This window comes from Tachyglossus aculeatus (assembly GCF_015852505.1).
Source record: "Tachyglossus aculeatus isolate mTacAcu1 chromosome 12 unlocalized genomic scaffold, mTacAcu1.pri SUPER_6_unloc_2, whole genome shotgun sequence".
NCBI classification, from domain to species: Eukaryota; Metazoa; Chordata; class Mammalia; order Monotremata; family Tachyglossidae; genus Tachyglossus; species Tachyglossus aculeatus.
In genome coordinates, this window is record NW_024044829.1 from 3,342,010 (window position 1) to 3,414,098 (window position 72,089).

Consider the following 72,089-nt stretch of genomic DNA (forward strand, 5'->3'; position numbering starts at 1 on the left):
GAGAATACACAGGTTATTTTAAATATGAATAATGTATAGTAAATCAGAAAATGAATCAGTATTCAATAAGTGTTCAGTGTGCACAGTCCTAATACTAAGCACGGTTTAATTTAATCATGTTAGTGGATCTACTTGTAATGGCATATCAATCTGTACTATTTATTAAGCGCCTATTGTGTGCAGAGCACTGTACTAAGCACTTGGAAAGGTAAAACACAACAAATTTGGTAGTCACATTTCCAGCCCACAAAGAACTTACAGTTCAGAGAATGCTTATGATTTATTGTGAGCTTAGTTGTTAATATTTCTCTGCGAGATCTTTCCTGAGATCATTCTATTGCCCCATCTAGTGGTCAAAGAGAGTACAACATTGCCTGATTAGCTTTCAAGGTTTCCTTAGAACAAATAATAATAGTAATCGTGCTATTTGTTAAGTGCTTACTCTTTGCCAAACAGTGTACTAAGCACTAGAGTATACAAGATCACCAGAATGGACACCTTCCCTGTCCTACATGGAGCTCACAATCTAAGGGGGAGGGAGAACAGGTATCAAATACCCATTTTACAGTCAGGGAAACTGAAACCTCAGAAAAGTTATGTGACTTTCCCAAAGTCACACTGAAGGCAAGTGGAGGTGCCAGGATTAGAACCCAGGTTTCAAGACTCCCAGACCTGTTTTGTCTTAACTAGCTGTAAAAGCTAAGAGTAGACTAATGATTCAAGTATCTCAGGTCAAAAACCATGATTTGATGAAAAAAGTGTCATTTTGCGTCTGCATGATCCAGATTGCCTGGCTAATGACATTGATGAAAATCACCAGATATTGTTCAGCTCTCTGTTGACCTTTCAAGTGTACGGGCAGCTTGAAAGTCTCATAACTAGTCACTCATCTGCCACTTGCATTCTGTGGCATTTCTGTAGCAATTCTTTCCAATTTATGACAGAGGGTACATCAGAAGAAGATGGCAAAAATACATAAAACACTGTAGTTTATTACTACTCTTGTTACCAGATTCAGGGAAATAGAAATCATGGATAGACCTTAGTTATCCTAAACATACCCACACCAAACCCCATACTGTTTTTGTTCTCATAATCGAGAGTGAACCAAGAAGTTACAAATAACTGGAACTTCAAGCATTAAGTTCTATCGAATAAATGTTTCCAGTTCAAATGAAATCTGTTCACTTGAAACAATATTTCAAACATTAGAGTGGAAAGGCTTAGAGTAAACCATTCATTCATTCAATCGTATTTATTGAGTGCTTACTGTGTGCAGAGCACTGTACTAAGCGCTTAGGAAGTACAAGTTGGCAACAAATTACCATAATGATTCCTAAGAGAAAAAGGAACTGTTTACTCGTGATGAATGTGTGTGTCTTTATGGGATTTTCTCATTTGTTTGAATGTGAACTTGCATCATTTTAACTTCAGAGTAGATTGAATCCTCCAGGTGCCCCAGCCCCAAGAGATAAAACCAAACACAACTATGTTCCCTGCAAAGTCAACATCGATGTGCACAGAAGTAACTGAATACACTGAATAGACTGTCTACCCAAGCAGTGTACATTAGAGACGCCTGATTTTACTGGAAATAACAAGGGATAGCTCATCATTTGACAATGCTATAAATACTCAGGAGTCCATTGCCAAAACAAGAAAACAGTGGCTTTCTTCTTCTGGAGCAGAGCAAACTATTGTTTTCTTCTGAAATAAAGGAACTTGGCATATTAGATGTCAATCAATCAATCAATCAATCATATTTATTGAGTGCTTACTGTGTACAGAGCACTGTACTAAGCGCTTGGGAAGTACAAGTTGGCAACATATAGAGACAGTCCATACCGAACAGTGGGCTCACAGTCTAGAAGGGGGAGACAGAGAATGAAACCAAAAATATTAAGAAAATAAAATAAATAGAATAGATATGTACAAGTAAAATAAATAAATAAATAGAGTAATAAATATGTACAAACATATATACATATATACAGGTGCTGTGGGGAAGGGAAGAAGGTAAGATGGGGGGATGGAGAGGGGGACGAAGGGGAGAGGAAGGAGGGGGCTCAGTCTGAGAAGGACTCCTGGAGGAGGTGAGCTCTCAGTAGGGCCTTGAAGGGAGGAAGAGAGCTAGCTTGGCAGATGGGCAGAGGGAGGGCATTCCAGGCCAGGGGGATGACATGGGCCGGGGTCGATGGCGGGACAAGCAAGAGCGAGGCACAGTGAGGAGATTAGTGGCAGAGGAGTGGAGGGTGCGGGCTGGGCTGTAGAAGGAGAGAAGGGAGGTGAGGTAGGAGGGGGCGAGGTGATGGAGAGCCTTGAAGCCAAGGGTGAGGAGTTTCTGCCAAATGCACAGATTGATTGGTAGGCATTGGAGATTTTTGAGGAGAGGAGTAACATGCCCAGAGCGTTGCTGGACAAAGATAATCCGAGCAGCAGCCTGAAGTATAGATTGAAGTGGGGAGAGACACGAGGTTGGGAAATCAGAGAGAAAGCTGATGCAGTAGTCCAGACAGGATAGGATGAGAGCTTGAATGAGCAGGATAGCGGTTTGGATGGAGAGGAAAGGGCAGATCTTGGCAATGTTGCGAAGCTGAGACTGGCAGGTTTTGGTGACGGCTTGGATGTGAGGGGTGAATGAGAGAGCAGAGTCCAGGATGACACCAAGGTTGCGGGCTTGTGAGACAGGAAGGATGGTAGTGTCGTCAACAGTGATGGGAAAGTCAGGGAGAGGGCAGGGTTTGGGAGGGAAGACAAGGAGTTCAGTCTTGGACATGTTGAGTTTTAGGTGGTGGGCAGACATCCAGATGGAGATGTCCTGAAGGCAGGAGGAGATGTGAGCCTGAAGGGAGGGAGAGGGAGCAGGGGCAGAGATGTAGATTTGGGATTCATCAGCATCAGCACTGTGGCCCACAGTGTCGAAGGCAGCTGAGAGGTCGAGGAGGATTAGGATAGGGTATGAGCCATTGGATTCGGCAAGCAGGAGGTTATTGGTGACCTTTGAGAGGGTAGTTTCCGTGGAATGTAGGGGACGGAAGCCAGTCTGGAGGGGGTCGAGGAGAGAGTTGGTGTTGAGAAATTCGAGGCAGTGTGTGTAGACAACTCGTTCAAGGAGTTTGGAAAGGAATGGTAGGAGGGAGAAGGGGCGATAACTAGAAGGTGAGGTGGGGTCAAGAGAGGGTTTTTTAAGGATGGGAGAGACATGGGCATGTTTGAAGGCAGAGGGGAAGAAATCAGTGGAGAGTGAGCTGTTGAAGATGGAAGTTAAGGAGGGGAGAAGGGATGGAACGAGAGATTTCATGAGATGAGAGGGAATGGGGTCAGAAGCACAGGTGGCCGGAGTAGCACTTGAGAAGAGTGAGGAGAGCTCCTCTGAGGATACTTCTGGGAAGGATGGGAGAGTAGCAGAGAGTGTTGAAAGCCTGGGGGAGTGGCTTTGGGGAGGTCGGACCTGATGGATTTAATTTTATTAAGGAAGTAGGAGGCCAGATCGTCGGGGGTGAGGGAAGGAGGAGGGGGAGGAACCGGGGGCCTGAGAAGGGAGTTGAATGTACGGAAGAGCTGACAGGGATTATGGGTTTGGGTGTCAATAAGGGAGGAGAAATAGTTTTGTCTGGCAGAGGAGAGGGCTGAGTTAAGGCAGGAAAGGATAAACTTGAAGTGAATGAGGTTGGCATGGTGTTTAGACTTTCACCAGCAGCGTTCGGCAGCTCGAGCATAAGAGCGAAGGAGATGGGCAGTGGCAGTGACCCAGAGCTGTGGGTTAGTGGTGCGAGAGCGTCGAAGGGAAAGGAGAGAGAGTGAGTCTAGCTGAGTAGGAAGGGTAGAGTTGAGAGCAGTAATCTGATCGTCAAGACTGGGTAGAGAGGAGAGGGAGGCGAGGTGGGGTATTAGGCACTCAAAAAGATGGATGGGGTCAAGAGAGTGGAGATCTCTGTGAGGGAGTAATATGGATTTACAGGGGAAAGGAGTGTGAGTGAGGAGGCAGGTGAGAAGATTATGATCAGAGAGAGGGATTTCAGAGTTGGTGAGGGTGGACACAGTGCAGTGGTAGGAGATGATGAGGTCGAGGGTATGACCAAGTTGGTGAGTGGGTCATTTCTGAAATCTCTGGCTCCTGCTCTCTGGATGATTAGTGAGTAATCGACTGGATTTTTAAGGCCAACTTAAAAAGGCAAAAAGTGAAAATGCCCAGAATGTCCATTTTGAAATTAAAGGTCTTTGTGGAATTGGGTTGATTGAAACATTCAAAAATCTGAATGTAAGCATGCCTTCATCAGGTAGGAGACTAAAGAGTTCTGCAGGAAATGGGAGACATGGAGATTGAGAAGACATATTTAGAATCTGAATTTGAGGCTTAAGTAGTTAATTATAGCTATATCAAAAGCTATAAATTGACAAAAGCATTTTATGACATCCTAGCCTTTTAATAAAAACTCCCTTCGCAAAACAACTTGTTGCAGCTTACATTTTTAGAAGTAGATTTATATGGCACTATTTCAAACCACGTATTTAATCATTTTATAAACATGAGTCCAATCATCTTCATGTGATTCCAAAAAGAAAGATTTATATAACGCTAGTTCCAGTTTACATATTTACAGAATAATTTGTATTCAAAAACTTGAAACTGAACCAACATTTAAGTGTTATTTCCCTTCCATCACTCCCTAATTAAGCAAGAACGATGTTTAAAATACAATGTGGACTTCTTGGTTGGGGAATAGGTTGTGAAGAATTAAACTCAGCTAAATGGAAGGAGAGAGCAAAGTATATGGACTGGGGAAGTCCACCGTTTAGGAATAGAGCATTTCCACAGATTTTTCCAGATTCCTCCTATAACCACAAATACAAGAGAAGAAATTGTGTGATTAAAGGGAAAGGTAGAGGTATTGATGGCAGTGGGTTTCTGCTTCTGGAAGAATGAGGTGAAAAACTTGGCATGGTAAATATATTTTTGTAGTACAATGAATGGATTCAATGACTAAAAAGAGGCATTTATTGAGAACTCACTGTGTGCAGAACACTATACTAAGCATTGGGAGAGTACAATACAACAGACCTGGTAGACATGTTCCCTGCCCACAGTAAAACAGTCCACAACCAGATGTACTCATGCTGATGTCATTTTTATTCCTTCCATAATGATATGCATATATATATACACTGATTAATAGGTATGATGCAAATTTTTAACCCTCAAGGTTATGTTTTCTATTTAAACTCTAGCCTCCCCTTACTTGTAATTTTATTGTTTCTCCTCCACCAGACTGTAAATTCCTTGAGGTAAGGGATCATGTCTACTAAGTTTCTAGTATTCTCCCCAAAACATGGTGCATTGCTATTCCTCAAGTGCTTAGTAAAATTACTGATGATTGACAGATAATTTATATGACATTCTTAGAGAAGGGTGTAACCAGCACAAAGAAATTAGCTGGAATTGTGTTATTGAAGAACTAGATGACTAAATACCAAGAGAGGACATCCTCTAATTGAAATGATCCAGAATAAAAAGCAGGAAGAATAAGGACCTAATGCATAAGGCAAGGATGAAAAAACAAACCTGCAAAATCAGCATAAAGATTCTCAGTGTTATTTTCTCAGTCTGTACCTTTTTCCTTACTCCAGCAGATTTTAAAAGGCTGAAAACAATAGGCGCCAAGGAACTCAAAACACAATATCTGAGATATATCTCCAGCGATGCAAAGATCTCCCAGAACTACAAGAGTCCCTCCCCTGGCTCTTCTTCCCCTTCGGTGCCATCATTAGGCAAAACCTTGAGATGTTCATGTTCATTAAGCTAGATCATCATCTTCATCCCATCACAAACTGCTTTCCTGGCTGTTACCCCTTGATCTCTGTCATTCATCCTCCCTTTTCCCCATGTTGCTGAAAATGTTGTTAATAAAGATGAACACATCCCTGAGTGTTTACTTTCCACAGCGTCATTGGACATATGATTTGGCAGTTTCTGAGTGCAACGTATTGGCCACAGTGGCCAATGACTATGGTCTGGCCACCTATACTCCCCTCGTGCACTCAGCTATTGTGTTCAGGAGTCTGTGTCATGAGCTGATGGTTGGCATTTCTATCTGTGATTTCCTGACCTCAGTGATACAGACTTTTCAGTTATTCCTCTGTGACTCTAGCACAAATCATATACACAAAATTAACCTTCAGATAGATGCCCTCACTTGTCTAGTTGTTTACACCAACGGAAATCAGCGGCTGGTGATCCCCATTGCACATTTCATCACCTCTATTTTGACACTCCTCATTCCATATGCATTAATTTTTGCCACTCTTCTGAAGGTCCTTTCCTTAAAAAAGGCACAAATTCTGCTCTACCTTTTCCTTTCATCTCTCTGTTGCATTTTAATTCTATAAGACATATTTCTTTGAGTATATTAAGCAGCATAATTCAAGTCATTCCCTGAATTATGACAAAGAGGCTCGCGATTCCTATTCTGAATCCCCTGTATACCCTGGACATAATAGACTCAATGAGGACACTACTGGAAAGGAGACTGGTACTGTGGAGATTGAGAATGGTACTTTGGAGACTGTAAACCAATAACAGAAATTTTGTGCATAAAATAAAGCAATGTTCATGACTTGTTTCCAGGCATCATTATCAAAGAAATATGAACCTAGCTTCAGGGATGTCTTTAGTGTGAAAAACATTTAATATTATGTATTGTATTATATTGAACCTGATAACAAAATTAAATTATCAATCTGAAGGGACAGTTTTTGAAAACAAGATAATACTAAGGGAAAATAAAATAAAACATCTAAATTAGATCAAAATTGGTCTCAGTATTTTCAAAATATTTTGAGGTTATTTCCCCAAATTGCATGAGCCCTGAAGATATGGAATGTGAAAATGCAGTCATGGAAGCACTCCATTACAGCTTTATGTGCATGTATGAAGGATGACCATGTAAGCAATTGGATGCATTTGCTTTGGTACACTTAAGTATGTACTAACCAAACCCAACTTGTATTTATTTTGTGGTATTTCTTCCTCCCATTTCACTACCCCTCATACAGAGAAACAAGAAGGCCTTCATCCCATTATTCAGTTGTTACCCTTCAGATCTTTCTTGGAAATAAGCCCTTGGTTTTATCTTAACACCAAAATGGACCTCAAAACTCACAGTGTGTAATCTTTTCTACTTCATCCTTGGAAACCAAAATAGCACGATTCATAAACATAAATCTTCATTCAGTCACAGTATACAAAGTATTCATTTATGATGTATCTTCTCTTGCACTCGTAACATACCATGACTTCCCCAAATATAATATCAATTATGAAAAGAATAACAACTTTTCCAATAATTTGTCATGCTACAACAATACTTACATCCTTCTATTAGCCTCCTTTTTAATGATGAAGCATCCCATTAAGAATGACAAATGAGCCTTGATCCCAAAATGTCAGAGTTGAGACACTGTATGAAGAAATTGACTATAAAGTAGTGACAGTTGTAATAATAATTATTATTGTTATTATTATGGTATTTGTTAAGTGCTTATTATTTGCCAGGCACTGTTCTAAGGGCTGGGGTAGATACAATGTAATTGGGTTAGAACCAGTCCCTGTCCTACACAGGGCTCACAGTCTTAATCCTCATTTTTCATATGAGGGAACTGAGGCACAGGGTAGTTAAGTGACTTGCCCAAAGCCACACAGAAGACAAATGGAAGAGGCAGGATTAGAACCTATGTCCTTCTGACTCCCTGGCCCATACTCAATCCATTAGGCTAGGCCAGTCTGGTTCCCACTGAAACAACTGATGAATCAACCAATAACATTTACGGAGTAGCCTTTGCTGCTGTATCATTCAAAGTTTGACTTGAGATACTAACCCTAATGTTTAAAGTAAATATCAGTCTCTAAGGTATGATGAGTAAATCACTTATTTCACAAGTGGCACCACACTCAGAAGTTGTGATGTCATGTGGATTTGACCTGCTTTGATATAAAGCTAACCTGAATGCGCCTTCTAGGCTGTAAACCCCTTATTGACAGGGAACTTGCCTACCCACTCTGTTGTTCCCTCCTAAGCACTTTATACAGTGGCCTGCACATAGTGAACATTCAATAAACAAGATTGATTGACTCCCTGAAAGTTAGAGGTAGGCTGTATATTGGTAATCTCAATGACATCATATCTCCAAATTATCATTAACAATGATTTTGGTACCCTTTGGTGCCTTCACCATCCCTTTTGCATTGACCCTATCCTTCCAAATTTAGGGGTATGGGCTGAATTTAGGAATCATTTAATGATGATTAATACATAATAATTGTGCCACTTGTTAAGCACTTACTATGTGCCTAGCACTGTACTAAATGCTGGGGTAGAGACAAGACAATCAGGTTGAACGCAGTCCCTGTCCTATCTGGGGCTCATAATCTAAGTAAGAGGGGGAATAGGAATTAAATACCCATTTTACAGATGAGACAATTGAGCCCAGAGAAGTGAAGTGACTTGCCCATTGTCACACAAATGACAAGTGCTAGAATTGGGATTGGAACCCCAATCCCCAATCCCTAGTCCTCTGCCTACCAGTTCTGGGTTCTTTCCACTAGGCCTGCTGCTTCTCGATAATTTCTGAACCCATCCTGATACCTTTCATCAGCAAGGAATTTATTTTCACAAAACCACCTTAGACTGTAAAACCTCCACAAGTACATATTATTATACAGTTCCCTCTTGCCCGATGAAACTATAGTTCAGTGTCGATGAATACTCTGATTCAAGCTCTCATCTTTGAGAAACTGTATAAACTGGGAAAACAATATGTACTACATTAAAGCCCTTTGGTTTCTCCACAAAATAAGTAAGCAATAGACTATGACAGGCAAATAATTGTGACATGAAATACTTTCTCCATAGGCTCATGTCAGGGAAAAGTTGTTTTCACCTACCAGTTTTCACAGTTTCCGTTAAAGTCCTTTCATTATGCAGAAACTTGACCTAAAGGTACAATTCCTGTCAGAAACTCAGAAGCTCTGGCTGATCAAAACTTGTGCCCAAGGTGAAGAAATAAGTGATTAAGAGCAACCTTAGAGAGTTCAGGAGCTTTGCAAATAAGTAAACAGATGTTCTGTACTTCACTTTCAAAAACACCCTTTCATATCGATGAGGATTATGGAGTTTGCTCTAGGCCCAGTAAGGGATAAGGGAAGCAGCAGTGTTGCCTAGTGGATAGAACATAGACTGGAAGTCAGAATAGCTTGTGTTTTACCTCGGCTTCTGCAATGGTCTGCTGCGTGACCACGGGCTAGTCACTTAACTTCTCTGTGCCACAATTACTTCATCTTTTAAATGGGGAGTAAGACTGTGAGTCCATGCGAGACATGGACTATCTTCAACCTGAGTAGCATGTATCTATCTTAGCAAAGAGTACAGTGTCTGGCACATAGCAAGCACCAATGCTAAGAACTGCCCAGCACTTAGAACAGTGCCTGGAACATAGTAAGCACTTAACAAATACCATCATTACTATTGCTTAGCAAATACCATAAAAACGTTATTTGGGGTATTTCCTTGGGACATATCCAGATATTATTTATGATGAAAGGAAATATTTGCTTCGGGGAGAATCTGAGTACTGTGAGTTAGTTAAATGCCATTTTTAGTCTTTGGTTTGTGGGTACAAGCAAATTATCCAAATCATTCAGATATTTGGGGGGCATTTTAGCCTCAATTATCTGGAAATTTCAAGTCAAATAAATAACATTTTCTTGAAATAGCCCCATCTCTGAGACCAAAGGGAATTGGGGGACTTGAATTATTAGCTAATATAGATTTGGCAATTTCTTAATTTACAGTTGATGAATGAAATTTTTAAAAGTTATATATTATATATATATATATTATATATATATATAATATAAATAACTTAATAGCATCAGGCTTGTGAGCTTAGGACATTGCTTAGAGAAAGAGAACCCTGAGAGAAAGAGAACCCTTTAAAAATGCTATATATTGAACTGTGGTCCAATCAGTGAAATGGGACAGGTGAAATATTACAATCAAGTATCCCAAATTATAACTTCTAAGAGGAGAGAGTCATCTAAATATACATTTCTCCCTACACTGCTGAAGCTGACAACTATTTTCCATCCTTTATCTAGGACTCTGACCTGATTTTTTAAGTGATCCTATTCTTTTCTTATAGTTTAAATTGTTAAATGTGCAAGAGTGAAAGATAATTTATGTTGCTTTCACATTTTCGTATGGGTATTTTAATTTGAATAGATGAATCCTTCTTTTCCTGATTGTAAGTGAAAGTCATCATCATATAATTATGCCTCTGTTCCTATAAAGACATTCTTTATTCCATCCACATTTGGGGGTCGTCCAGATCTCACTGGAGGGGTGCAATAGTTGGCTACATGCTTTCACAGCCAATTTAGGATCCCTTCACTTTCACTGTCTCATTTCATACAAGTACTTGCATGAAAACATGAACCAATAATATTGATATCTGATAGTGAAAAACATCATATCCTGATGTGGTATTATATACCAAGGTGTTTCCAAGAATGTTAATTCCCAAGGATATTTAAATTCAATGCAAACGATCCTTACAAACTCTGAATATAGCATACCACCAACCCTGAATAAACCATTTCCTTGGTACAAGGTAAATTTCAAAATAACACAGGATAACAGGCTCATTATTTTTCAATATACAAACTCAAGGGTTTTCTGGTGCCTAATAGAGAAATATAGCTTTCCAATGAGCAAAGGAGCTGTCCATTTCGTTTGCTGGAATTGAACTAAGGTGATGCATTTCACCCAGTTTTGGAATACCATATCTCCTTTTGTTGGATGATTGGTAAGTCACATAGATTTTAATGGCTGTTTTTACTTGTTGCCTGTAGAGCAAATATGGGTCATTTATCAGTTTTGCTTTGATTAGACGTGTGTTTACTTTAAAGACTTCCCAAGGATGTAGGGTTAACTGATTGGAATTAATTTAACATTAGCCTAAAGCTGTGAGGATTTGCTAAAATGTGTAGGAAACTTGTAAAATGGAGCCCGGGCCTGGTAGGCAGAAGGTAGTAAATTCTAATCCTAGCTCGCCACTTGTCTGATGTGTGACCTTGACAAGTCACTTCAGTTCTCTGTGCTTCAGTTCCCCCATCTGTGAAATGGGGATTGAGACTGTGAGCCCCATGTGGGACAGGGACTGGATCCAACCTCATTTTCTTGGATCCACCCCAGCGCTTAGTACAGTGCCTGGCAAATAGTAAATGCCTAACAAATTGCACAATTATTAAATGAGGCCATTTGTCAATATTTATCGTCACCCTCCAAAATGAGTCCAGATCTGCTATTTAAGTGCCCGTCTTCCCCATTCTATTGTAAACTCCTTGAGGGTAGGGGTGATGTCTATTAATGTTATATTCTCCCACACATTTGTATATTATCCTCTGTATAGTAGGTGTTCAATAAATGCTACTAATTGATTCACTGATTGATTGATCTGTAAATCCCTTTAGACTGACTACCTGCTGCAAAGAGAACTGATAACACCATTCTGACCTTCACAAACAGGAACAGCATTTTTGCTCTGCTAAAGCTCTGGGTAAAAAGGGGAAATGAATGAATATAGTGTAGAAAGAAAATAGGGACCCAGTGTCAAAGCAAACTGTGATGTGACAATGGGTATTCCAGAAAACTCAAACTCTCCTCTTATTTTCTTTTCTAGGAGAAACCATGAACTCCAAAAAAAAAAATGGGATGATAAAAGAGAGATAAATTAAGTCCAATTAAAAAGTGTAGCTCTGTGGTACCCAGAACAAACCTGATCACCCAGTGGTGATATACTTGTGAAAAATGTAAACAATTGAGAATATTTAGAAAAGCAAATTCACCTAATTTATATATATTATGATCATATAACTTTAACGATGTTGTCACTGATTTTTAGTGATTACATTAAATGCTAGGATTATGTCAGGATCCCTTTCAATGTGTTTTCAGTCCATCCTGTTGTATATGAAGATTGAAAATACACACGATTTATGTCTCTCCCATTAGATTTCAAGTGTAGGGATGATGTCTTTCTCTTGTATGATACTCACCTTAACACCTAAAATAGTGGTCTCCAACCAAGAGGGATTCAATAAATACTACTGAAAGAATGTCACCAGTGGTGATCTATAATCCTCAGGAGTTCAATTGCAATAAACCAGGAATGGTATTTATTCAGCTCTGGCTTACCTGAGCTCTTGGGAAAGTACAATACAATAGTGTTAGTAGATATAATCCCCTCCCTCAAGAAGTTTATAGTCTAATGAGGGAAGAAGACTTTAAAAAAATAGAGGTTGGGATAGCCACTGAGTATAAGGATATGCACATAAATGCTATGAGGGTGGAGATGTGGGGTGGGGCCAAATTTACGGCAGAGGCAGTAGAAAGGAAAAATAGGGTGGTGGTATGAGAGCTTGGTCTAGGAAGGTTCCTAGAGATGTGATTTTAGTAGGGCATTAAAAATGACGAATGTGGTGGGCTGTGAGATATGGATGGGGAGGAATCTCCATGCACAAGGGAGGGCATGAGTAAGGGGTTGGTGGTGTTTTGAGGTGAGAGTGAGGGATAGTGAGTGGGGATAGTGAGTGAGTAGTGAGTAGAGAAGCAGCGAGCCTAGTGGGTAGAGCACAGGCCTGGGAGTCAGAAGGACCTCGGTTCTAATCCCAGCTCCACCCCTTGTCTGCTGTGTGAACTTGGGCAAGTCCCTTTACTTCTCTGTGCCTTAGCTATCTCATCTGAAAAATGGGTATTAAGACTGTGTGCCTTATGTGGGACAGGAACTGTGTCCAATTCAATTCCCTTGTATATACCCCAGTGCTTATAGTATAGTGCTTGTCACATAGTAAATGCCTAACAAATACCACCATTATTATTATTAGGTTCTTCCTGAGACAGAGAGATAGGAATGATCTCATCTTGATAGATATGTTACCACATGTTTCTTTCTTCTTATCACACTGAAGGAACATTTCAAACCAAACAGACACTCATCTGTTGTGTTACCTTGGCCAAGTCACTTAACTTCTCTGTGCCTCAGTTACCTCATCTGTAAAATGGGAATTAGGACTGTGAGCACCACGTGGGACAACCTGATTACCCTGTATCTACTCCAGAGGTTAGAACAGTGCTTGACACATAGTAAGTGCTTAAAAAATACCATAATCATCATCATTATTATTATGATTATTATTATCATTAATCTTTGAGACATCAAGAGCTAGGAAACTACAGCAAGAAGTACCTGATTTCTGATTTTCCTAGCATAACCCCCATTTCTAGACCAGCATTTGTCATGGTGTTTGACAATTAGTAAGCACTTAATAGCATCCGCCGATTAAGTCTCCCTTTCCCTGGCTCCTTCTCCCTTCTGTATCGTCTATGCACTTATATCTGTGACCTTTGACATTTGATATTCTCTCCATCCTCAACCACACAGCACTTATATACATATCTTCATATTAGAATTTTTTTATATTAATGTCTATTTCCCCCTCTAAACTGTAAGCTCATTTTGGGCAGGGCATATCTGTCAATTCTATGTACTGAACTCTCCCAAGTACAGTATTCTGCACATAGAAAACTCTTGATAAATACCACTGATGAAGAAGGACCATAATTATTAAAAACGTTTAGGATCTGAATGCAAAGGGAGATGAGGAGAGGGAAATATTGGCAAGTAGTGAGTCTGGTAATGCATGATCATCAGTCACATATTGTTACAACTGTCCCACAGATATGACTACACAGGGATTGCAAATCAATACATAATACAAATGTTTAGAACACTGACAGGACAGAACAAATTCCCTTTGAATGCCAAATACTGAAAGCAATGCTTTTAAACAGTGGAAACATTTCCAACTAGTTTTCAAAGAAACAAATGTAGTCACTGAATGCATCTATGAAGTGTCCATTTTCTTGTAGTCTTTAAATTGACAGATTAATGTTTTCCATTATATATTACTGTGAAAAATAGACATTTTCATACTTCCCAGGCATTATCACCTAATTAGCATTATGATAAGAAAATGTACTTCCTTGTTCTATGGTATTTCGAACACCATTTTCAGGATCTCCTGTAGTACTTTATCTCCTATAACTATTTCCATTGAATGCTACTATGGCAGTCCAGAACTCTTGTGTTATATTGTAGTTCAGAGAATGAATGAGTGAAACGGGATCTGGTCTACATCTGAGTTTAATCCGATCATATCACAGAGTCTCCAGTGGAATATATCAGAGGGATATTTTGCCCACTCCCTTTTATCTCCTCTCCCAGCTTCTCTCCCTGGCTTCCCTTTTACAAAGAGAATCAGTGTGATATAGTGGTTAGAGTATGGGCCTGGAAGTCAGAAGGACCTGGTTTCTAATCCTACCTGCCACTTGCTCCTGTGTGAACTTGGACAAGTCACTTGACTTCTCTGTGCCTCAGTTACCTCATCTGTAAAATGTGGATTAAGACTATGAGCCCCATATGGGGTGTGGACTGTGTCCAACCTGATTAGCTTGTGTCTACTCTAGTGCTTAGTACAGTGTCTGGCTCATGGCAAGTGCTGAACAAATACCATTAAAAAAACCAGCACAAGGAGCCACTACTTGCCCTTTGGAGCTCACTTGTGAAGTTTAGGCAAATCTTTCCAACAGGTATTCTATAAATCAGATGTCAGGTGTAGTACCAATGTCCTTCTGTCCACCTTATCCAGACAGGTAACCCATCGAGAAGAAGGGGAAGAGATCCCCTCTTCTTAAAGGGTACGATCTGAACCTCCAACCTTAGGCAAACCTACCGAGCCAGCTAACGGTTTCCCTGCAGAAGAGAAGCAATTTGGCCTAGTGGGAAGCAGCTTGGCCTAGCAAGGAAAGTGCAATCCTGGAAATCAGAAAGATCTGGATTCAGTACTGGCTCTGCCAGTTGTGTGCTGTATGACCTTGGGCAAATCACTTCACTTCTCTCTGCCTCAGTTTCCTCAACTGTAAAATGAGGATACCTATTCTCCCTCCTACTTAGATTGTGAGCTCCATATGGACAGGGACTGCATCCAACCTAATTAACTTGTATCTACCCCAGAGGTTAGTACAGTGTTTATCACATAGTAAGCACTTAACAAATACTATTAAAAAAAAAAGAAAGGACCCTGTAGATTTATGGCCTAATCCTTACCATCTGAGGCGAGATTAACCACTGTTGACTTTAGCCTTATTCTTTAGTTCCATATTACAAGGGGTTCTGCAGATGGCTTGAATTCATTTCATGTGATCTATATGTTGATTTCTTTTCTGAATCTTATGAAATGGAGAAGTAAATGTATAATTTCAGTTAAATCAGTCCTGGAGATAAGAGAAGCAAGTCGCTGAAAGTTGGTAAGAGCAGGACAGTTCTAATCATATCTCTTTCCTCTACTTAATTTTGGAAGTGAAAATGGGGTGAAAGAGAGTTGGGAAGATTATGGGGGCATTTCAGGAACTCGTATTAATAATAATAATAATAGTATTTGTTAAGCACTTACTGTGGGCCAAGCACTGTTCTAAGCACTGGGGTAGATACAAGGTAATCAGGTTTTCACACGTGAGGCTCACAGTCTTCACCCCCATTTTACAGATGAGGGAAGTGAGGCACAGAGAAGGTAAGTGACTTACTGAAGGTCACACAGCAGACATGTGTCAGAGCTGAGATTAGAACCCACGTCCTATGACTTCCAAGCACATACTCTTTCCACTAAGCCATACTGTTTCAGCAGCGTGGCTCAATGAAAAGAGTACTGGCTTTGGAGTCAGAGGTCATGGTTTCAAATCCCGGCTCCACCAATTGTCAGATGTGTGACTTTGGGCAAGTCACTTAACTTCTCTGTGCCTCAGGTCCCTCATCTATAAAATGGGGATTAAGACTGTGAGCCCCACGTGGGACAACCTGATCACCTTATATCCCCCAGCACTTAGAACAATGCTTTGCACATAGTAAATGCTTAACAAATACCATTATTATTCTCATTATTGAAAGAAGAAAGAAAGTGCTTCAACTCTCCTTCTCTTTCGCTCTCTCTCTCTCTCTCTCTCTCTCTCTCTCTCTCTCTTTCTCTTTCACACACACAAACACACAACCCACAACCAGGGTTATATAATAATTATTGTAGCATTTATTAACCACTTAGACCATGATATGTATTAGAGTAGCTACAGGATAATCAGATCAGACAGACTTTGTTCCACACAAGATCCATTATCTAAGGGGAAGCCAGAATGCTAGCTGTTTATGCTCTATTTTATGGCTGAGGGAACTGAGGCTTGGAGAAGCTATGTGACTTCCCGAAAGTTACAGAGCAGGCCAGTGTCAGACCTGGAGGCTGAGTCTCCTGGATCTGTCCATTTCCAGGCTCTGGGTCTTCCAAACAGGCTATGCTGTATTCCCAGCCAGTTTCCTGAGGTAAGCTTCCTATTGTCTGAATAATCTCTGAGGATCTCTCAAACACCCTGGCATTCAACTCACATGTTCTTTACTGTGGACCTATGGTCCTCACCTTTTCCCTGAGAGGACCACCTACAAGATTCTTGACTCTCCTCCAGAGCAGGGTCACTATGGGTGTAGTGTCTCTGGGAGGTGGAGCAGGTCATCGTTGGATTCTTGATGACCCCCAGCTCCTCCTTGATCCTGCTTTCATGGACCAGGAGTGCATATATCATCCAAGCATCTGAGCTGGCTTCCACTCAGAGCTCTGCCATTCAAATGAGGTACTGGATGCTCTGTGCTGGTTTGATGTACATTTTAATGTCATTTGTTAAGTATTTACTGTGTGCCAGGCACTGTACTAAGCACTGGGGTAGATACAGGATAACCTGGTTGGACACAATCCATGTCCCAAATGGGACTGACAGTCTTAATCCCCATTTTGCAGATGAGGTATCTGAGGCAAGAGAAGTCCCTTAATAAGACTCTTAAAAACAAAGGTGAAAGCTATCACCACTCATCTCCTTATTGTTGTCTCTAAAACAGTTCAGCTTCTCCCAGGTACACAGATACATGCACCCTCAATCTATACAGCAATCTAGATAGTAAGCAGTGTGTCATAGTGGTTAGAGCACGGGCCTGGTCATCAGAATGACCTGGGTTCTAATCCTCGTGCTGCCACATGTCTGCTGTGTGATCTTGGGCAAATCACTTAACTTCTCTGTGCCTCAGTTCTCTCATCTGTAAAATGGGGATTAAGAGAGTGGGCAGGGATTGTCTCTCTTTATTACTGAATTGTACTGTCCAAGCACTTGGTGCAGTGCTGTGTACACAGTAAGCACTCAATAAATGCAATTGAATGAATGGATGAGCCCTATGTGGGACAGGAACTGTGTCCAAACTGATTAATACTTTAGCGTTTAGACCAGTGCTTGGCAATAGTAAGTACTTAACCAGTACCATAATTATTAATATTATCATTACCCACCCTCAAACTTTATACCAGATAGAAAGATAGATGAATAGATAACCTGTGGTATGTTGGATAAATATCCTTAAGATATTAGTCAAGCCTCAAGCCCCTGGAGAAAGAATCATATTTGAAAGGTAGGAGTTATTGCTGAGATTAGACTTGTTCAACCACGGGAATCAAACGCAAAATTGGAAACGACTGAGTTCTTTATTTGTTAAAACGCTCTGAGATATCACCATTGAAAAGCACTGAAAGATAGAAAATAAAGATTACAAGCCAATTCTACTTCCTAGTAGTCACAGTTAAATGACTCCTCTATGTAGATTTGCACTGACAAGCCTTTCCCACTTTTGCCAGTCTGTGTGCAAAGACTATCCTGGACATTGCTTCATTCTTTCCACCACCTTTCTCCATAATTTCCTCATGGTACTCTTCAGTTTCTTATTCCTCAGAGTGTAGATGAGGGGGTTCAGCATGGGTGTGATAGCGTAGAATACAGAGACAGCCTTGTTCCCTGAAAAGGTGGTGGAGGGCCACATGTACAAGGAAGTGGAAGGGCCAAAAAGATGAGTGCCACTGCTATGTGCGAACTGCAGGTGGAGAGAGCTTTGCAACTCCCTTCGGACAACTGCTTCTTCAGGCTCGCCAGGATGTCGGAGTAGGAGATGAGGAGGATGACGAAGCTCCCCAGACCAATGGAGCTGCTATTGGCTTTAAAGATGATGCTCGTAATGAGAGTGTCCGTGCAGGAGAGTTTCAGCAAAGGGTGCAAATCAGAAAAATAGTGATCAATCTCACTGGAGCCCCAGAAAGACAACTGGATAACCAGGGCCACCTGGATGATGGAATGGATGAAGCCCCCTAGCCATGATTAGGCCATCATCTTGGTACATAAAGACCTCCTCACTATGATGGAGTTGTGAAGGGGCTTGCAGTTGGCCACATAGCGATCATAGGCCATGACCATGAGGAGGAAGATCTCAGTCCCGCCAAAATGATGGATCCCCAAAAGCTGTTTTATGCCCCCCGAGTAGGAGATGGCTTTTCCCTCTGTGAGGAAGTCAGCAATCATCTTAGGGGCTATGATGGAGGAGTAGCAGAGGTCTACAAAAGACAGACAGATGAGCAAGAAGTACATGGGTGTCTTGTGGAGGTTGCCCGCACAGACAGTTATTATGATAAGCTGATTTCCAAGAAGGATAGTGAGGTAAAAGAATGAAAACACCACAGAAAATATCTCCTGCAGCAGTGGGATATGGGAAAGTCCAGAGAAAGTGGAAGAGAAATTATTAATCTGGAAAGATAAAAAAGCAACAGTGTGATGAACACTAACTGATATTTACTGACTGAACGAATAGGTAGTATTTACATCGGCTAAGGTTGATGCTTCCATCCACAACTGTTTGATTCATTACCACATAGTAAATATCTACATACAAGAAGCCTCCCCCTGTTTAGTATAAGCCCTCTGTGGGCAGAGATCATGTCTACCAACTCTGTTCTACCTGGCTCCTCCACTTGTCTGCTGTGTGACCTTGGGCACGTCACTTAACTTCTCTTTGCCTCATTCACCTCATCTAAAAATGGGGATTGAGACTGTGAGCCCCATATGGGTCAGGAACTGTGTCCAACCCGATTTGCTTGTAACCACCTTAGTACCTAGTATAGTGTCTGGCACATAGTAAGCGCTTAAAAAATTCCACAGTTATTATTATTATTACCTTCCCGAGCTCTTAGACCAGTGCTCTGTACACAGTAAGCACTCAATAAACACCACTGATTGATCAACTAATTGACAGTTCCTATATTGCTGTGATAATTCCGGAAATCTATCCTGGCACCCTGGTCTGATCCTTGGAGATGCCAAAAGAGCTGGTAGATATTTAAAGCTAAAGGGGAGAAGGGACTGAGGATTCAATATCATCACCATCTGGTCCTCCGAACCGGGGCTGCTGGAAGTTGGGAGGACATGGGTTCTAATCCTGGCTCTGCCGCATGTTTGCTGGGTGGCCTTAGGCAAGTCACTTCTCCGGGCCTCAGTCCCCACATCTGTAAAATGGGGATTAAGACTTCTGCGGGACAGGGACTGGGTCTAACATGATTAAATTGTCTGCCCCAGTGTTATAACGGTGCTTGACACATAGTAAGTGCTTAATAAGTAATAATGGAGAGGCAGCATGGCTTAGTAGAAGGAGCCCAGGCTTTGGAGTCAGAGGTTATGGGTTCAAATCCCAGCTCTGCCAATTGTCAGCTGTGCGACCTTGGGCAAGTCACTTCACTTCTGTGAAGATCCTCATGGTGACTTGTTCATTCATTCATTCATTCAGTCGTATTTATTCAGTGCTTACTGTGTGCAGAGCACTGTACTGAGAGCTTGGGAAGTACAAGTTGGCAACATATAGAGACGGTCCTTACCCAACAGCGGACTCAGAGTCTAGAAGGGGGAGACAGACAACAAAACAAAAGATATTAACAAAATAAAATAAATAGAATAGTAAATATGTACAAGTAAAATAAATAGAGTAATAAATCGGTACAAACATATATACAGGTTCTGTGGGGAGGGGAAGGAGGTAGGGCAGGGGGGATGGGGGAGGAGAGGGAGAGTAAGGAGGGGGTTCAGTCTGGGAAGGCCTCCTGGAGGAGATGAGCTCCCAGTAGGACATTGAAGGGAGGAAGAGAGCTTGTTCAGAGGGAGGGCATTCCAGGCCACGGGGAGGACTAAGCACCTGATAGATGCAAAGATAGGATAGATGCAAGGTTATCAGGTTGTCCCATGAGGGGCTCACAGTCTTAATCCCCATTTTACAGATGAGGTCACTGAGGCACAGAGAAGTTGTGATCTGCCCAAAGTCACACAGCTGACAAGTGATGGAACTGGGATTGGAACCCCTGACCTCTGACTCCCAAGCCCATGCCTTTTCCACTAAGCCATGCTGCTTCTGTAAAATAATGGTTAAGTGCTTACTAGGTGCCAGGCACTATACTATGCATTGGTGTAGATACAAGCAAATCAGGTTGGACACAGTCCCTGGCCCATGTCGGGCTCACAGTCTCAATCCCCATTTTACAGATGAGGTAACTGAGTCACAGAGAAGTTAAGTGACTTCCCCAAGGTCACAGATCAGACAAGTGGTCTGAGAGCCCACCTGCCCCAGGAGGCCTTCCCAGACTGAGCCCCCACCTTCCTCTCACCTTCTCCATCCCCCCGCCCTACCTCCTTCCCCACCCCACAGCACCTGTATATATGTTTGTTCAGATTTATTACTCTATTTTACTTGTACATATTTACTATTCTATTTATTTTATTTTGTTAATATATTTTGTTTTGTTGTCTGTCTCTCCCTTCTAGACTGTGAGCCCGTTGTTGGGTAGGGGCCCTCTCTATATGTTGCCAACTTGTACTTCCCCAGCACTTAGTACAGTGCTCTGTACACAGTAAGTGCTTAATAAATACAATTGAATGAATTGAATGAATGAATGAGGACGGGGGCTGGGGGTCGACGGCAGGACAGGCAAAACCTAGGAACAGTGAGGAGGTTAGCGGCAGAGGAGTGGTGGGTGCAGGCTAAGCTGTAGAAGGAGAGAAGGGAGGTGAGGTAGGAGGGGGCGAGGTGATGGAGAGCCTTGAAGCCGAGGGTGAGGAGTTTTTGCCTGATGTGTAGGTTGATTGGTAGCCAGTGGAGATTTCTCCCCCACTTCAGTGGGGAGTCTTTCCCCACTTCAGTCTATACTTCACTCTGCTGCCCGGATTATCTTTGTACAGAAACGCTCTGGGCATGTCACTCCCCTCCTCAAAAATCTCCAATGGTTGCCTGTCAACCTACGAATCAAGCAAACACTCCTCACTCTTAGCTTTAAGGCCTCACCTTGCCCCCTCCTACCTCATCTCCCTTCTCTCCTTCTAGAGCTCAGCCCGCACTCTCTGCTCTATTTATTTTGTTAATGATGTGCATATAGCTATAATTCTATTTGTTCTGATGGTTTTGACACCTGTCTACATGTTTTGTTTTATTGTCTGTCTCCCCTTTCTAGAGAGTGAGCCCGTTGTTGGGTAGGGACTGTCAGTATATGCTGCCGATTTGTACTACCCAAGTGCTTAGTACAGTGCTCTGCATACAGTAAGTGCTCAATAAACACGATTGAATAAATGAATGAATAACTAGTGATGCTAAAATGAGTGATCATTAAACTATGTGAGAGTAGAAAACTAAAAAATAGAATGAATCAAATCTCAACTTACCATTACCAAAAATGTCTTCTACCTTCCAAATAAAATAAAGACATCATGGTTGACCCCACTACCTAAGCAATGGAATCTCTTTGATTATGTCATCCAGCCTATATTTTGTGCATGGCTCAGCCCCAATCACTAAGAAGTGTACACATGATATCCCCAGGACATTCTTTCAATGAATAATTTGGATGGGAGGCGAGTAGCTTTGATCAGTACCAGTTGTTCAAAATTTTAAAGTTAAATATAGTTGTTCTTTGTATTGGAAGAATATCCCTCTGAGTAAAATTCTGCAGTGATGTGTCTGCAAATCCTAATGAACTACCCACAGTTCCACCCTCATTGTTTGCACGCAAAGATTTTTTTTTGTTGTGTTGTTGTGGTTGTTATGTTTAGCACCTGGAGCTGTCTTGTTTTTGCCTCTGTCTCATGATCCTCTGAAAGCTTTGCCTCAAACAGAACAGCTTGCTTATCAATTGCAGTGCACCCTACTTGTCCGTCAGCCACAGTTGTCTCCCATCAGCTGAGATGCATTGTAGGTTGTCACTTTGTTTCGCAGTATGCTTAAAGCACTTTCTCTGATCACTTTGTATAGATTTGTCCAATTTGGGGACACATTACAACAACTTCTGGGGTAACCTACTTTCATCCATTCATTTTACTTATTTGTTACTGAAAGGTGATAATAGCTTCAATGGTAGGAGACTTTGTTCCCTGATTGCATTCTTTGTATTCTAGTATTGCCAATGAATATTGAGCAAAACCCAAAAATGCCCCTGATAGAATTACAGCCATTTCATTTTGTTACCTAGGTAATACACTGCCCAATGATGCAACTAGAGACAAAAGGTAGAGGCTTGAACCCAGAAGACCAGTATGTTGGTTGGGAGACTGTTGGAGTATGGTTCCAACATGGCTTTAAATTTATACCAAACTGAATTTCTGTAGAGTAGTTGTAATATCCCCGCTTCTGCGAGAGTTCTAAAGCACTTTCATTCCTGTGTGTTGCATTTAATGTGTGACAGCAGGAAACTCGAACAACTACCTGTGGAGAGCCAAAATCAGGAAACCAAAAGCAAGGAGAACAGAGAAATATTTTAATCACTTGATAAAAACAAAACCTCAGACAATTCTGCATCTCAGCTGAAAACTATGGGGGGCAATTGTTTAGGATACACCAGCTTGGAGTACTGCTATCAAGAAAGGTGTGGCAGTGCAAACATTAAGCTTAACAGTAAGTGTTTCTGTTTAAGATGGTTTCTGGGCCTTGTAGCTTGCTTTTGCATAATGTTTTCTGTGACTATCAGGAAATTATTTTTAGCCGGAGGTTTAAAAGGTGACAAAAAGTGGTGCCCACAGCGAGGTCCTTTTATTTTACTGAGTGCCTTTGTGGGGGGATTTTTGCTTCACAGTAACTCCAATTACACTGTAGACTTTACACATCTATTGGACTAAATCAATACATTTGTAGCAGAGTGTTATAAAACAGTATTTTGCAACTACTCAGTGCCTGCAACATACCCTGGGTTGACCCACCAACTTTTTTTTTCTAATGGTATTTGTTAAACGCTTTCTATGTTCAAGCACTGTTCTGAGTGCTGGGGTAGATAAAAGTTAATCAGGTTGAACACAGCCCCTGGGTCATGTGAGATTCACAGTGGTGAATCCCCATGTTACAGTTGAGGAAACTGAGGCACAGAGAAGTTGAACGACTTGACCGAAGTCACACAGCATGTGAGCCCACTGTTGGATAGGGACCGTCTCTCTATGTTGCCAACTTGTATTTCCCAAGTGCTTAGTACAGTGCTCTGCACACAGTAAGTGCTCAATAAATACGATTGAATGAATGAATATGGCCAGACTGTGGGATCCATATTAACATTTTCAGTCACACATGCACTTATAGGTGAATTTCACTATCAGTGGTGACTTCTTCAATTCTGAAGGACAACCTAAATAAACTCATTAATAATGATAATGATGATGATGATATTAATAATGGTATTTGTTAAGCGCTTATGATGCACCAAGCATACAAGATAATCGTGTTGGATACAATCCCAGTCCCTGATCCATGTGAAAATCATGCTCTAAGGGGAAGGAGAACAGATATTTAATCCCCATTTAATAAATGGGGAACCTGGAGCCCAAAGGATTTAAATGACTTGCCCAAGGTCACACAGCAGGCAAATGGAAGAGCCAGGATTAAAATCCAGGTCTCCTGATGACCAGCCTTGCTCTTTACCCGGGCTGTGCTACATCTATTTAACATCAAATGACAATATACGATCACAAACAATGAGGTTTTCTTTGAGGACGCAGAACGCTGTCAGTGTTTCAGCATGGCAACAGTGCTTGTTATGTTACATTACATGTGTAGGATGAATGTACAGGATAGAAACAACTACTCAATGATGGTCTCATGGGGTATGGCTACAGAGCCGCTATGTAGTTCATGTCCCTGATTATAATACACTTATTTGAATTCCATATTTCCTGTCTTAAGGTCATATTAATCTGGAAATTATAAATGTTTTCATCAAGCTTTACATCATCAGGTGTTGCACATGATATTTTAATTTGCAAATGCCTAATTAAAGAGTAAAAAAAAAATGAATGTTACAAAATGGCAAATGAATAAACCACAAGAAGATCTTTGTATAGTAGATAATGAATTTTCCTAGATCTAAACATTAAATTCTTCTGGATGGGTTTTTCTCAGGAAAAATAAATTACAATTTAACTTTATAAATAAAGAGGATGTTTATTTGTATAGTTTATTTATGTAGTTGTCCTTCATAGCTGAGGAAGATACCACTGAGGTGAAGTTCACCTGTTGGTACATTTGTGGCTGTAAAGATCAGTTTGGGACAATAATCTCGGTCACATTGGGCTCACAAAATGTTGTACCTTGTGGTCTGTGCTTAATGCTTAGTGTATCTGATGCTACAGGTATGTAATAATAAAGATAGTATTTGTTAAGTGTTAACTATGTGGCAAACACTGTTCTAAGCATTGGGGTAGATACAAGGTAATCAGGTTGTCCCTCATGAGGCTCACAGTCATAATCCACATTTTACAGATGAGGTAATTGAGGCACAGAGAAATGAAGTGGCCTACCTAGGTCACTCAGCAGGCAAGTGGCAGAGCCAGGATTAGAACCCACATCCTCTGACTCCCAAGCCCATGCTCAATATATCCTGACACCAAGGACCAGCTTAATTGTACTTCAATGCATGTAATCTATTTTGTGCATTAATATCTGGCCAGCTTGTTTTAGGTTTAGAAATGCTTCTTACTATGTCATGAGATGTTAAAAGTTATTTTAGGTGTAGTTCTTAAAGGCAACAGTTCTGCTAATGTCAAAATGTTCTACTTTAACGACCTGTTAATCTCAAATTTCTCACTTCCACTAAATGTAACTGTAGTATTTTCAGGTCTTCAGGCATATGTTTGTCAAGTAACACCAGCCTGTGACAATATAGTAATTCATACACACCGTACAGCTATATAACTCTATATATTTATACATTGGAGGAGAAGCATTGTTGGAAACTGATAGCCATTTTATGTATTATTATATTTATTATTATTAAGCAGTTACTATGAGCCAAGCACTGTACTAACTGCTGATGTTGATATAAGATAATCAGTTTGGACACAGTCCCTGTCCCACATAGGGCTCATGGTCCAAGTAGTAGACAGTAGGATTTAACCACCATTTTACAGATGAGGTACTAGCTACTAGCCAAATTTATATGTGTATATGTTCTGTTCATTCAGGTCTGATACCATTACTTTGGGAGAAGGGTAGAGAAGAGGGAAAGGGGAATGGGGCCTATTTTCTGAGGAGTGGGTGGTTGTTTTATCTTTCTTTAACCCATTTCTCCCAAACCAGAGCCGAGGCCTTCAGTGAAGACAGAGATAGTCATAGGGGCAAAAGAGATAATAATAATAATAATAATAATGTTGGTATTTGTTAAGCACTCACTATGTGCCAAGCACTGTTCTAAGCACTGGGGTAGATACAAGGTAATCAAGTTGTCCCCCATGGAGCTCACAGTCTTAATCCCCATTTTGCAGATGAGGTAACTGAGGCACAGAAAAGTTAAGTGACTCGCCCAAAGTCACACAGCTGACAAGTGGCAGAGATGGTATTAGAACCCACGACCTCTGACTCCCAAGCCCGGGCTCTTTCCATTGCGCTACACTGCTTCTCATGTGTGTGATAAAGGACAAGACAAAAACAGTTTGAGTTGGTTGTTGAGTCCTGCTTTTATAAACTTCTGTCACTACTCTGTGGCAGGACCTATAGAGTTGTATTTCAAGCAAGGGGCTCGTGCTATCTAGTTAGTCATGAGGAATCCAATTAATTGTCCCCTCCATGAGACAGGAGAATCCTGTCAGAATGGAGTCAGGCGGGGAACAGAAATTCTGGAAGGCCAGAGAATATTTGCAACCAATGGGGCCAGATTGTTAATGTTAATAAGATTTGTTTATACCAGATTGCATTACCTATTAGGTCCTCAGCTAGGGAAGAAATGTATTGTGATGATCTTTAATGTACGACTCCCCCAACTGCTCCAGAAAGGTTAGTTAAATAGGAGAGGGGACAGGGCATCCTCAGGAAAATAACTTGAAAATCAAAACAGACTGACTTACCAGGAACAAAGCCTATGCCAATAAAAAGTCTCTGATCACTCCCACAATTTGGGGCAAGAATCAGAGTTATTCTCTCCCACAGAGACTGAAGACACAGGGCCTGATTTCAGTGGATGTTTTTATGCTTTTGGCTGCCATTCAGCTCCTAACAAGACCCAGTGGACCCAATTTCCTGGCTCTCAAGCTTACTTCAAAGGTACAGTAATTGCACCTCATTATCATGTAACTTTTTAATCATGCCCAGTGGACAAGGCTATTAAAACCATCCCATTGGTAATTGCATCTCTACAGTTGCCTAGGAGATGAATAAATTATAAAGTTGAACATTTCTCAGCCTGAGACAACAAACCTGTAACTATAAACTCCCTGGATTTCTGTTGGTCCTTTTTAACTAAGGACAGTAGTGATTATCTTGAACACACACACACACACACACACACACACACACACACACACACACACACACACACACACACACACACACAGTTTTTTGCTTTTTTATGTGTTCAGAAATCACTTCCAGTGAATTCCTAAAGCATCATTTAGTAATAAGCTAGATAATCACTAAATGGTATAGATCTGTGACTGGAAACTCACAGAGAAAGAGTATGAAATAATAAAAATAATAACAATAGTAATAATAATAATGGTATTTGTTAAGCACTTTGTAGGTGTCAAGCTCTGTTCTAAGCGCTGGGATAGATACATGGCAATCAGGTTGTCCCACATGGGTCTCAGAGTCTTAATCCCCCTTTTACAAATGATGGAACAGAGTCACAGAGAAGTTAAGTGATTTGCCCAAGGTCACGCAGTTAAGTGGAGAAGCTGGGATTAGAACCCATGACCTCTGATATCCTAGCCCATGCTCTGGAAATAGGAAACAACTCCAAGGAATAGAACAAATGATTGCAGCCAGTACATTTGTGCCTCCAGTTTCCTCTTTTGACCCCAAAATTCTTTGGTTCCCCTACTCCCTCTCCCTTCTGTGTCACCTATGCATTTGAATCTGGTTCCTTTAAGCACTCGATATTCATCCAACTCTTAGCCCCGCAGAACTTACGTACAGATCCATTATTCATTTTAATGTCTTTCTCTGTCTCTAGACTGTAAATTCTTGACTAAAAGCTCCTGGTAGGCAGGGACTATGTTTACCAACTCTGTGTTTTTTGTATTCTCTCAAGAGCTTAGTATAGCACTGTGTGTACAGTAAGTGCTCAATACATTTCAATGACTGATTGACTGATTTCACCTTTGATGATTTCCTGGGTGGAAATATAAAACAGTCATTGCTAGCAAATCACTGAAAACCGGCCCTAGTTTCCACCCTACAGGAAATAGAAGGCCTACCAAGACACCAAAAAGCATCATTTTCACAATTTCATTTTTTTGAATGCCATTTGTTAAGCACTTACTCTGCATCAAGCACTGTTCAAAGAGCTGGGGTAGATATCAGATTTATCAGGCTGAGCCCAGTCTTTGTCCCACATGGGGTTCATGGTCTAATTTGAAAGGAGGAGGACTGGGGGATTTAATCCCCATTTTACAGATAACTGAGGCACAGAGAAGCTAAGGGATTTGCCCTAGGTCCAGACAAATTAAATAAGGTGACAAAAGAGTCTTTGTTATGTTCTTCCTGACATTCCAACAACCAATTTTTTAGCTGAGCAGAATCTATGTCTGGAATCTTCAAAGATTACAGATTTTTTAGTGTATGATTTAATGTTGTGATCTAGACCACTAACAGCAAAGCCATAAGTAACTCAGGCAGTCATCCAACAAGGTTCCCTGAGGAACCCTCCTAGCTGGTCAACCCTAGTTTGCTGGCAGTCCCTAACACTGTTTTCTCTTCTGTTGCAACAGAGCCAATTCTTTCCATATTGCAAAATGCCATGCTGGACTCTCTGCAACAACTGGATCCCAGAATTCAGGAAACCTTATCAGCAACACAAGCAGTGCTGCCTAGTGGATAGAGCAGGGACCAGAAGAACCTGGGTTTTTATTCCAGCGCTGCTACTTCTCTGTTGCATGACCTTGGTTAAGTCACTTCACTTCTCTGAGTCTCAGTTACCTTGCATGGAAAATGGGAATTAAGACTGTGAGCCCCATGTGGGATATTGACTGTGCCCAACCTGATTAGCTTGTGTCTACCGCAGCACTTAGTACAGTGTCAGACACACAGTAAGCTCTTGTCAAATACCAAAATAAATGAAAAACTGCACTAATACCAGCTCCAAAGAGAATCTCTGAGGAGCTACTTGGGGAGGGTGACATGCTCAGTTTAACACCATTGGGCCAAGTATACCAAACACAAATTGTTAAACAATCAGCCTGATCATTTGGATGGAATCACCGAGATATTTTAATACAAGGCAGGGGTGAAGATATTTTTAATCAATTTACATTACATCACTTAGAACTAGCCAAATTATGCTGGATATCAACTCCCCAAGGTCTTGGATTTGTCACATTCCATTTCCTTTTTTTATGACTCTTGTTAAGCACTTACTTTGTGTCAAGCGCCGTACAAAGCACAGGGCTAGGTACAAGATAATCAGGTTGGACACAGTCCCTGCTGTCCAATGTGTGATTCACTTTCTAAGGAGGAGAGTGTAGGATTTACTCCCCATGTTACCGATGAGGAAACAGAAATACAGAAGTTAACTTACTTGCCCAACATCACATGGCAGACAAGCAAAAGAGTCAGGATTAGTACCCAGGTCCTCTGACTTTCAGGTCTGTCCTCGTTTTACTAGGCCATAATGCTTCCGATTTTATTCTTATAATCCTCCAAGAAGGGAATGAGCATTGTCATATTCATTAGCCAGAGGATGGCCAGAGAGGTTAAAGGTATTGCCAGAAGACACAGGCAGGTCAGTAGCTGGGGGATGGACATAGAACATAGATCTCCTGACTTTCAGATCTATTTTCTTTCCACTAGAGCCTACTTCATTTTTATTCTGCATTATCCTGAGGAGAATCAATTGGGCTTTAAACATTTTAACTGGCATCCATAGAATTATTAGAAATTTTTTAAATGGCAGCAGGCAGTGTGAATCTTCAATGCAGCTGGCTTAGCAACAGATAAGAACCTCCATAGCTGAAAATGCCACTACACTTCCAACACCCCCTCCCCCCCTTCAGTATCCATTGGTCCAAAGAGCCACAAAAAGGGATTAGAGACCTGCAGATCATCATCATCATCATCATCAATCGTATTTATTGAGCGCTTACTATGTGCAGAGCACTGTACTAAGCGCTTGGGAAGTACAAATTTGCAACATATAGAGACAGTCCCTACCCAACAGTGGGCTCACAGTCTAAAAGGGGGAGACAGAGGACAAAACCAAACATACTAACAAAATAAAATAAATAGAATAGATATGTACAAATAAAATAAATAAATAAATAAATAAATAGAGTAATAAATATGTACAAACATATATACATATATACAGGTGCTCTGGGGAAGGGAAGGAGGTAAGATGGGGGGATGGAGAGGGGGACGAGGGGGAGAGGAAGGAAGGGGCTCAGTCTAGGAAGGCCTCCTGGAGGAGGTGAGCTCTCAGCAGGGCCTTGAAGGGAGGAAGAGAGCTAGCTTGGCGGATGGGCAGAGGGAGGGCATTCCAGGCCCGGGCGATGACGTGGGCCGGGAGTCGATGGCGGGACAGGCGAGAACGAGGTACGGTGAGGAGATTAGCGGCGGAGGAGCGGAGGGTGCGGGCTGGGCTGTAGAAGGAGAGAAGGGAGGTGAGGTAGGAGGGGGTGAGGTGATGGAGAGCCTTGAAGCCCAGGGTGAGGAGTTTCTGCCTGATGCGCAGATTGATTGGTAGCCACTGGAGATTATTGAGGAGGGGAGTAATATGCCCAGAGCGTTTCTGGGCAAAGATAATCCGGGCAGCAGCATGAAGTATGGATTGAAGTGGAGAGAGACACGAGGATGGGAGATGAGAGAGAAGGCTGATGCAGTAGTCCAGACGGGATAGGATGAGATGCAGATGACATAACTATCCTCTTCTCAATGTTGTTAGTAAGGTACTAATCGCTGCATTTTTTTTCATCATAGAAGATGTGCTTTTAAGCGTTCCTTTCTGGGAATTGCATTACAAGTTTACCCCTGGCCTTTCTTTATTCAGAAGGTTGGGCATAAAATTGAATAGAGATCCGTGGATGGGGAAATTGTGACTGATGTTGAAACAATCACTCTCTCGGGATTTGAAAAACAATCTGAGATGCAAGTCATCCTCTTTAGAATGCTTCTATTTATCTATTTTAAATTTTGGAGAGTCACGTAGTGATCATCCATATCAGAACTGTTTCACATCTTCACAAACTCATGCACTTTTTCCTCAGCAGCGGTAGGACATGAGGAGGAGGAAGAGGAGAGGAAAAGCAGGATGAAGAGGAGGAGGAAAGGAGAAAAAGCACTATGAGAACAAGGAGGAGGAGAAGGAGGAAAAGGAGGAGGAAAAGAAGGAGGAGGAGGAGGACTGGTAGTACTAAAAATAATGGCTTTTGTTATGTGCTTACTATATGCCAAGCAGTGTTCTAAGTAAATACAGGGTAGTCAAGTTTTCCCATCTGAGGCTCACAGTCTTAATCCCCATTTTACAGATGATGTAACTGAGGAACAGAGAAGTTAAGTGACTTGCCCAAAGTCACAGAGCTGACAAGTGGCAGAGCTGGGATTAATACTCACGACCTCTGTCTCCCAAGCCCGAACTCTTTCCACTAAGCCACACTACTTCTGAAGTAACATTTAATAAGGGCTGACATGGTGAGGTGCACTGTATGAGGCTTTTTGGAAATATAGAATTAAGACGTGACCCATTCTCTGGTTACAATGTGCTTACACTCAGCAACTTGGCACTCAACATCCTTTTTTCCTCTACCATTGTCCAGATCCTAATTAATTTCTTATTCAAATAGAAAACCATTCCCTACACTGGGTTTTTTGGCCATAGGTACTTACTCTTGGCTTAGTCTGTAATGAGTGCTTCCTCCTGGACTCGATATGCTCTGACAGTTGTGTAGCCATCTGTTGTTGTCTTATCCTGTCAAGTCATGTCCTACCCATAATGATGCCATGGACACATCTCTCCCAGAACGCCCTGCCTCTACCTGCAATCATTCTGGTAGTGTATCCATAGAGTTTTCTTGGTAAAAATACAGAAGCAGCTAACCACCACCTCCTTCTGCGCCATAAACCTGAATGTTCACTCTCGCCTCTCTACCTTGCTGCTGCTGCCCAGCTCAGGTGAGTTTTGACTTGTGGCAGATTGCCTTCCACTCCCTAGCCACTACTCAGCCTAGGAATGGAATGGGTATGCCTCTGTTTGACTTTCCCTCCCCTAGTTGAGACTGGTAGAATACTGGAAACTCTCCAAGTGTGACCCTGACTGGTGAGGCATCTATAGCCCACTGCTTTTTCCAGGCTTTATGTCCCAAATCGTCTGCAAATGGCTGAACTCCATCTCATTGAATCGAATTCACGAACTCCTTAATCTCAGTAGGCTAATGGTCTCTTTGCTATTCATCATTTTTGCTATGAAATCATCACACTCTTGACACAACCCTATGTAAGAGCCTACAAAGAGCCTATGATTCTCCCAGACTAAGCGCCCCCCATTTCCTCTGCTCCTCCTCCCCTCCCCATCACCGTGACATTCTTCCTCTACTCTACCCCCTCCCTGTCCCACAGCACTTGTGTATATATGTACATATTTATTATTTTATTTATTTTATTAATGATGGATATATAGATATATGATTCTATTTATTTTTATTGATGCTATTGTTGCCTGTTTACTTGTTTTGATGTCATTCTCTCCCCTTCTAGACTACTAGCCCATTGTTGGGCAGTGATTGTCTCTGTTGCCAAATTGTACTTTCCATGCACTTAATACAATGCTCTGCACACAGTAAGCACTAGATAAATACGATTGAGTGAATGAACGAATACAAAGGAAAAATAGGGCTTAACTCACATCTTCTCCATCTCTTATCACTCTACTCTCTCTGCCGTCCCAACAATCTTTTCCACTGATGCCCAGCATAAAGTCTTTTCACTTTCACCTCGCACTCATGGGGTGACACTATTGTAAGGGACCCTGTTTCTTCATTTACCTACAACTGGATAATATCACTTCCCTGCCAGAATGATTAAGGAGCTTCTGTGGTTTATAATGAAGTCATTCCCATTCTGAATCATTTGCTATACAACCTGAAGAAGAAAGACAGTAAAAAAGCTCTCCCGAGAGCAATGAAGAGAAAAGTCTTTTCTCTAGGGACACTTGTCTTAGAATGCTAAAAAAAAATGGAATTGAACCATCTTTCTGTAATCATTAAATTCTGCTGCTTAGAAAATCTCTCCTGTTTTGGAGAGCTTGCTACTTCTCTATACGTTGTTTGTTTTCAATATGGACTATTTGGCCACTGGAGTGTGGGATGTCTTCTTGTCAGTCTCTGCTGGTAATTTGCTTCAAGCAGCGCAAACGGAATTGATGAAGTTGCTGTATATACTGTCCATGTGGTGTCCCCTCTTCACGGTCATTCAGTTGTATTTATTAAACACTTACTGTGTGCAGAGCACTGTACTGAGTGCTTGGGAGAGTGCAATATAAAAATTAACAGACACATTCCCTGCTCACAGTGAGATTACCGTCTACAGGAGCTTACAGTCTAACAATACTGTGCTGACAATTGCACCTCAGATATCAAATCTTTGCTGGCATCCCTTTCTTTCCAGAGCCAATGTTCCAATTAATCAATCAATCAATCAACCAATAGCATTTATTAAGCACTTACTCTATGCAGAGCACTATGCTAAGTGCTTGGGTGACTATGATATAACAGAGTTGGTAGATATATTCCCTGCTCACAATGAGCTTACTTTCTAGAGGAAGAGAGAGACATTAATATAAATGAACAGATTACAGATATGCATATAAGTGCTGTTGGGCTGAGGATACATAAATAAAGGTTACAAATCCAAGTGCAACACTCCAAATGCTGAACAGCTCAAGCCTATGCATCTAAATGCATTGCCATCAATAATGATAGTGTGTATTTGTTAAGCACTTACTTTGGGCCAAGCACTGTACTAAGCACTAGGGTAGGTAGATGGTAATAATAATGATAATAATAATAGCAAATAACATTATTATTACTATTACTGTTAATCACTGTACTAAATGCTGGGGTAGATACAAGGTATTCAGGTCAAACACAGTCCTTGTCTCATGTGGGTCTCACATACTAAGGAGGAGGGAGAATAGTTATTGAATCCCCATTTTACAAATGGGGAAACAGACACAGAGAAGTTAATCAATGATATTTATTAACTGCTTACTGTGTGTAGAGCACTCTACTAAGTGCTTGGAAGAGTTCAGTTCAATATAGTTGGCAGACAAGATCCTCTCCCTCCAAACGTTTACCATGTAAGGTAATAATAATAATAATTCTGATATGTGCTTGTCTTGTCTTTTGCTGTCGAGTCAACTCCAACCCATAGAGGCACCATGGACACCTCTCTCCCAGAATGACCCACCTCCATCTGCAATAGTTCTGGTAGTGGATCCATAAAGTTTTCTTGGTAAAAATCCAGAAGTGGTTTACTATTGCCTCCTTCCATGATGTAAACTCGAATGTCCACCCTCGAATCTCTCCTGTGCTGCTGCTGCCCAGCACAGTGAGATTTGACTTGTAACAGATTGTCTTCCACTAGCTAGCCACTGCCCAAGCTAGGAATGAAATGGATATGCCTCTGCTTGACGCTACCACCACCCCCATAGTTGAGACTGGTCCAGTATTGGAAACTCTCCAGGTGAGACCCAAAGAGGGATTGGTATGTGCTAATCTCTAAGCACTGAGGTGGATACAAACTAGTCGGGTTGGACACCATCTCTGTCCCACCTGGGGTTCACAGTCTCATTCCCCATTTTACAGATGAGGTAACTGAGGCCCAGTGAAGTGAAGTGACTTGTCCAAGTTCACACTGCACTCAAGTTACACAGCAGGCGAGTGGTGGAACTGTTATTAGAATGCTTTCTGATTCTCAGGCACTTATGCTCTTTTCATTTGGCCACTCTGAACAGCATTTGGTGAAAGCCTGCAACTCAGGGAGCAGAATTAAGCTGCCCGCCATCAGTGGATAGCATTTCGAGCAGGAGTTAGGAAATTGGACCTTGGTTGAAGTACGATGTCAGTCTTTTTCAGACTGTCAGCCCAAAGCTTTCAGGGGTTCATCAATGAGAGTATTTGCAATCATTGTCTTTGCATAAAGGCCCTGCAAATTCAAGAGTCCACCTCCTAGGAGATTCTGTATGTAGCTGCCAAATTCCATATTTAGTATGTGTCACTCAGCAACACTGTGAATCAATCAATCAATCAATCAATCACATTTATTGAGCGCTTACTATGTGCAGAGCACTGTACTAAGCGCTTGGGAAGTACAAATTGGCAACATATAGAGACAGTCCCTACCCAACAGTGGGCTCACAGTCTAAAAGGGGGAGACAGAGGACAAAACCAAACATACTAACAAAATAAAATAAATAGAATAGATATGTACAAATAAAATAAATAAATAAATAAATAGAGTAATAAATATGTACAAACATATATACATATATACAGGTGCTGTGGGGAAGGGAAGGAGGTAAGATGGGGGGATGGAGAGGGGGACGAGGGGGAGAGGAAGGAAAGGGCTCAGTCTGGGAAGGCCTCCTGGAGGAGGTGAGCTCTCAGCAGGGCCTTGAAGGGAGGAAGAGAGCTAGCTTGGCGGATGGGCAGAGGGAGGGCATTCCAGGCACGGGCGATGACGTGGGCCAGGGGTCGATGGCGGGACAGGCGAGAGCGAGGTACGGTGAGGAGAACAGTGGTGGAGGAGCGGAGGGTGCGTCCTGGGCTGTAGAAGGAGAGAAGGGAGGTGAGGTAGGAGGGGGCGAGGAGATGGACAGCCTTGAAGCCCAGGGTGAGGAGTTTCTGCCTGATGCGCAGATTGATTGGTAGACACTGGAGATTTTTGAGGAGGGGAGTGATATGCCCAGAGCGTTTCTGGACAAAGATAATCCGGGCAGCAGCATGAAGTATGGATTGAAGTGGAAAGAGACACGAGGATGGGAGATCAGAGAGAAGGCTGGTGCAGTAGTCCAGACGGGATAGGATGAGAGCTTGAATGAACAGGGTAGCGGTTGGGATGGAGAGCAAAGGGCGGATCTTGGCAATGTTGTGGAGCTGAGACCGGCAGGTTTAGGTCACGGTTTGGATGTGAGGGATGAATGAGAGAGCGGAGTCGAGGATGACACCAAGGTTGCAGGCTTGTGAGACGGGAGGGATGGTAGTGCCGTCAACAGAGATGGGAAAGTCAGGGAGAGGACAAGGTTTGGGAGGGAAGACAAGGAGTTCAGTCTTCGACATGTTGAGCTTTCAGTGGCGGGCAGACATCCAAATGGAGATGTCCTGAAGGCAGGAGGAGATGCGAGCCTGGAGAGAGGGGGAGAGAGCAGGGGCAGAGATGTAGATCTGGGTGTCATCAGCGTAGAGATGATAGCATCTATGCAATGGTTAACACCATTTGTGACAGCAAAAGGTGTCCTTTAAACAGCTTTTATCCAGAACTTTGACTGCCATTCCAATAGTGTGACCATATGCTGATAACAAATTTGGGAAAGCCAAACTTGAGCAGGATGACCTCCAGGTCTTCAGGATTTACAAAATCAAAAGAGGCTTTCCCTGGTCAATGAAGACCATGTACAGGGCCTATTTTGAAAGAGAGGAATCAAGGTCAATCATGCAAACCATGAGAAGCAGCATAGCTTAGTGGATAGAGCACAGGCCAGAGAGTCAGAAGGACGTGGGTCCTAATCCTGGCTCTTGCACTTGTCTGCTATGTGACCTTGGGCAAGTCATTTTACTTCACTGTTCTTCAGTTACCTCATCTGTAAAATGGTGATGAAAACTGTGAGCCCCAAAAGGGACAGGAACTGTGTTCAACCTAATTACCTTGTAGCTTATTACACCTCTGCACTCAGTACAGTGCCTGGCAGATGGTAAATTATTAACAAATATCATAAAAAAGTAAAAAGTCTCATTTTTCTGTAATGCAGAGATTACAAGCTCATAGAACATTTCAACAAAGAACATTCACATGATAGGGTATGTCCCAAGTCTGCTGCCACACCTGGGGTTTATCTATTTCATCCAAAACATCGCATTTTCTCTAAATTGATTAATGTATCCGAAGAACATCCCCAAATTTCCTAATAGTGTCCTATCCAAAAAACCTAGAGAAATCACACATTTTGGAGAAACAGAGTGCACTTGGGTCTATCTTGCTCTGAACTTTTGTCTTTGAAAAACTTTCTCATATACTTACTTTGGAAATGACCCATGTGACCAATTTAATCCCGGCCTCTCTCAGAAGAAACAAGGTTTGTTTGGTTACTAACTTTCTGGTGGAGAGATGTTCTGAGGCTCAAGCGAGGGAGAGGCTGTCAGCACTGTGTTGAACAGATCAGAAACTGACACTGTCCAGAATCCTTATAAATAATGCTGGCGTGATCTTTACCTGGAAATGGCTAGTGCTGTTTTGGATTCAATCTGAATGTTTTATTTGCCCAGGGATAAAGGATAGGAAAGAACATGAAAAATTTATGACTGAAATTAAATCAGATGATAAAAGATTTAAATCAGAGGGCTTTGATACTTCTTGGGAACTAAATCCATTTTGTAGCAAAGGAAAATCTGCAATGGCAAACTAGTAGAGAGAAGTTTCATGGGGAATGTTATCAACTTCCTCTGAATAACGTGATTCTTGGAGGGATGCATTTTCTTTAACCCCACAGTGATAATTTAATGCTCACAAATGGGCAACAATTTGATATTATATCATATTAGTAAACTTAAAAAAAACCTTCTGATGGCATCCTTCTCTTTTTAAAGAACATCAAAAAAATTTCCTTTAATATATGGCATTTTTTATACTCATTCTCCTTTTGGAAAGATCCCATTGACTAAGGAGAGTTGGAATTTCAAGTAGACCCTTTCCTTAACTCTGTCATATCACCTAATCAGAATTGGCAACCACTATAAAAGGTAAGTGATTATGTCTCTGTGATTATGTCTCTGCTCAGTTACAATTCTGTGGTAAAAGTTGTATGATTATATACTGGTGTCCTGGAAAGTTTACATAATAACTAGGCTCCTAGAGTTTTGTAAAAAGTCTTGAAACGGCAACTAAAATATAAATTAAAGTTAAACCCCTTAAAATTTCTTCATGATGTATCCTCTCTGATTCATTTAAACAAAAGGACAAATTTGACGTCAGTAAATTGAAAATTTGAGGAAGAAGGATAAACATAGCTTCACTATAGAGATTTTGTAAGTTTTGTAAGTTTTGTAAGTTAGTAATCGCACCATATGTGTGATTTCTAAATGAAGTAATTCTTTTTTAAAAGTTCAGCTGAAATTTCCAGAGTGAGCTTCAGAGTTTACAATAATACAACTTGTATGATCATCATCATTATCAGTGGTATTCATAGGGAGCTTACTAGTTATAGAGCAATATACTAAGCGCTTGGGAGAGTACAATTCAACTGCGTTGGTGGACATATTCCCTGCCCACAATGAGCCTACAGTCTACATGGGAAGACAGACATTAGTATAAATAAATGATTCGCTGTATGTAATTTAAAGACATATATATATATCTATATCTATATCTATATCTATATCTATATCTATATATATATATATATATATATATATATATATATATATATCTACAGGAGGTAGATCCCTCTGTAGATATATATATATATATATATATATATATATATATATATATATATATATATATATATCTACAGGAGGTAGATCCCTCTGGCTCTGCTCTCATAATGGAAGTTGTGTTGAGACATGAGAAGGGAGAATATCGCTGCCACCCTGAGTTCATCGAAGATAATAATAATAATAATAGTATTTGTTAAGCACTCACTATGTGCAAAGCACTGTTCTAAGCGCTGAGGAGATACAAGGTGATCAGGTTGTTCCACGTGGGACTCACAGTCTTCATCCCCATTTTACAGATGAGGGAACTGAGGCACAGAGAAGGTAAATGACTTCCCAAAAGTCACACAGCTGACAATTGGTGGAACCGGGATTTGAACCCATGATATCTGCCTTCAAAGCATGGCTCTTTCCACTGAGCCACGCTGCTTCTCAATAATAATGATGGCATTTGTTAAGCACTTACTATGTGCCAAGCACTGTTCTAAGTGCTGGGGGAGATAAAAGGTAATCAGGTTGTCCCATGTTGGGCTCACTCTCTTAATCCCCATTCTATAGATGAGGTAACGGAGGTACAGAGAAGTTAAGTGGCTTTCCCAGAGTCACACAGCTGACAAGTGGCAGAGCTGGGATTAGAACCTATGACCTCTGACTCCCAAGCCCATGCTCTTTCCACTGAGCCATGCTGCTTCCCAGAATTTAGGTCCCACCGAGATTTGAACTCAGATAGCTGGATTCAGAGTCCAGAGTGCTAACCACATGTGTGGAATCCCTGTAACAGGGCCGCAAAATAGCAAGGAATCAGCGACAAGATGGTGTCAGGGCTATACGGATGGTCTTCCCAGGATTCTTTGAGACATACTCTCCACTCTTTTAAGCTCATGCCTGAGGTGTTTCTTATATGCCTGAGGCTAGCATCTAGAGATAACAGCATTGGACTGTATGTCAGTAGACAGAGGTTCCATTCCCTGACTCATCACTTGTCGCCTTGTGAACCTGGGAGAGTTAATTAACTTCTCTATGCATGAATTTTCCCATCTGTAAAATGGGAATGAAATACCTGTCTTCCCTCCCACTTGGACTGTGAGCCTCATGTGGTACATGGACTGGGTCCCATTCAATTGTCTTGCATCTACCCCCAGCACTTGGAACCTAGCAAATGATTAATAAATAATAATCATTTTTAACATAGGCTGAAACCTGTTGAAAGATGAGAAACCAGAAAAAGTAAGTCACAAGAGGAAATAGAGGGAAGAATTGCATTCTAATCCCTTTTGTAAGAGTAGGAGTTCAAAGGGTGGGTAATAATAATAATAGTATCTGTTTAATGCTATGTGTCAAGCACTGTTCTAAGTGCTGAGGTAGACACAAGCTAATCAGGTTGGACACAGTCCCTGTCCCACGTGGGGCTCACAGCCTTAATTCCCAATTTACAGATGAGGTAAATGAGGTACAGAGAAGTTAAGTGAATTACCCAAGGTCACACAGCAGACAAGTGGTGGAGACAGGATTAGAATTCAGGTCCTCCTGACTCCCAGGCCCGTGGTCAATCCACTAGGCCATGTTTACCCCCATGGCCATCTTCTGTCCCCTTTCCACACAAGCACACACACACACACACACACACACACACACACACACACGCACACACACACACACACGCAGAACCCCTTTGTGGTTGTGGGAATAGGTGAGAGAAAATTGAGTTATTGCAACATTGTTTCAATTCTTTGCAGTTGTTCAATGACTCTGCAGGATCGAAAGCATTCTCCATTCAAAGTGAACATAAACTTCTCCCATCGCTGTTGCCCAAGAAGGGAAAACCTGGGCTTCTCTGACTTCCCTCTATCCAAGCACAGATATCTAAGCAAATGTGATCTAATAGCAGTATCCCTTCCTAAGTATGTTTCTCTATTAATTCTCCTAATATCCCCCAAACTGTAGGAATATTTTTCCCCTGAATTTCAATATTCATTTCTCATTAGAGGAGAGATGCTGATGCCACTGGCTACAGGAAATGATACAGGAATGGCCGACTTCATCCTCATGGGCCTGACGGATTCTCCAAGAACCCAACTGGTCCTTTTCATGGTATTTCTCCTGATCTATATGATTTCTGTGGTGGGGAACCTAGGGCATATCCTGATAATCCAGAAAGACTCTCAGCTTCACAGCCCCATGCATTTTTTTCCTGTGAGGTTTGTTCTTTGTTGATCTGAGCTACTCTACAGCCATTACTCCCAAAACCTTGGGGAGTTTATTAACATCTAGAAAGAAAGTCTCATTCACTGGCTGCTTTGCCCAGATGTATTTTTTCATTTCTTTGGTAGGAACAGAATGCTTCCTCCTCTCTGCAACGGCTTATGATCGTTATGTAGCTATCTGTAACCCACTGCTTTATTCCTCTGTTATGTCCTCAAGATTATGCATATGGCTTATGGTTGGGTCATATGGAGTTTCTTTTACAAACTCCCTGATAAATCCTCTGTTCATAGCTAGGTTGCCACTTTGCAACTCTAATGTAATTCACCATTTTTTCTGTGATACCTCACCAATATTGGTTTTGTTCTGAACAGACACACACAACACAGAAATCATGATCTTTATCTTAGCTGACTCCACACTTGCAATGTCGCTGATAACGATTGCAGTCTCATACATGGCTATTATCTCTGCCATTTTGAAGATCAGCTCCACTGTGGGAAGAAAAAAGCTTTCTCCACCTGGGCTTCCCACCTCATGGGAGTCACCATCTTCTATAGGTCTCTAATCTTTACACAGTTAAAGCTAAGTAAACCTTACTCCCTGGGTAAAGACCAGGTAGCTTCTGTTTTCTATACCATCGTCGCCCCCATGTTGAACCCCCTTATCTACAGCTTGTGAAACAAAGAGGTGAAAAATGCTATGAGCAGAATGATTCATCTGTGCCCTATAATGATGTGGCCAGAAGCAGAATGACAGGCAGAAGTCACCCGCTGGAGAAGGAAGGGGAAGTTATCTGGGCAGAGATCTTGAAGGAGGGCTCTGGTCCAGGACTTCAAGCCCATACTCTCTATGTGGCCTCCTCCCTCACCGTGGGACTTCTCTTTCTCGGTCTCTTCTGGAGCTCCTGCCAGTGTGGCCCAAGCAGGGTTCAAACAACTTTAGGACCAGCTCCCACCCTTCTGACCTCCCCTGGCCCAAAGCATCAGGGAGCTGGGGCAGCCTCATCACTTCACCCAGTCCTAGAAAAGAGAACACCAGCAAGGATCCTCAGGTCAGAGCCCCCATCTCTTCAGCCTTTCATTCATGCATTAATTCATTCATTCAGTCAGTCATATTTATTGAGCGCTTACTGTGTGCAGAGCACTTTACTAAGCGCTTGGGAAGTACAAGTTGGCAATATATAGAGACGGTCCCTACCCAACAATGGGCTCATAGTCTAGAAGGGGGGGACAGACAACAAAACAAAATATATTAACAAAATAAAATAAATAGAATAGTAGAATGCTTCACTTCTTGGTGCCACAAACATGAAAACCCATTCAACTCTTCTAGAAGCCCATTAATACACTGGAAGAATTAACAAATGACTGCCTGGAAGACTCTTAAGGTCATAAAAAGAAAGCACTAGATTAAATGTAAAAATATCGGAATGATTAGATAATTTTCCAAATAGATAAATAAATTTCTCTTAATAAATATTTTTCTCCACAAGTATAACATTCCCAACTCTTGTAGACACCTTCCTTCTCTTCTACAAGACTTCTTTCCTTCTGGGTCCTAGGCTGCTGCAATTTGGATCTCAAACACCTTCCCCCTTGGTACCCCATCTGTCAGTCTGTCAGTCAATCACATTTATTGAGCACTTTCTGTGTGCAGAGCACTGTACTAAGGACTTGAGAGGGTCCAATATAAGAAGCACACTCCCTGCACACAACAAACTTACAGTCTAGAAGGGGAGACAGACATTAATATAAATAAATAAATTACAGATAGGTACATAAGTGCTGTGGGGCTGGTAGGAGGGAATGAATAAAGGGAGCAAGTCAGGGTGATTCAGAAGGGAGTTGAAGAAAAGGAAACGAAGTTTTAATGATGGAAGAGATGTACCTTCAATAAGGTTTTCAAATGGGGGAGAGTAATTGTCTATCAGTTAAGAGGAGGGAAGATTTTCCAGGCCCAGAGGCAGGATGTGAGCAGTGAGATAGATGAGATCAAGGTACAGTGAATAGGTTAGCATTAGAGGAGTGAAGTGTAGCTAGGGGCCCTCCACCACCACTCCACCACCTCCGGAGGAGGTGGGGAGAGAGGAAGGAAGAGGATAAGGAAAGTGCTTAACTTTCTCAGTGGCAAATACCACAGTGAATGGAAAATTGGAGGCTTATGGTTCAGAGTTAAACATTCATAAACCCCATGTATAGCATCAGCATAATGATACAACATATACAGCATGTTACAGAATATTGTAATGAGAAAGGAATTCAAAATAAAATACTCAGCCAATCAATCATATTTATTGAAAACTTTCTGTGTACAGAGCACTGTACTAAGCACTGTACAAAGGGCTTGGGGTAATACAATACAACATAATTGGTATTCCCATTCCCTATCCACAATGAACTTACTGTCTAAAATAATGAAATAAAATAAAATTAAAACCCAAGAGTCCATTTCACATAACACTTCAGGAATCCTCAACTTTCAATGGGAAAGATATTTTAAGGCATATTAGAAAGTGTAATACAGAACCCTGGAATTGTTCGGAAAGTTCTTTTTAGCAGTTCATTCAAATCCTATTTGTTCTTTAGCTCTGCATTTAAAAGATCCATATCTAAATCCTAAAGACTTGACCTCTTCTGAGTTTCCCTATCTCTCCCAACTCATGATTTCAGTGAGTGTCTCATCTTTAAAATTATGAATAAATACCTGTTCTCCTTCCTACATAGACTGCTAAATTCCACTCCATGTGAGCTTGTTGTGGACAGGGAACCTACCAAATCTGTTGTATTGTACTCTCCTAAGTGCTTAGTATAGTGCTCGGCACACATTAAGCACTCAATAAATACCACTGAGGATGATAAGGAACAGATCACCCAGCCCCCCCATATCCAGCCCAGACTCAGTGTTAGCCAATATTTCCACATATTGGGCAGAGATCTGCAGACATGCCTGAGAACCAGTATGGCCTAGGGGAAACAGCACACACCTAGAAGCCAGTAAAGCTGAATTCTAATCCCAACTCTTGCCACCTCATCTGTTGTGTGACCTTGGGCAAATATTTCCCTGTCCTTAAATTTCCTCATCTGTACAATGGGGCTCAATACCTGTTTTCACTCCATCTTAGACTATGAGCCCAAAGTGGGACAGGGTCTGTGCCTGAAATGATTATCTTATATTTACCACAGTGATGCATGACACAGAGTAAGTGTTGAACAAATACCCCAATTATTATTTGGTTTACTGAATACAAAATCAATTTAATTATGCTTTAATAGTAGTGTTCTATTTTCATAAAGCTACAAAATATTTCCCAACATTCCTAGCCTCTCCCATCTCCTTCTAGACTGGTAGCTCCTAGTGGACAAAGAACGTGTGTACCCAATCTATTGTACTGTACTCTCCTAAGTATTTAGTACAGTGCTCTGGACACTAAGTGCTCAATAAATTTGATTGATTGATTGATCTCCCACGACATCCCTATTTTGTTTTTCTCTGAACATGAGCACACACTTGTTCTCAGGCCATAGTTCGCCCTATCCTTGCAGAGGATCAGCATGGCCTAATACATAGAGCATGAGCCTGGGATTCAGAATCTTAGCTCTGCTATTTATCTGCTGTGTGACCATGGGCAAGTCACTTGACTTCTTTGTGCCTCAGCTACCTCATATGTAAAATGGGGGTTAAGACTGTGAACCCCAAGTGGGACAGGGACGGTGCCCAACCCAGTTTGCTTGTAACCACTCCAGCACTTAGAGCAATGCCTGGCACACAGTAAGAACTTAATAAATGCCACAGTTATTATTGCTATTTGAATCCAGAGAGAGGTTTACAACAGGTTGCATTTTATTGTCTGGGGCTGGATTAAGTGGGGCAAAAGGTTTCGGTGGGGCAGATTGCACTAGTTTATGAAATAGCTCCTCAAACTCCATGGAGTAACTGCTTTTCTTGGTTTATACTTAAAGGACCTGTATTCCCTGACTATAGGTTCCTATTCTCTGGACTGAGAAATGAACAATTAATCCCTACTAGCCATCTGCCTAATAGCTACTGGGGACTGTCATATAGGCTGTCAAAATCTCAAGGGATTGGATCCCTACGTTCCTGAAAACCAATATAATCACTCCTACCTCTTCAGAACAAGAATGTGGGAGCCACAGAGGGGAGAGCTTTCTTTCTATTTTCATCTCCAGGTAATCAATTGTACAGGATGAAAAAATATTCTCTGTCTAGACCCGAGAGTTAGGATAATAACGATGCTATGTGTTAAGTATTTACTACGTGCCAAGGACTGTACCAAGCTTTGGGGTAGATACAAGATAATCAGATCAGATACAATCCCCGTCCCTCATCAGGCTCACAGTCTAAGTTGAAGGGAGAGCAATAGTTAATCCCTATTTTACAGAGGCAGAAACTGAGGCCCTGAGAAATGAAGTGATTAGCCTAAGGTCACATAGCAGACTAGTGGATGAGCTGGGATTAGAACCCAGGTCCTCTGCCTCCCAGGCTCACAATGGTAGAAGCCTCAGTTATTTGTTTGTATTTTTTTTTTCTGGAAAGAGGAATATTTTCCCCATTTAGAGCTCACTGACTAGTGTAGAAAACATTGAATCAACAATTGATAGTGATCTCCTACTAATCCAGAATCTTTGGAACGTAGCCACTGCTAGATATTTGAAAAGTCTAGATTTTTGAAGGTCATAGTCCTACAGGGCATTAATTCAAATCGGGTCATCAGATTCTAGCTAAAAGGAAAGTTCAGTTGCCACCTGCTTTGGGTCTGCCTCTCTCCAACCCCAATGAGGGAGGGAGTGGAAATGTTAATGGGGACTCTTCTTTTGGGGACACTTCTACCCGGCTCTTAAATGCTGAGGAGAAACAGAATGGCCTAGTAGATAGAGCATGAGCCTGGGAGTTAGAGTAATGTATGCTCTCATTCTGGCTCTGCCACTTACCTTCTGTGTGACCTTGGTCAAGTCACTTAACTGCTCTGTGCCTCAGGTACCTCATTTATAAAATAGGGATTATGACTGTAAAATGTAAGACGTGGACTGTGTCCAACCTGATTAGCTTGTATAAGTGCTTAGTACAGTGCTTTGCACATAGTAAGCATTCAATAAATACGATTGAATGAATCTACCTCAGTGCTTAATAATGTACCTGGCACATAGTAAGCACTTAACAAATACCATTTAAAAAAACAAAAACTGCTTAAATGCTTTGAGGCCTGCTTGCATGGACCCTCCCCTTTACTGTTTATTGACTTTTTTGCTTTTAGAAGATCTTTCTGTCACAACAGATGTTCTGGGTATGAGCCTGGGAAAGCTAGCTCTTGCTTTACCTGATTACTCCTTTACCATGCATAATTCCATAGTGTGAAGTTCTTTGAAATAATAGCCACTGTGCAATAATTTCCAAGCAGCCACACCAAATACAGTCATTCAGGAATTGTTCAGGATGCAATAAAGCTTTTTTGCATTTCAGTAGAATCTCTTGTAAACTTCCAAGAAGATTTGAAATAGCACCTATGCTAGGTCAATGCCCACCAGAATATTCTCGGGCCTGTGTGCTGCTGGTGCTGTTGGTGAACACTCACAAGTCAGAGGTATGTCTGAGTGAACCCTGTGTCAAGAACATAACTATGGTTTGCCTGAGATATTGACCTCATTTTTCCTCATAAAAACAGAGTTACTATCAAGGAAATAGTGGTAACAGTGAGAATGGATAGCTGCAAGACTAAGATATGTCCAATCCGAAGCATGCCACTTGCAAAGACCTGAAGATATACTTCCATTCCCAGCAAGAAGTCTGCGGCCGTCAACTGCCTATTTCCTGGGTGATAATTCCCCAGTAGTGTTGCTTTTCACTTTGCATCATCTTGCTCTTCTCCCTTCTCCTGACCCTTTTCAGAACAATGCTTGGCACATAGTAAACACTTAACAAATACCATCGTTATCATTATTATTCTATCCTATCCCATCCCAGCCCTTTTTTTTTTTACATTATTCTGGCCAACAAAGTTTCCCATGGGAAGGTTCCCTAGTTCCCCAAGCTCGGGCAGTATGGAATAAGTGACTAAAGCATGGGAATGGACAGAATGAGTTTAGGGAATTGGAGTGTTCCATCCTCCTAAATGTGCTCCGCACTCAGGCTTAAATGCTCACCCACACCCACCCTCACCAAATTGAGCCCCCTTCCCATCCCTGCTCTCCCTGTTGGCATAGAATGTAGAGAGAGGGTTCATACAAAGTCTTCATGAGACAGTCTGCTCTATGGGAAGCTATCCTTCATACCACCATGCCGATCTTCAATCGCACCTACAATCAATCCATCATATTTATTGAGTGCTTGCTACATGCAGAGCACTATACTCAGTGATTGAGAAAGTGCAATATAATAGAGCTGGTAGGCATTCATTAGGCAAGGTGGTTGAGTACTTTATAGCCAACAGTAAGAAATTTCTGTTGGATGCCGAGGTAGATGGACAATGACTGGAGGTTCTTGAGGAGTGGGGAAATATGGATTGAAACCTTTTGCAGAAAAACGATCCTAGAACTCCCTAGGGTCTGAAAGCCTGCCAATGAGGAAGTCTTTTTTTTTTAAAAAAAGGTATTTGTTAAACCCTTATTATGTTCCAGGCACTGTACTAAGCTGTGGGGTAGATACAAGCTAATCAATCAATCAATCGTATTTATTGAGCGCTTACTGTGTGCAGAGCACTGTACTAAGCGCTTGGGAAGTACAAGTTGGCAACATATAGAGGCAGTCCCTACCCAACAGTGGGCTCACAGTCTAAGATGGGGAGACAGAGAACAAAACCAAGCATACTAACAAAATAAAATAAATAGAATAGATATGTACAAGTAAAATAAATAAATAAATAAATAGAGTCATAAATATGTACAAACATATATACATGTATATATACATATATAATCAGGTTGGAAACAGCTCATATCCCACATGGGGCTCACAGCCTTAATCCCCATTTTACAAATGAGGTAACTGAGGCACAGAGAAGTTGAGTGACTTGCCCAGGATCACACAACAGACAAGTGGAAGAGCTGGGACTAAAACCCAAGTCCTCTGACTCCCAGGCCCATGCTCCATCTAATAGGCAAGGATGCTTCTTTTCAATTTTTTAAAAGGGTAAACGATGCTATATAGTGAGAGGGGACTGTGTGGGGAGACAAACCTGGATGAGTAGAAAAAGTAGCTTTACCTAACAATTATCGATTCTGACATACTGCTATTACCAACACAGGGATTTTTGCAGAAGGAAAGAATTTGTGGCTGGGAGTGGAGGCGACACCTACTGTTGATCTCCGGTGTGACACCAACTTAGACAAAGTTGTGAGCCCATTTCCCGTCTTTGATTTATCGTCATCAACGTCTTCAACATTAATGGTATTCATTGAGCACTTACTATGTGTAGCACACCGTATTAAGCACTTGTGAGAGTACAATACAATAGAGGTGCTAGATGCATTTTCTGGGCAAAATGAGTTTATAATCTAAAGAGGGAGACAAACATTACTGTAAATAATTTATAATATAGAATTCATTGACATGTACATAACTGCTGCGTGGTTGAGGATCCTTTCTTCTCTACCCAATCCCGATTATCAGATTACTGTTCTCAGCTCTACCCTCTCTACTCAGCTCGACTAGCTCGCTCCCCTTTTCCATTCAACACACTCGTACCACTAACCTACAGCCCTGGATCACTGCCACTGTCTGCCTCCTTCGCTTTTATGCTCGAGCTGCTGAACGCTGCTGGCGAAAGTCTAAACACCAAGGCAACCTCGTTCACTCCAAGTTGATCCATTCTTGCCTTAACTCTGCCCTCTCCTCTGCCAGACAAAACTATTTCTCCTCCCTTATTGAAGCCCATGCCCATCATCCCCATCAGCTCTTCCATACATTTAACTCCCTTCTCGGGCCCCCTGTTCCTCCCCCTTCTCCTTCCCTCATCCCCAACAATCTGGCCTCCTACTTAATTAGTAAAATTAACTCCATCAGGTCTGAGCTTCCCAAAGTCATTCCTCCCTCTTCTCCAACCCCCCTGCTCTCAACCCTCTCTGCTACTCTCTCATCCTTCCCAGCAGTATTCTCAGATTAGATCTCCTCCCTCCTCTCAAGTGCTACTCCGGCCACCTGTGCTTCTGACCCCACTCCCTCTCACCTTATGAAATCTCTCTCCCGTCACTCCTCTCCTCCTTAACTTCCATCTTCAATGGCTCACTCCCCAATGGTTCCTTCCCCTCTGCCTTCAAATATGTCCACGTCTCCCCCATCCTAAAAAACCGTCTCGACCCCACCTCCCCTTCTAGTTATCGCCATATCTCCCTCCTACACCTTTCTAAACTCCATGAACAAGTCGTCTACATGCGCTGCCTCGAATTCCTCAACACCAACTCTCTCCTCGACCCCCTCCAATCTGGCTTCTGTCCCCTACATTCCACCGAAACTGCCCTCTCAAAGGTCACCAATGACCTCTTGCTTACCAAATCCAATGGCTCCTACTCTATCCTAATCCTCCTCGACTTCTCGTCTGCCTTCGACATTGTGGACCACCCCTTTCTCCTCAGTACACTATCCAACCTGGCTTCACAGATTCTGTCCTCTCCTGGTTCTCCCCTTATCTCTCCGGTGGTTCATTCTCAGTCTCCTTTGCAAGCTCCTCCTCCCCCTCCCATCCCCTTACTGTAGGAGTTCCTCAAGGGCCCTTGTTGGTCCCCTTCTGTTCTCTATCTACACTCACTCCCTTGGTGAACTCATTAGCTCCCATGGCTTCAACTATCATCTCTACACTGATGACACCCAAATCTACATCTCTGCCCCTGCTCTCTCTCTCTCCCTTCAGGCTCGGGTCACCTCCTGCCTTCAGGACATCTTCATCTGGATGTCTGCCCACCATCTAAAACTCAATATGTCCAAGACTGAACTCCTTATCTTCCCTCCCAATCCCTGCCCTCTCTCTGACCTTCCCATCACGGCACTACCATCCTTCCTGTCTCACAAGCCCGCAACCTTGGTGTCATCCTCGACTCTGGTCTCTCGTTCAGCCCTCAATCCAATCCCTCACAAAAGACTGCCGGTTTCACCTCCACAACAACGCCAAGATCCTCCTTTCCCTCTCCATCCAAACCACTACCCTGCTGGTTCAATCTCTCATCCTATCCCGACTGGATTACTGCATCAGCCTCCTCTCTGATCTCCCATCCTCCCGTCTTTTCCCACTTCAGTCTACACTTCACGCTGCTACTTGGGTCACTTTTGTGCAGAAAAGCTCTGGGCATGTTACTGCCCTTCTCAAAAATCTTCAGTGGCTACCAGTCAACCTACACATCAGGCAAAAACTCCTCACTCTCAGGTTCAAGGCTCTCCATCTCCTCACCCGCTCCTACCTCACCTCCCTTCTTTCCTTCTGCAGCCCAGCCCGCACCCTCCGCTCCTCTGCCGCTAACCTCCTCACTGTGCCTTGTTTTCACCTGTCCCGCCATCGACCCCTGGCCCACGTCCTCCTGCTGGCCTGGAATGCCCTCCCCCTGCACATCCGCCAAGCTAGCTCTCTTCCTCCCTTCAAAGCCCTACTGAGAGCTCACCTCCTTCAAGAGGTCTTCCCAGACTGAGCCCCCTCCTTCCTCTCCCCTTCCCCATCCCCCCCGTCCTACCTCCTTCCCCTCCCCATAGCACCTGTATGTATGTTTGTACAGATTTATTACTCTATTTATTTTACTTGTACATATTTACTGTTCTATTTTATTTTCTTCATATGTTTTGTTTTGTTGTCTGTCTCCCCCTTCTAGACTGTGAGCCCGTTCTTGGGTAGGGACCGTCTCTATATGTTGCCAGCTTGTACTTCCCAAGCACTTACTGCAGATGCTCCACCCACAGTAAGCACTCAATGAATACGATTAAATGAATGAATGAATAAGTAGTGAACATCGAATGTCCAGAGATCACCTATCCAAGTACATAGGTGGTGCAGAAGGGAGAGGGGAAAAAAGGGCTTAATCAGGGAAGGATTATTAGAGGAGATGTGACCTTACTGAGTTTTTGAAGCTAGGGAGAATGGCGATCTGACGTATATGGAAGTTTCAGGTTATGGGGAAGACGTGGGAAAGAGATAGACAGCAAAGTAGGTGAGATTGGGGCACAGTGAGTAAGTAATGCTAGAGGAAGGGAGTAGGTAGGCTAGGCTGTAATAGTAGGAGACCAATGAGGTAAGGTAGGAGGGGGCAAAGTGATTGACTTCTCCAAATTTTGTTTCCATCTCTTAATCGGATTTTACTGTAAAACTACAATGAGCATGAGTCCTGGAGGTGAGAATTTTGGTGGAAACCATACCTCAGTTGCAGAGCTCATCCTCTTGGGCCTGACTGATAAGACATGGATGAAAATCGCATGTTTCAGGACATTTTGGAGGATCTATATATATATACCTGTATATATGTATATATGTTTGTACATATTTATTACTCTATTTCTTTATTTATTTTACCTGTACATATCTATTCTATTTATTTTATTTTGTTAATATGTTTGGTTTTGTTCTCTGTCTCCCCCTTCTAGACTGTGAGCCCACTGTTGGGTAGGGACTGTCTCTATATGTTGCCAAATTGTACTTCCCAAGCGCTTAGTACAGTGCTCTGCACACAGTAAGCGCTCAATAATACGATTGATGATGATGATGATGATGATGATGATCTATCTTATAAGGTTAGTGGGGAATCTTGGAATGATCCTGTTAATTTGGATTGACCATCGACTTCACTCTCCCATGTACTTTCTTTTATCAGTCATCTGTTTCTAGTTGATCTTGGTTATTTCTACGCTGTCACTCCACACATGCTATCAGACTTCTTAAGGAAGAGTAAGTCATTTCTTTCACTGGCTGTGCTACCCAGATGTATTTTTTGTCATCTTTGCAAGCACAGAATGCTACCTTTTGGCAGCAATGGGTTATGACCATTGTGTCGTGATCTGTAACCCACTGATCTATGCGGTTACCATGTCACCCAAAATCTGTGCCCAGCTCGTGATTGGATGTTACCTCATGGGTTTTGTGAATGCAAACCATTCTGATGTTCCGTCTATCTTTCTGTGCCTCCAATGTCATCAACCACTTTTTCTGTGACCTCCCTCTCCTGCTAGAACTGCCCTGCTCCAAACTCCACATCAACTAGACTGTACTACTCCTGTTTGCAATCTTCCTGGGCATGTTCACATCTCTAGAAATCCTCCTTTCTTATATATCATCCTGGCTGCCATTTTGATGATTGGCTTTGCCAAAGGGAGGCACAAAGCTTTTTCTACATGAACTTCCCACCTGGCAACTGTGACCATTTTCTACAGGACCAAAGTCTTCATGTATGAGTGGCTGAACGCCAGCTACTCCCTGGACTCGGAAAAAGTGACCTCTGAATTCTGTACAGCGGTAATCCCCATGTTGAATCCCATGATCTACAGCCTGAAAAAAAGGAGGTGAAGAATGCCATAAGCAGGTTTATATACCAGGGAAGGTGTCCTTGAGTGAAGAACTCTTTTGATTGGAGGGGTACATAGTAGCACTTTGTATGGAGAAGTTACATTGAGAAGACTGAACCAATGGGATTTCATGACTGATTGAATGTGTGGGTTGAATGAGAGAGATGAATTGTACTTCCTAAGCACTTAATACAGTGCTCTGCACACAGTAAGCGCTCAATAAATATGATTGAATGAATGAATGAATTAAGGACAGTGCCAAGGTTGGGGGTTTGGAAGACAGGAAGGATGATGGTGTTGTTTCTAAACTACAGTGTTGGGAATGTCATGGGGAGGATAGGGCTTGGGTAGAAAAAGGTAAAGTTCTGTTTTGTCCCTTCTATGGACTGAATGTCAGGGCCCACAGATTTTGAGATCCTGGGGCCCTAGGTAACCTGGAAAAACTCCCTGGCCTAGAACTTTCCTTCCCATAGCCATGCACCCTTTAGACTCTCTACCCCAAGGCCAGTGTCACTGATGACCTTTGAGAGGGTAGTTTCTGTGGATTGAAGCACCACTTATCTCTCTCATTCCAACTAGATATTCATACTGTCACCAGATCATGTTAGTTCTACTCTCACCACCTTGCTAAAATCCCTTAATCAAAGCACTTATCATATCCCACCTTAACTATTGCATAGACTTATCACTGACCTCCCTGTCTCCTGTCTCTCCCTGCTCCAGTCCTTTCTTCACTCTGCTGCCCAGAACCTTCTTTTCTGAAAGAAGTCTCCCCACTCAAGAACATCCAGTGGTTGCCCATCCATGTCCACAACAAAGAGAAACGCTACCATTAGCTTGAAGCCATTAAATCAGTTCTCCCTCACCTACTTTACCCAGTGGATAGAGCATAAACCTGAGAGTCAGAAGGTCAGGTGTTCTAATCCCTTGGGCAAGTCCCTTCATTTTTCTGGGCCTCCGTTATTTCATCTGTAAAATGGGCAGTGAGACTGTAAGCCCCATGGACAGGGACTGTGTCTAACCCGATTTGCTTGTATCCAGCCCACCGCTTAGTATAGTACCTGGGACATAGTAAGTTAACAAATACTATTATTATTATTATTATTACTTTATTATTATTATTATTACTTCTTACAACCCAGGCTGCCTATTTCCCTCCTCTGACACCAACCTACTCTCTGTATCTCAATTTCACCTGCCTTGGGGCTGGACTCTTACCTATATCCTCCCTCTGACCTGGAACTCCCTCCCATTTCACAGTCATGGAGCATCATCCTCCCTATCTTCAAATTCCTACTAAAGTAAAGTCTCCTTCAAGAAACCCTCCCTAAATAACCCTTCATTTCCCCAACCTATTTACCATCCCCTCTGCATCACTCATGCACTTGGGTCTTTATCCCTTAAACACTTAGATATTTACTCCACCTCCAGCCCCACAGCACTTAAATACATATACTTATACACTGCCATTTCCTCTATCTATTCATTTTAATGTCTATCTCCCTTTCTAAATTGTAAACCCCTTGTGGGCAGGGATTGTGAATACCCAGTCTATTGCATTGTAGTTTTCCAAACACTTAGTACAGTGCTCTGCACAGTTAGAGCTCAATAAATAACATTGGATGGTTAATTGATTGGCAGTGGCTATGTAAATCTGGGGATTGGAAGGTAATAATAATAATGATAATTGTGGTAGTTGTAAAGTGCTTAGTATGTGCCAAGCATAGTTCTAAGTGCTAGGATAGAGATAAGGTTAACAGGTTGGACACAGTCCATGTCCCTCCTGGGACTCACAATCTTGATTCCCGTTTTACAGTTAAGGTACCTGAGGCACAGAGAGGTTAAGTGACTTGCCCAAGATCACACAGCAGACTTGTGGCAAAGCTGGGACTAGAAGCCATGACCTCCAACTCCCAGGCCCATGTTCTTTCCATTAAGTCATGCTCCTTCTCTGTAAAACCCCAATCACCTGGACAATCTTGGGGAAAGAGGGAGAAGGAAGATAATCACTGCTTCCATCCCAGGAAGTTTCATTGCTTCCATTCTGTGGCTGGAGAAGAAAACATGTCTTATTGTCCTATACATGTATGTTTACATGCATCTATGTTCATATGCATGTGTTCACTTGCACACGAACATGTGCACTTATGAGATTCATATATACACATGTTCTCATATAAGTACTTACATACAAGTGAATATATCTATATATGAATCTTTTCCACATACAGTGTATATGCATATATATGCATTCTTCTTTCTGCTGAAGAGTTTGAAATAGGACTATGTTGTATCATAAGTTACATACATATATACACATAGATCTTTGTCTGTGTATAGATTCATATTTGTAAACATGGAAGAATTTGATTTCTTTGAAATAATTAACTATGAGCCCAATTTGTCCTTCCAAAACCAAGAGAATTAGAACTGTGCAATTCTTCCACGCTTTGACCAAACAGAATTTTGGTTCCATTTTCAACTACAGTTATTGGAGACAGAGAGGCAAGATGGTAGGAGGTGCTTTAATGCCTCTCACACAAGCCCTGGTGGAGAAGATTCATATTTTGAACAGGAGAGCCAGACAAAGAAAACCCTTCATAAGTGTGGGGACTCTGATGTTACAGGTGTCCACCCTGCGAAGGTCCTGAACTCTAGGGTGGAAGAGAGTCAGGGAACCAGAGATGAGGTAATGGCAGAATGGGAGAGAGGTGATTGGGGTTTCTGGTGATTTGGGGACTCAGATCCAACCCAAAGATTGGAGAAATCAGTGGGATTCCCCAAAACACCCCAGGAGGTACCCCCAGGGCTGCAGACCTGGATCCTGAAAGCCCCTCCAATCTTTAAAATCTGACCAGCTTTGAAAGCCCTACTGCATTATAAGAATAGCAGGATTGACAGGGCGGATTCCTTAGGCCAAACTGCAACCCGAATCTGACCTTGAAGACTGGATTTCTGCCTTGATGTGTAAGGGAAAGTCAGGGAAGGAGGATGAAGTAGGAGAAATGGATGGAAAATCAGTGACAAGAGTAGTACTTAGATTATAAAACAAAATATGGCTGCTAGTTATGGCCTGATGATTAACAGAACCTTCAAAGAGAGTGTGCTTATTGCCAAGAAAGGAAAAGCTTCAGATAGCTTTAATTCTAACTTAGGTTCACTACCCTTTCCCTCCAGCTCCAACCCCCTGATCATTATTCCTCATTCAGGGGGGTTAAACAATCTTTTCACCTCCATCTATTAGAACATAAAAATAAACCTAGCAATATTCCCAAAAATGTTCCTATAGAGCTATGTTGTAACTTTCAAAATACAGTGTGGAATTAATCACATGTGTTTACCCATTCACATTTAAGGCTAAACAATGCCTTCTGAACTCTCCAGTTCTACCTCACAATAGATCTAACATTCTGCAAAAAGACATTTTCTATGGCAAACCATTAAAATGTCTACAGTTCTGGGGAACACAGCTTTCTTCTCAATATTTTCTTCAGTGCACCTTTCATTTCACTGCTTCTCAAACTGTAGATGAGAGGATTTAGCAGGGGCGTGAGCAGAGAATATGCCAGAGAGAGCAATTCCTTGCTCTCTGCAGTGTAACTGGCCTTTGGTTGCAAGTAAGTGAGATTAGCTGGGCCATAGAACAGGGTCACAGAAGTCAGATGAGAAGCACAGGTGGAGAAGGCTTTTTGTCTTCCTGCTGTCGAAGGCATTTTCAGAATAGTGTAGAGGATGTGAATGTAGGACAGAAGTATCATCAGGAAAGGAAGCATAACCACTGAAATGGTGCCCATATAGGCATAGATTTCATAAAGGAAGGTGTCTCCACACACCAGTTCCAGTACCGGGGGAGTTTCACAGAAGAGGTGGTTAATTGTATTGCGTCCACAAAATGGAAAGCTAAATACCCAAGGGGTTTGGATTATGGCAATAACTGATCCAGAAATTAGAGAACCCGATGCTAGCTTGGTGACAACTGCTTTAGTCATAAGGACAGGGTAATGCAGGGGATTACAGATGGCCACGTAGCGATCATAGGCCATTGCACATAGGAGAAAGCATTCTGTAACCCCTAGGAATAGAATGAAATACATTTGCACAACACAGCCAACAAACGAAATGGTTTTGTGATCCGTTGAAAGAATTACAAGCATTTTAGGGACAATCGTTCCACTGAAGCAAGTTTCTAAGATGGACAAGATCCTCAGGAATAAGTACATAGGAATATGAAGACTCTGTTCCAGGGTGATGATGAAGACAATGACCATGTTTCCTACCAGAATAATTAAGTAAATGATTAAAAACACCACAAACAGAAGAAACTGCAGTTTGGGAAAGTTGGAAAAACCCAGGAGAATGAAGTCAGTCACAGCGCTCTGGTTTCCCCTCATCATTTCAAGCATGAAAACAGGAAGGCAAATGGCATTTAATGCTCTTTAGCATGAGTTTAACTTATTTTGTAATATGGCTTCTGCAATGACAACATCCTGTTCAACATTCATTTCCAGTCATCCGTGAGAGATCAGAAATCAGCATTCCCATCTCTTCTGGGATCTCCATTTGGCATTTGTTACAGTCACTGAGCAAAGCACCAGGATGATTTTTAAATCACCAGGATGGGAAATTTCCCTCAAAGCTGAAAAATGGATGATGGATATTCCTAGACCAAAAGGACAGAAGCAAATTCGTCATTAGATAGAGAGTTTAATTCTACACAGTCATAGATACCATGGGTTTTGTATATATAAGCATAAAAAAGCTTTGCCATTCATGTATAAATCAATCAACCCATCCATGATATTTATTGAGCACTTACTACGTGCTTGGAAGAGTATTTGGAGCACTTGGGAGACAACAATATGACAATGTAACTGGAACATCCCCTGTCCACTCTGAATTTACCATCAAGAGGGGGAGCAATGTCAGAAATGGGATTTGAACCCCTGCCTCTCTTCAGAGAGAAGCCCCAACAAGGGGAAGTGACAACTTGAGTCTGCCTACTCAGACCACTAGGCCAGGGCTCTTGCTCTTCCTCTAGGAATGCAGACACATAGTTTCTGTTAACAAGATTTGTTTCTGGAAAGTATTCTATATGATCAAATTTAGGTTTAGACGTTTGACCACCCTGAAGAGAGGAATAACTGCCCCCTTCTCTAGGATCACATGACAGCCAGTGGTGATGTGCAATGTGACTTATTGACATCATTAGGAACGATGTATTGTAGTCCTCCCTAACCTATTTTTCTCCCACCTGAACATATCCAACCGACCAATCAATCCATAATATTCTCCCAAGCACTTAGTACACAGTGAGCACTCAATAAACATGATTGATTGATTAATTGATAATGTCCATTGAGTTCTTTCTCTGTGCAGAACACTGCACAGAATTCTTGAGAAAGGACACTAGAATTAGTAGACAAAATCCCTGCCCTCAAGGAGTTTACAGTTAGTGGGAAAGACAGACAATAAAATAAATTACAGGTAAGGAGAAAGTAATAAAGTAGAAAGATACAAAACTCATTGCCTGGAACTGTCACCTCTGGAGATATATCACTAATTCAGATCTTGCAATTGCAATTCATCAAAAGTTCCGAAAAGAAAATTCATGATGATAAAAATCTCCAGACGTTTGAGAGGTCACTCCAACTCAAAAGCAACTATCACCCCCGTGATGATGTACTCTGAGTAGTAATGTCTCTTACAGTCTGAAGCCTGTCCTGTATATATGTGTGCCTGCATATATGAGTGTGTGTTCGTTGGGGAGGCCTCTGCAGTGCTCTATGGAATTCTCCTTTATTGTCTATTATCAGGCATGTGTGTTTAGGCGCTCCAGAATAACTCGTATTTAGGGATTGTGGGATTCATTTTCATGCCTTTATTTTCCTGCCATTCTCCCTGCCCCTGATGTTATTTATGACTCTTCTGATTCATACCTCTCACATGCAGTTCATCTTCAAATCCTGTTGGTTTTTCCTCCACAGTTTTCTAAATCCATCCCTTCCTCTCTTTATTATTTTTATTATTCCTCAGTCTCTTATTCCCACCATTCTGATCCTTATCTCTCCTCTTCACCCCTCTTCACCTTTCTAAGTTTGAAGTGACTCAAAAGTAGAATTTATTAAGCACTCACTGTCTGAAAAGCCCTGAACTAAGCAATTAGAAAAAATACATGGAGAGGAGACATGGTCCATTAATCTTGTCTTATGCCATCGAGTCGTCTCCCACCTGTAGCGACACCATGGACACATCTCTCCCAGAATGCCCCACCTCCATCTGGAGTCGTTCTGGTAGTGGATCCAAGAGAGTTCTTGGTAAAAATACAGAAGTAGTTTACACAGAGTCAACTTGAGTCTCCACCCTTGACTAGATCCCATGCTGCTGCTGCTTAGCACAGTTGAGTTTTGGCTTGTAGCAGATTGCCTTCCACTTGCTAGCCACTGCCCAAGCTAGGAATGGAATAGGTATGCTTCTGCTTGACTCTTTCTCACATAGTCGAGCCTGGTAGAGTCCTGGAAACTCTCCAGGTGAAACCCTGAGAGAGGAGTCCATTAATACAACAATATGAATAAATAAATTATGGATATGTAAATAAGTGTACAGTGCTCTGCACACAGTAAGCACTCAATAAATACGATTGATGATGAAGTGCTGTGGGACTGATGGGGTTAGTATAGGGTGATATTCCCAGTGCAAGGGTGATGTGGAAAGGAGTGGAAAATGAGGAAATGAGGGCCTAGTTTGGGAAGGCCTCATGGAGGAGATTTGCCTTCAATAAGGCTTTGAAAGTGAGAGAACAATCGTCTGTTGGGTACAAAGAGGGAAGGATTCCAGGCCAGAGGTAGAATGTGGATGAGAAGTTGGCAGTGAGGTAGGTGAAAATAGTCTCCAGTTGTGACAATGGGAACTGTGTGATTGTTATCGTCCCATATCCCTCCTACAATTCCTTTCCAAACTCCTTGAACGAGTTGTCTACACGCGCTGCCTAGAATTCCTCAACAACAACTCTCTCCTCGACCCCCTCCAGTCTGGCTTCCGTCCCCTTCATTCCACGGAAACTGCCCACTCAAAGGTCACCAATGACCTCCTGCTTGCCAAATCCAACGGCTCATATTCTGTCCTAATCCTCCTCGACCTCTCAGCTGCCTTTGACACTGTGGACCACCCCCTTCTCCTCAACACGCTATCTGACCTTGGCTTCACAGACTCCGTCCTCTCCTGCTTCTCCTCTTATCTCTCCGGTCGTTCTTTCTCAGTCTCTTTTGCAGGCTCCTCCTCCCCCTCCCATCCTCTGTGGGGGTTCCCCAAGGTTCAGTGCTTGGTCCCCTTCTGTTCTCAATCTACACTCACTCCCTTGGTGACCTCATTCGCTCCCACGGCTTCAACTATCATCTCTACGCTGATGACACCCAGATCTACATCTCTGCCCCTGCTCTCTCCCCCTCCCTCCAGGCTCGCATCTCCTCCTGCCTTCAGGACATCTCCATCTGGATGTCCGCCCGCCACCTAAAGCTCAACATGTCGAAGACTGAGCTCCTTGTCTTCCCTCCCAAACCTTGTCCTCTCCCTGACTTTCCCATCTCTGTTGACGGCACTACCATCCTTCCCGTCTCACAAGCCCGCAACCTTGGTGTCATCCTCGACTCCGATCTCTCATTCACCCCTCACATCCAAGCCGTCACCAAAACCTGCCGGTCTCAGCTCCGCAACATTGCCAAGATCCGCCCTTTCCTCTCCATCCAAACTGCTACCCTGCTCATTCAAGCTCTCATCCTATCCCGTCTGGACTACTGCACCAGCCTTCTCTCTGATCTCCCATCCTCGTGTCTCTCTCCACTTCAATCCATACTTCATGCTGCTGCCCGGATTATCTTTGTCCAGAGATGCTCTGGGCATATTACTCCCCTCCTCAAAAATCTCCAGTGGCTACCAATCAATCTGCGCATCAGGCAGAAACTCCTCACCCTGGGCTTCAAGGCTCTCCATCACCTCGCCCCCTCCTACTTCACCTCCCTTCTCTCCTTCTACTGCCCAGCCCACAACCTCCGCTCCTCCACCGCTAATCTCCTCACTGTACCTCGTTCTCGCCTGTCCCGCCGTCGACCCTCGGCCCACGTCATCCCCCGGGCCTGGAATGCCCTCCCTCTGCCCCTCCGCCAAGCTAGCTCTCTTCCTCCCTTCAAGGCCCTGCTGAGAGCTCACCTCCTCCAGGAGGCCTTCCCTGACTGAGCCCCTTCCTTCCTCTCCCCCTCGTCCCCCTCTCCATCCCCCATCTTATCTCCTTCCCTTCCCCACAGCACCTGTATATATGTATATATGGTTGTACATATTTATTACTCTATTTATTTATTTATTTATTTATTTATTTTACTTGTACATTTCTATCCTATTCATTTTATTTTGTTGGTATGTTTGGTTCTGTTCTCTGTCTCCCCCTTTTAGACTGTGAGCCCACTGTTGGGTAGGGACTGTCTCTATGTGTTGCCAATTTGTACTTCCCAAGCTCTTAGTACAGTGCTCTGCACACAGTAAGCGCTCAATAAATATGATTGATTGATTGATTGATTTACTTATTTATTATGTTAAGGCCTGTCTTCCCCTCTAGACAGTAAGCTCCTTGTGTGCAAATAGTGTGCTTACCAACTCTGTTTCATTGTATTCTCCCAAGTGCTTAGTACTTAGTGCTTAGTGCTGCATGGAGTAAGTGCTCAATATTTATCATCGATTTATTGATTGCCGAGTGCCCTTATTGAAGCATCTCAATGTTTCGGAATGCACCAACATTTACCCTTTCCAGCCCTGATTTTCTCTTTATAACCCATTATAGATCATTCATCCATTAATTTATACAACCCCCTCTTGAATCTGCTAATATTGTCTACCTGTACAACTTTCTGAAACCATAAATTCTGAATGTTTATCATCCACTATGTGTAGAAGAGCTAAGCCTTCAGACCTGGTTAACCTAAAGCACACTTTCAAAACATGCCTCTTTTTGCACTTCACACTTCTTACTTCACACTTCTAGCATAATAATTATAGTTCATAAAGAGGTGAAGACCTGAAGTTCATATTGCACTTGATTGAAAGTTGGAAGACCAGGGACTATCAATCAATCAATCAATCTATCTATCATATTTATTGAGTGCTTACTGTGTGCCCAGCACTGTACTAAGCACTTTGGAGAGCACAATGTAACAGAGTTTGTAGAAAAGTTCCCTGCCCACAGCCTGGTGTAGTGGAAAGAGCATGGACCTGGGAGTCAGAAGGTCATGGGTTCTAATGCCAGGTCCACCACTTGTCTGCCATTTGACCGTGGGCAAATCACTTTACCTTTTTGCACCTCAGTTACCTCATCTATAAAATGGGGATGAAGATTGTGAGCCCCATGTGGGATAGGGACTGTGTCCAGCCAGACTTATTTGTATCCACCCCAGCGCTTAGTACAGTGCCTTAGCACATAGTAAGTGCTTCAAAATGCCATTATTATTATTATTATTATTATTATTATTGTTATTATTGTTATTATTATTCCTTTTCTAAATTTTCTTAGTAGAATGACAAATTTCCTGGGTCTCATCTCCTCAGCTGATTGACATAGTGGTTATTTCTAAGTAATGATCTATGTCAAGAGCATTATCTTCTCATGAAGGAACGTAGCAAGTCCTAATGGATAAAGTATGGGCCTGGAAACCAGATGACCTGGGTTCTAAACCCTGCTGTGCAACTTGCTCACTTTGTGACCATATGTAAGTCACTTAATTTTCTGTGCCTCAATTTCCCCAACTTGCAAAATGGAGATTCAAAACTTGTTTTCCTTCCTACTCAGACTGTGAGCCCCAGGTGGGCCAGAGACTGTATCCATCCTCAATAACTTTACTCCAGTGCTTAGAACAGTGCTTGACACATAGTAATCACTTAACAAATACCCTCTCCAAAGATATAGAATCTCAGGTAAACAATCCAAATGGACAACTTTCTTTACATATACATTTATTTTTCAAAACAATTAAACATACTGAGTTCCTTAAGAAGTTGAGAAAATAAATTGTTTCCATATACAAATATTATTGATACATCTTAATGTGACTAAAGTAGCTTCAGAAATAATATAAAAACAGAATGCCTTGGATAAGCCTTTAAGGCAAGAACACCTTGCTCTCCTGTTCCCACTCTAATTCCTCCTCCTCACCTTGTAAGGGGGATTTGGCTCAATTTCAAAATTCATCATCATAAATTCCCTCACATGAAAGCTGCAGTGGGAATTGGCCTTATGTGGAAATCATAATTGAATGATATTAGTTCCTTACATTACACTACAATTTCATTCAGAGCAAAAGCTACGTACATGAAACTGGTACTAGGAAAAAGCAAATTCAAACATAACAGACCAGAAAAGCATGAAAATCTTCCAAAACCGATGCTGACTGAAAGCAAGTTTTCTTTTCTTTTTCAAGCCATTTCCCCAACACTATACTTTTGAAACATTATACAAGCTTTTGAAATAAGAAAAATCATTTTTCATTTTCAAGGCAGATCTTAATAATATGTCTTCCCAGTGGAAATTTTTGGAAGAAAAGAAATAAACTTCTCTCCCTTCACTCCTTCTCTTTTCCCTCTTGTCCATTTTCTCAGTATAGCAAGGTTTGTCATGGAGGGGTTGTTTTTCTAATGGAGGAAGCATTCTTGTGTGGTCCCTGGGTAATTTTCCAACCACTACAATATGCATGCAGATCTCCTCTCATTGTTATTATTATCACTATTCTCACATACTAATGGTAATGATAATAATGATAATAACTGTGGTATTTGTTACATGCTTACTATATGCCAAGTAGGTGCAAGATATCCTGGGTAGATACATTCAATCACATTTCATTCTATCATGTTTATTGAGCACTTATTGTGTGCAGAGCACTGTACTAAGCGCTTGGAGGGTATAATTGGGCAACACATCCCACCTGAGGCCCAGGTAGGAGCAAGAACAGATAGTGAATCTCCATTTTGCAAATGAAGGAACTGAAGTACAGGAAAAGTTAAGTGACTTACCCAAAATCACACAGCAGAGAGGTAGTGGAGTTGGGATTAGAACTCAGATCCTTTGACTCTGAGGCCCGGGCTCTTGCTACTGGACCCCGCTGCTTCTCAGGATATGTTGTTTTTCTGCCCTCCTTGTGCTCTCCGTGTCTGTAAAAGCCCACTCTGTGCTTCCAAATCTGGAGGGTTTAAAAGTGAGAAAAATGTCCAAACCTAAGTGCCAAAATTGTGAGAAGACTTAGTACGAAGCATGCAGTCACATCTTGTCTATGTTGTTGCTCACATGATTTTCATTCTAGTGGGACTTGTATATCATCAAACCACACTCTCCTTCAATCCAAGTGAAGATAGCAGAGTTCATAGCAAATCCAAATCATCAAGTCCCCTCTACAGTGATGTTGTACTGTGACTGAAAAATTGGGTTCTTATATTCGAAACAGCCCAGAATTGAATTAAGAATATGAAGACTATATTTTAGCCATAACTATGTAAAAGCATCAAAAGAGGGTAAAGTAATAAGGGGGGTAAAATTTGACAGATGAAGATTTCAACACAGATAAGTTTCCTGTCAGTTTGAAATGTGAACTAAGAAGAAAGAGCAAGAAAAAATAAGCATTCATATTTATCCACAAAAGAGTTGATGAATTAAACTAAATTGTTTTCAAAGAGATATAATAAGAATAGTATGCTTACTGTAAGATGATTACCTTTTCTATTCCTCAGTACATGGAAAAATGTTTATGATTACATTGCAATAAACATCTTCACCTCCAAGCCGAAAAACATTAGCCAGTGTTTTCACTACTGCAAACGATCTTTTGATTCCATTATATTAACTGTCCTCAGTTACTGTTGAGACTTACTCCCTTGAGCATCTTCTGGCACAGTGCAAGAGAATATAGCAACAATAACATAAACTGTTGCTAAAATTATTCTCTTATGAAACCAGATTACTAAATGAATTGACTCCAATATATTGCCTCAAATTTGCCATTCTTTTATTTAAATGTTCTCACCAAGCCACGATTTATTAATGCCCCACCAAATCTAATAAACAATAACCATGACGATTGAGATGTCACCCCAAATATAAGGAACATAAACATTCTTTACAGATATCTTTTAATGGAATGTAAACCCACTTCCATCATCCTCTTTCGACCATTAGATACAGTTGGAATAATTGACTATATAAAATATACAGAAAGGAAGTAAGAACATATACATAACATATTAGTTTTAAATATACTCACTGCAGCACCAGTAAGAGTCAATAATAAATTATGAATGAAGACAAATATTTGATTAGTAGAGATAAATTGTGTTTGGCACAGAAGAGCAACATTAAAATATCTGTCAAGACATCCTGGGCTCAGTTTTATATTAGCTATTAGGAACTTGCTGAATTTAGGACATTTTCCAGGCTGCCCAGTAAGAGGTCAGATTTGTTCATCCAGTGGTATGTCAGAAATTTCATTCTCCTATAACCCTCTTAAAGAAATTATTAGCACCCTTCACAACATTAACCACATAATCTCAGAATCAATATAATGATGAATATTTCATTTCTACACACTAAATCTCGCCAGTATATTCAACATGATACAGCTCAGAATCAACCTAAGCTTTCCACCCAAATAACCACCACCTTGGTTCAAGATCTTGTCATCTCCAATTAGATTACTCTATCAGCTTCTTTGATGACCTCCCTTCTTCCAGATTCTTCCCATTTCAGGTTAAAATTCACTCCATAGCCTGTATCAACTCCTAAAATGCCGTTCCACTCACAACACTCTCCAATTCAAATACTACCATGGATACCTGTTGACTGGCTCTAAGGTTCAGCTTGAGATCTTCTTTTATACTTACCTGCCCTCATCACACACTAGGCCTCAGCCTGCAGCTTATGCTCGGCCCAAGTCAGTTAGTCAGTCAGTTGATTGTATTTATTGTGCAGTTACTGTGTGCAGAGCACTGTACCAAGCATTTGTGCAGTCACATTTCCTGCCCACAATGAGCTTACAGTCTAAAGGGGGATACAGACATTACTATAAATAAATAAAATTACAAGTGAGCCTTCTCCTTGTCCCTGCAGTATGGCATAATGGAATGAGCATGGGCCTGGGAGTCAGAGGACCTGGTTCTAATTCTGGTTCTGCCAGTTGTCTGCTATGTGACCTTGGTCAAGTCACTTAACTTCTCTGTGTCTCAGTTTCCTAAATTGTAAAATGGGGATTAAATCCTCCTCCCTCCAATTTAGACTCTGAGTCCTATGTGGGACAGGAACTGTTTCCAATCTGATTGACTTGTATCTACCCCAGAACTTAGAACAGTGCTTAACTAATCCAATAGTAATAATGATGAGAATAATAATAATAATCATTGTGGTATTTGTTAAGCACAAAAGCAAGAAAGCACAACTTGATAAGCTATGTGTCAGACACTGTACTAAGTACTGGAGTGGATTAAAGCAAATCGTGTTGCATGCAGTCCCTGTCCCAAGTGGGGCTCACAATCTCGGTCCCCATTTTAAAGATGAGGGAATTGAGGCACAGAGAAGTGAAATGACTTGCCTAAGGTCACCCAGCAGACAGGTGATGGAGTGGGGATTAGAACCCATGGCCTTCTGAATTCCAGGCCTGTGCTCTATCCATTATGCTATGATAATAGCATTAGGAAGGCACTGAGCTTGCATTTCCTATGACTAGGTGGTATACTTGCACTGCTTTGGCTCAAATAAAGCAAGTATAATGATTGTACAATAGAATAAAGAGTCATACTCAGTTCTTCCAAAATGTATACTTAGACTAAGAATTTTGGATGAACATTGTTAGGAAATTAAGGAATGTTTTTACAACATTTATCTGTTTTAATAGAACACAATCTGATATTGGGAGAAAGTTGTACTGCATTGGTTAAGCGATGCATATGAGAAGTAGCATGGCCTAGTGGACAGAATGCAGGCCTGGGAGTCAGAAGGACGTGTGTTCTAATCCCACTCCACCACTTATCCACTGTATGACCTTGGACAAGTCACTTCATTTCTCTATGCCTAAATTACCTCATCTGTGAAATGGGGATTAAGACTTTGAGCCACCCCTAGCACAGGGATGTCCAAACCAATTAGCTGGTATTTTTTACCCCAGCACTTAGTAAAATGCCTGGCACCTATTAAGTGTTTAACAAATGCCAAAGTGCAGGTTAGTATATAACTTCTGACTAGTGGGAAAAAATATGGCATTTCTTAAGTATTCTTACTATATGCCTGGCACTATACTAATCTCTGGAGTAGATTCAAGATAGACTGTGTTGGGCGCAGTCCTTGTCCCACATAGGGCTCACTGGCTTAATCCTCATTTTACAGATGAGGGAACTGAGACCCAAAGAAATTAAGTGACTTGCCCAAGTTCACACCACAGAAAAATGGCAGAATGGGATTAGAACCCATGACCTTATGGCTCCCAGGCCAGTGCTCTATCCAGTAGGCCAAACCTAGGAGTCAGGAACCTTGGACTCTAAACCCAGTTCCACTTCCTACCTTCTGTGTGAACTTGAGCAAGTCACTTGAATTATCTGTGCCTCATCTATAAGATCAATCAATCAACTCATCTTATCTATTGAGCACTCATTGTGTGCAGAGTACTATACTAAGCATTTGGGATAATATAATGAATGGGGGTGAAATACCTGTTCTCCCTCCCCCTTTAGACCATTAGTCCCAGCTGGTACAGATACAGAGGCTGATCTGTTTTCATTTTATCTATCCCAGCACTTAGTACAGTGTTTGGCACATAGTGCTTAAAAATATCACTTTTTTCAATAATAATAATTATTATTATCATTTAGACATTATGGCATTAATGTAATATGAGCAGCAGTAAACACCTGCAAATAATTTTACTGGCATTTTAGCAAAGTTAACAAAACCACTAGTATTTATTGAGAATCTACTGTGTGTTCTGATCTCAGCTTTTGGGAGATAACTGTAGTAATATAAATAAATTGCAGGAGTGTCAGAGTGCTATTGGTGCAAATGAAGAATTATCTTAGTCTTACTTCAGTCAATCAATGGAATTTTTTGAGTATTTACTGCATTCAGAGTAGTGTGCTAAGTGCTTGAATACAACACAACATAACAGAGTTGGTAGGCATGTTCTGTGCCTACACACGGGTCCTCTGCATTCACATTTGTATGAGATTCATCCTCTCCTTCCTTCTTTTCCCCTACCACTCTATTCATCAAATTGTCACTAGACAAGGAAATTCAGATTATACAATCCCGGCTGGGTAAGTTATCATGTGAAGGAATCAGGTTAATTTTAATGTGAAAGTTCTTGCTCACCAATTAGTCTACATTCATTCATTCAATTATATTTGTTGAGCACCTACTGCATGCACTTGGCAGAGTACAATATCACAACCAATAGACATATTCCCTGCCCACAATGAGCTACAGTCTAGAGGGTGACTATACATACACACTATACACACTTACATATATATATATATACACATATACATATACACACACACACACACACACATATATATATATACACACACACATATATGCATATACATTCTATCCAGTTAGTCTTACTAAACTATGATTTGGACCAATAACTAAAAATATTAACCTTTCTAGGTCAAATTTAAAAAACAATTCAACATATTGTGTTTGGGGTGAAAAGTTGAATCCCTTGAGAAATTGTTACTTGACCAAATATCTCCAATACAATAATAAGGATAATGTGGTATAAAAAAGTTCAGTAGGGGGATTTGTAAATATTCAACTTGATTTTGCTAAGGAGTTGTTGTTGTTGTATTATGCTGTCCTGTCGTGTCCAACCTGTAACGATGCCATAGACACATCTCTCCCAGAATGCCTCACTTCCATCTGCAATCGTTCAGGTAGTGTATCCAGAGAGTTTTCTGGGTAAAAATATGGAAGTGGTTTACCATTGCCTCCTTCCATGCAGTAAATGAGTATCTGCCCTTGACTGTCTCCCATGCTGCTGCTGCCCAGCACAGGTGAGTTTTGACTTGTAGCAGATTGCCTTCCACTCACTAGCCACTGTCCCAGCTAGGAATGGAGTGGGTATGCTTCCTGTTTGACACTCCCTCCTGTAGTAGTGACTGATGAGTAATGAAAACTCTCCAGATATGACCCTGAGAGGGGTGCTATGAGGTAAGTGTTCAATAAATGCCACTGATTGATTGATTTGAAAGGGTACTTATATTACTAGCATAAATGAATGTTATGTTGCATTCATAAAAAAGGGATGAATTAGAGCAATATTATTCATAAGGAATAAAGCCTCTCAAAATTAATTTTCTGCAAACTGTCTTAAAAGAGACTTGAGAGTATTTGCATGGGCTAAGACTCTTACCATGCCAAAATGATCTTATACTTCATAAGACAATACACTTATAATTATATCTAGTGCAGTCACCTTTATGCAATGTGAGAGAGTGGATGCAAGGAGTTAAAAGAGTGGCTCGATACAAATCTAAAGGACTTGTTGATTCAGTTATATTTGCTGTCTCTGTGTTTACTGAGTCAATCATTGGAATACTAACCAATCTTGTAATTATGCACAAATAAAACCCAGACTAAACCTGTGATTTGCTCCAAGGAGATCTCAGGGAATTGTTTAAAATTGATAACTCATTTACTTTGTTTTTATTTTCTGTCCCAATTTTGTTTTCCAGGAAATATCATTCATTGCTCAGATACACTTATTACATTAAGTGATGTAGTGGATGAACACATTTCATAATAATAATAATAATGATAGTAATAATAATAATGGTACTTGTTAAGCACTTCGTATGCGGTAAGCACTGTTTTAAGCACAGGGCTAAATGCAAGGTAGTCAGAATGGACACTGTGCTATACAGGGCTCATACTACTAACCCCCATTTTAAAGATGAGGTAACTGAGGCCCAGAGAAGTGAAGTGCCTTGCCCAGGTCACACAGTAGACACGTGGCAGAGCCAGGATTAGAACCCATGATCTTCTGACTCCTCAGTCCATGCTGTATACACTAAGGCAAGCGGCTAGATCATGTTAAGAAATATTTCCCAGCATTTGTCTAGGCTAAATTGGAAGCAGGGAATACAAGAGCTGAAAATTCATCTTTTTTCAGTACTCTGCATTGGCGAAACCTGCAAGTATTTTGTCTTGGTCACTGATCTTTAAATACAACATGGAGAAGCTGGAAAGGATACAGAGAAAAATGATAAAAAAATAGGAAGGACAGAGTAAATAAAGCCTTTAAGAAGTAGCGTGGCTTACTTGCAAGCACAAGGACCTGGGATTCAGAGGACCTGAGTTCCAAGTGACTCTACCACTTCTGTACCATGCAAACGTGGGCCAATCACTTAACTGTTCTGTGCCTCAGTCACCTCATCTGTAAAATGGGAATTAAGACTGTGAGCCCTATGTGGGACCTGGACTGTTTCCAAATTGATTAGCTTGTATTTACTCCAGAGCTTAATAGAGTGACTGGCACCCTAGTAAACACTTAGCAACTACCAATAAAATAAAAAAATACATTGGAATTCTTTATCCTAAATGGGAAAATGTTTAAAGGGTGATTTACATATTTGTTTATGTATGAAAGGTTTTTATGGGTAACATGCTAATGACTACTTCTCCATGATCATAGAGTACTGAAGAAATGGAAATAGACTTTAATTAAGCTAAGAGAGTGTTCAGGAATATAGAAAGGATTTCTTGATGGCAAGGATGGTTCTACAATAGACGGGATATTGTGTGAAGTTGAGGGATATCCACCTTAAGATATTTTTTGCACTCTAATCATTTTGTTGAAAGTACATTCTGCCACAATCCCTATTGCACAGTGATGATTGAAAAGTGGAATCCGAGCAAAACTAATAGATCAAATTGCAAGCCCAAATCACTTAGAGGAACATAGAAAGCTCCATCCAAAAACTGATGACCTTGGACAAGTCACTTCACTTCTCTGTAGTTCAGTTACCTCATGTGTAAACTGAGGATTGAAACTATGAGCCTCAAATGAGACAGGGACTGTGTCCAACTCAGTTTGCTTGTATCTACCCCAGCACTTAGTATAGTGCCTGGCACATAGTAAGTGCTTAACAAATACCACAATTATCAGCAACAACAGTGAGGAGATTCAGATGTTCATCTTGTCCCTGTTTTGGAGCTTTTCCCAACCAAAGTAGTCATTAATATGCATGATATCATGTGAGCCCACTGTTGGGTAGGGACTGTCTCTATATGTTGCCAACTTGTACTTCCCAAGCGCTTAGTACAGTGCTGTGTACACAGTAAGCACTCAATAAATACGATTGATTGATTGATTGATAGTAAACACCATACTCTATTAATGCTGATTTCCAATATTGGAGGATTTTTGCTGAAATAACCTGAATGCAGAGCAGATTTAAGACTACTCCTCCACCCACAACATTCAGAATGAATAAGAAAGAAAAGAAGTCTGGCCAGGATCCAAATGTGAGCTCTACAGAAAACCTGGAGAATGGGACTGAAAGTGAAAAACTTGATCAGGGAAGAAGAGAAAGGGAAGAGAGGAAGGCTGTATCCTGAGATTGTGCTAAATTATCCTTTTCAGGATTGAATTCCAAGAGTCACCACTCTCCCAAGTGGCAGAGTGCAAAACCATGCATTGCTGTACTAACTATGGGTGTGCAAGTTTGAGAAAACACATGCTCCATAGGGCCTTCACAAGAACTAGATTGAAGGGAAAGGATAGTAGAGAGAGGAAGAAAAATTGAGGGAAAGGACAGAAAGAATTAGGCTGAAAATCATGTAGAAAAATGCACTACTAAGAACCATGCTGGTTTCCTTCTCTCCTGAACAGATAACATGGCCTAATGGAAAGAACATGGGCCTGGGAATCAGAGGAACTGTGTTCTAATCCCAATTCTGCCACTTGTCTGCTTTATATCACTTAACAGCTTCAACTGGAATATGGGAATTAAGACTGCTAGCCGTATGTGGGACAGAGACTCTGTCCAACCCAATTATCTTGTACCTACTGCAGTACTTAGTACAGTCCCTGGAAAATAGTAAGTGCTTAACAAATTCCAAAGAAAAGAAAAATGACAAAGCAGGCCCAGGAGAAAAACCACACAGTCATGATAATTACTATAACATTTTTTTATACTGGAACAGTCAAACACTATTCTGAGGCCTGGAGTAGATACAAGATGAGACACAGTTCCTGTCCCACGTGGGGCTTACAGTAGCAGCATGACCTAATGTATAGAGCATGGGCCTGGGAGTCAGAAGGTAATGAGTTCCAATCCCAAAACTGCCTCATGTCTGCTGTGGGACTTGGGCAATTCACTTGACTTCTCTAGACCTCAGTTCCCTTATCTGTAAAATGGAGACTAAGACTGTGAACCCTATTTGGGATGGGGACTGTGTCCAACCCAATTACCTTGTAACTACCCCAGGACTTAAAACAGCGCTTTGCAGATAGTAGGCACTTGGCAAGTACCATAATTATCATTATTAAGGAGTGGGGAGAACAGTTATTGAATTCCCATTTTGCAGTTTTTAGTTTGGGAAACTGAGGCACAGAGAATTTCAGTGACTTTCCCTGGGTGACATAGAAGGCGAGCACCAGAACCACCTCAAGAACTTCGATATTAACTTTCGTTTCATTAATTGTCAGCCCATCTTTGAAGGCAGTCCAAGGTGAGTGACAAAATAATGGGAAACTTTTATTTTAGTGCTTGGAGTGATGGCTTTGAGTCACTTCAGTAAGATTTTACGTAGATTCAGGACTCTGGGAAAAAATGAAAAATATCAACATGCTACTGTGAATGAGGTGCAGTAAAGCCTAATTGATGCTAGTCATGCACTCTGTGGTAGATCCGCAAGTCAGTGTCTAAAACTGAATTTGGTAAAAGGCTACAAGAGAGCTGGCTTGTTCTTCTCGGGAGTGTCCCACTGTGATCAATAATGTTAGATAGCTTCAGGGATCCAGTCTCCAGGGTCCCAAAGTGAAACATGAAAATGCCTGCATTTTCCAGAAGAGCAGTATTCCAAATCAGAGAAGTTGCTGAATGCTTTCCTCTCCCCTGCCAGGTAGAACCAATTCAGATTTTTGTGTTTCAAGCAATGGGAATGTGACTTTCCCATGATGAGACTGTCCTTTAATTCTTGTTTCTATGTAGATGGAG

At 41.6% G+C, this 72,089-nt stretch overlaps 1 protein-coding gene, 1 non-coding gene and 1 pseudogene across 2 annotated transcripts; 1 reads left to right on the top strand and 2 right to left on the bottom strand.

Annotated features, from left to right (window-relative positions):
• The first annotated feature begins 26,066 nt into the window (after nucleotides 1-26,066).
• LOC119921266 lies at nucleotides 26,067-41,117 on the top strand (annotated as a pseudogene).
• A 14,183-nt stretch (nucleotides 41,118-55,300) lies between these two features.
• On the bottom strand, nucleotides 55,301-56,245 carry LOC119921267 (olfactory receptor 10A3-like). Its single transcript, XM_038741584.1, has one exon. The coding sequence runs from the start codon at nucleotides 56,243-56,245 to the stop codon at nucleotides 55,301-55,303; it is 945 nt and encodes a 314-aa protein (XP_038597512.1).
• Nucleotides 56,246-58,258: 2,013 nt separating this feature from the next.
• On the bottom strand, nucleotides 58,259-58,396 carry LOC119921505. The gene has a single exon (XR_005448540.1). It is a non-coding gene; the product is annotated as a small nucleolar RNA SNORA7 (small nucleolar RNA).
• Between the last annotated feature and the right edge of the window lie 13,693 nt (nucleotides 58,397-72,089).

Excerpts from the sequence above, each read along its gene's own strand:
- LOC119921267 (XM_038741584.1), bottom strand. The coding sequence starts at position 56,245 with ATGATGAGGGGAAACCAGAGCGCTGTGACTGACTTCATTCTCCTGGGT.